This window comes from Oncorhynchus keta, chromosome 24, assembly GCF_023373465.1.
Source record: "Oncorhynchus keta strain PuntledgeMale-10-30-2019 chromosome 24, Oket_V2, whole genome shotgun sequence".
In the NCBI taxonomy this organism is placed as follows: domain Eukaryota; kingdom Metazoa; phylum Chordata; class Actinopteri; order Salmoniformes; family Salmonidae; genus Oncorhynchus; species Oncorhynchus keta.
In genome coordinates, this window is record NC_068444.1 from 33765042 (window position 1) to 33836937 (window position 71896).

The following is a 71896-nucleotide window of genomic DNA, read 5'->3' on the forward strand; positions in this document are numbered from 1 at the left end:
TGAGAGATGTGGACCCCGCTCCACCTTTGGCTCGGCCCACTTAGGTGATGCCTCTAGAGCTGGGACCCTCACCGCTGACTGAGGGGCGCCTCTGGATTGAGGGGCTGCGACTCTGGCGCCTCTGGACAGTGGGGCTGCGACTCTGGCCGCTCCGGGTGAAGGGCGACTCTGGCCGCTCCGGACTGGAAGGAGACTCTGGCCGCTCCGGACTGGAGGGAGAACCTGGAGGGAGGAGATGGAGAGACAGCCTGGTCCTTGGAGGAGGCACAGGATAGACCAGGCCGTGGAGCGCACTGCAGGTCTCGAACTAAGGGCCTGCACAACCCGTCCTGGCCGGATCCTCACCCTAGCCCGGCAGATGCGGGGAGCTGGAATGTAGAGCACCGGGCTCAGAGCACGTATTGGAGAGCTGTAGCGCCGAGCTGGCACAGGACGTGCAGGGCTAGGGAGGTGCGCTGGGGGGCTGGTGCGTGGGGCTGGCACAGTCTTCACCAGATGGCTAGCACACACCTCAGGACGAGTATGGAGAGTTGACTCAGGTGACATCAAATCGCGGACACGCTCCGTCGGGCGGATGTCGTGCCTCATGCACCAACACGGCAGCTCTCTCACTGCTCTCTCCTCCAATCTCCCCATCATCTCCTTCACAGTCTCGGCTTCGCTTCCTTTGCTCACCTCCAATTTCCCCCATAGCCCGGGGCCTGACCAGTCCCATGATCGCCACGGTAAGCACGGGAGTGGGCTCAGGTCTCCAACCTGACTCTGCCACACTCCCCGTGTGCCCCCTCAAAAAAAATATTGGGGCTGCCTCTCGGGCTTCCTTGCCAGCCGTGTTCCCTCGTATCTCCGGTTCCCTTCTCCTGCTGCCTCCGCCTGTTCCCATGTCCAGTCCTCTTCTCCATGCTGCTTGGTTCTTTTGGTGGTGGGTAGTTCTGTAACGGCATTCATAGGAAGAAGGTGAGGTGCAGCGTGCTACGTGTTCATATTATTTATTTGACACTAAATACAAAATAACAAAAGGAATAACCAAAACAGTTCTGACAGGTGATACAAACGCTCAACAGAAAACAACTACCCACAAACCATAGTGGGAAAACAGGCTGCCTAAGTATGATTCCCAATCAGAGACAACGAAAGACAGCTGTCCCTGGTTGAGAACCATACCCGGCCGAAACATAGAAATACAAAAACCTAGACATACAAACATAGAATGCCCACCCAAATCACACCCTGACCAAACACAAATAAAAACATACAAAGCAATCTACGGTCAGTGAGTGGCACTTTGTATGCTATGTCTTGCTTGTCCTATGTTGCTCTGCTTGTGCTCCTGCTCAACGATTGTCTGTATTGTAATTGTTTTTAATAACCTGCCCAGGGACTGAGGTTGAAAATTTGCCGGCTGGCTAAAACCGGCACTTTTACTGATTAATGTGCACTGTCCCTGTAAAAATAAAATAAATAAACTCAAACTAAACTAAAAATTATTGACAACCCCAAATATAAATAGTTTAGATGTGTTTTAGCAGTTTCTTGGCTGTGTTTAAGATTATTTTGTGCCCAATAGAAATGCCTGGCTACCCAAACTCCGTGCTCAGGCCAAACGCTAAGCCACGGACGTTAGTTTCTTCTAACGAGTCTGGTTCTGAGTACCTCCCCTACGATGAGTCTGGTTCTGAGTCTAATGAGTCTGGTTCTGAGTACCTCCCCTACGATGAGTCTGGATCTGAGTCTAATGAGTCTGGTTCTGAGTACCTCCCCTACGATATCTAGAATGGAAATACATTCTAGACCATCTGATTGGTCCCAGAAACCGATTGTTTGGGCCAGAGTCAGAACACACGTGGGTTTAGAGACATTTTGAAAAGACATGCTAACCTCTCACCATCACCAATAACAGGAGAGGTTAGCATGCCTTGGGGGTATGATCAGTGACCCTGTGGTGGTTCATTTCTTTACTATCAAATGAGGAGAGACAAACTTATTGCACAAGTCAGAGTTATACTTAAACTAAATATTTAATCACTTATTAACAAGGGAGCAGGTCAATACAACGTACACATATAAAGTGAATCGATTGAGTGGTCTACGATAATGATGACTGGTCATGGCTGGTCGACAATTCACGCTCAGATAAATCGTTAAGAGCCCCGAGACAAAAGTACAAGGGTCTTTTATAGCCAAGATACACCCCTTTCAACCTACATGACCAACAACAGATATATAGAACGGGTAACAAGGTTAAGATCTGGATGAACGATACCTATAATACATAGCAGACAGCATCTGCTGTGTCAACAGTTTTCATTGTACCAGTGTCTGTCCCTCTGACTCCAAACTGGAACCATCTCTCCCTGGTACCATATAGAACAGAAACAATAACTAATGCTCTGGAATGCTCTTTAGGTTTTTCATTCATTCAGGATTATCCGTAAATTTGTAGTCATTACATACTAAGAATATGGAACCAAATCGACATTTTTGACTACTTTATTTATAAGAATCTTTAGGGGTGTCAATCTTAAATCACCCCTATAAAAAAATACTTAAAACAATCTATTTTTCTGAGCAATTGTACTAGTATAAAATAATATAATTTCCCCTTTTTTTGCTTACAATATACTGTAGCATAGTATTAGATTGTATACAGTCATTATTGTTCTAATTCACCAATGGTGTCAATATTGTAGGAACCCACTGTATGTATAAGAGCATCTGGGTGTGTGGACCCTACTCTGTTACTACAAAGTTCAGAGGTAACTGAAATAAAAACCCACACAGGAGCTGAAGCCGGAGGAGGCTCCACGATCTTTCAGGGTGAAGGAAGCGGGGCTGTTCCAGGCTAATGGCAGCAGGAGAGGAGTTACAGCTGGATAGAGAGGCACGAGAGGAGGAGATGGAGGAGGATGAAATCGTCTCACCTGGCTCCCTATCAGAGGTTTTCAAATTCTAAAGTAGGTTTAGAAGTTCTGAAAATGTGGCTTTTTGAAAAGTTGTACCCATTTGAAATTGGCTGTACAATACTGAGATTAATACAGGTGCGCTGTCATTGATACTAAACATTTAGTCAAAAATCATTGACTACGGAATGAGTTTTCCTTTTCTCTGCACCACAATGCAATGGTGTGCATGTTGATATTTTCGCTCAAATCTCCCTTTCTCTTGTCCTGTCCAGTTCCCAGTCCAGACCTGAGCTTCCAGACAGATGAGCACCTGGAAGTGCATGAGTCAACGTCAGAGAACCCCCACCACTTCTGGATCCAGATTCTAGGGCTGGACAAACTTATTGTCGAGATGAGCCGCTTCAACAGCAAAGGAACCCGGCAGGTCAGTCATACCTTGCTTGTGTTCTATAGACACCAAACAGACAAATGGATTGAAACAAGGAGGAACTATTTGGTATTTTCCTATAAATGCGCTCATTTTTTATTTTTTTTTGCTAAATATTTTCTGTTGCTACATGTTGTGTGTTGCTAAATATTTTATTTTGCTAAATGTTTTCTGTTGTGTGCCCTCATGAACATGACTTTCTAGATTCCATCTACAATGAACCACTGAAATAGAATGGTGTCTAGAGCTGACTCTATTATTTTATTCTCCATCACAGAGAAACACAATATGTTTCTATAGTGTTGAACTTTAGTGTTGAGCCCTATGTGTGATGGCTCCAGGAGCACCGAGTGGAGATCTTCATGGTGGGGGACATTGCGGCTGCTCCGTACCCGGACTATAGCACCTGGAACAGGGCGAGGCTCCTGGGGGTGATGGGCTCTGGCTTGGTGGACCTCCACTATGTCGACTTTGGAGACAATATTGAACAACCCAGGGACAGTCCACGAAGTATGAGGTGAGAGGTCAGGGTTATGAGGTTACGGCTCTGAAATAAATAATTTTGTTTCCAAGAAATTCCAGCACTCCTCGTTGTATTGCAAATGTAATAAATAATAGATGAAAGCTGTTACTCTAATAGCTGTTAGCTATTTGGCTAATGGTTTGTCTTTTCTTCTCTCATGCCCCTTTTAGGAGTGACTTCCTCAGCCTACCATTCCAGGTCATCGAGTGCAGCTTAGCTGGAGTCAACCCAGCAGGCAGGTGTGGAGAGAAGAAGTCCTGGATGACTTTGACCGCCTGACATATGTTGCTTAGTGGAGACCCCTGCTGGCCAAACTGTGCAGCTACACCCACTCTGGCTCAGTGTACTCTACAGCTGAAATCAAATCAAATTTTATTTGTCACATACACATGGTTAGCAGATGTTAATGCGAGTGTAGCGAAATGCTTGTGCTTCTAGTTCCGACAATGCAGTAATAACCTTCAAGTAATCTAACTAACAATTCCAAAACTACTGTCTTATACACAGTGTAAGGGGTTAAAGAATATGTACATAAGGATATATGAATGAGTGATGGTACAGAGCAGCATAGGCAAGATACAGTAGATGGTATCGAGTACAGTATATACATATGAGATGAGTATGTAAACAAAGTGGCATAGTTAAAGTGGCTAGTGATACATGTATTACATAAGGATGCAGTCGATGATATAGAGTACAGTATATACGTATGCATATGAGATGAATAATGTAGGGTAAGTAACATTATATAAGGTAGCATTGTTTAAAGTGGCTAGTGATATATTTACATCATTTCCCATCAATTCCCATTATTAAAGTGGCTGGAGTTGAGTCAGTGTCAGTGTGTTGGCAGCAGCCACTCAATGTTAGTGGTGGCTGTTTAACAGTCTGATGGCATTGAGATAGAAGCTGTTTTTCAGTCTCTCGGTCCCAGCTTTGATGCACCTGTACTGACCTCGCCTTCTGGATGATAGCGGGGTGAACAGGCAGTGGCTTGGGTGGTTGATGTCCTTGATGATCTTTATGGCCTTCCTGTAACATCGGGTGGTGTAGGTGTCCTGGAGGGCAGGTAGTTTGCCCCCGGTGATGCGTTGTGCAGACTTCACTACCCTCTGGAGAGCCTTACGGTTGAGGGCGGAGCAGTTGCCGTACCAGGCGGTGATACAGCCCGCCAGGATGCTCTCGATTGTGCATCTGTAGAAGTTTGTGAGTGCTTTTGGTGACAAGCCGAATTTCTTCATCCTCCTGGGGTTGAAGCGGCGCTGCTGCGCCTTCTTCACAATGCTGTCTGTGTGAGTGGACCAATTCAGTTTGTCTGTGATGTGTATGCCGAGGAACTTCAAACTTGCTACCCTCTCCACTACTGTTCCATTGATGTGGATAGGGGGGTGTTCCCTCTGCTGTTTCCTGAAGTCCACAATCATCTCCTTAGTTTTGTTGACGTTGAGTGTGAGGTTATTTTCCTGACACCACACTCCGAGGGCCCTCACCTCCTCCCTGTAGGCCGTCTCGTCGTTGTTGGTAATCAAGCCTACCACTGTTGTGTCGTCCGCAAACTTGATGATTGAGTTGGAGCGTGCGTGGCCACGCAGTCGTGGGTGAACAGGGAGTACAGGAGAGGGCTCAGAACGCACCCTTGTGGGGCCCCAGTGTTGAGGATCAGCGGGGAGGAGATGTTGTTGCCTACCCTCACCACCTGGGGGCGGCCCGTCAGGAAGTCCAGTACCCAGTTGCACAGGGCGGGGTCGAGACCCAGGGTCTCGAGCTTGATGACGAGCTTGGAGGGTACTATGGTGTTGAATGCCGAGCTGTAGTCGATGAACAGCATTTTCACATAGGTATTCCTCTTGTCCAGATGGGTTAGGGCAGTGTGCAGTGTGGATGAGATTGCATCGTCTGTGGACCTATTTGGGCGGTAAGCAAATTGGAGTGGGTCTAGGGTGTCAGGTCGGGTGGAGGTGATACGGTCCTTGACTAGTCTCACAAAGCACGGAAGTGAGTGCTACGGGGCGGTAGTCGTTTAGCTCAGTTACCTTAGCTTTCTTGGGAACAGGAACAATGGTGGCCCTCTTGAAGCATGTGGAGACAGCAGACTGGTATAGGGATTGATTGAATATGTCCGTAAACACACCGGCCAGCTGGTCTGCGCATGCTCTGAGGGCGCGGCTGGGGATGCCGTCTGGGCCTGCAGCCTTGCGAGGGTTAACACGTTTAAATGTCTTACTCACCTCGGCTGCAGTGAAGGAGAGACTGCATGTTTCCTGTGTAATGATCATGCTGTTTAATCAGCTTCTTGATATGCCACACCTGTCAGGTGAATGGATTGTCTTGGCAAAGGAGAAATGCTCACTAACAGGGATATAAACACATTTGTTCCCAAATGTTTAAAGAAACAAGGTTTTTGTGTGTATGAAACATTTCTGGGATCTTTTATTTCAGCTCATGAAACATGGCACACGCTTTACATGTTGCGTATATATTTTTGTTCAGTATAGTTTCTCAACATTTTTAAGCTAAAAGTTCTGATCAGTTGCATCAGACATTGCTTTTTAACTTTAAAAAAAAATTAACCTAGGCCTACTAGTTGAATAAATTTGGGATTTATTGTCCCACAACTGTCCCAGAGTCTGTTTGGAATATGATATTAGAATAGGTCAACTTTTGGACTATGGGGGATAGTAGATTGAAAGGCTAGGTATTTTGCTCTTTGTTGCTCGTCTTGTTGGCTGAGGAAAAGTCCATGTGGACAGTTATCGTAACATCTTCAAAGTGCGCATCAGGATTCGGTAAGAAGGACCGCACATCGTTGAATCCTCAACTTGCATGTTCTGTTAAGATGAATTACCATAAACTAAATGTGATTTTTGTCATTCTGAGCACCATGGGTAGATGCACTAATCAGGTTACACACACAATGCCTATGGGTCCGGTACATTTTCCAAATGTCTGGTAAATTAAAATGCTGCCGGTCAAATGTCTGGCGCCACATTTTCCTAACAGAAACCCTGAACTATAAATCTATTTTGCAATCGGTATGGCACAGCTGTCAACATCCTGGTCCTCAAATGAAACTGGTGTACTTTTTAAGAATATTTTTATTCCTCTGCCATTTTTGATCCTTTATATTGGGCAGACAGACCAGTTCCCTACTGTACCTCCTCCCGCTGCCACCTGCCTCCTCCATTTTGGGGGTAATGCTGTAATAAATTGGTTTTAATCTTGGATTGAGCAGACCTTCCCATACAATTCTGCAACTCCATGAAAGACAACTCCATGAAAGACAACTCTACCATTCCAATTTACAATATAATTTCAAATCAAAATACTCTTTTCAAACATCTTGACCATAAATACAGGTATTTTATTAACCAGGTTTTATCAATAGGTGCCCTTCTTTGCGAGGTATTGGAAAACCTCCCTGGTCTTTCTGGTTGAATCTGTGTTTGAAATTCACTGCTCGACAGAGGGACCTTACAGATCATTGTATTTTGTGGGGTACAGAGATGAGGTCATCGTTCAATGTCATGTTAACCACTATTATTGCACACAGAGTGAGTCCATGCAACTTATGTGACTTGTTAAGGAACTTTTTACTCATGAACTTATTTAGGCTTGACATAACAATCGGGTTGAATACGACATTTCAGCTTTTCATTTTGTATTAATTTGTATGTAGGCCAGTGACACAAAATCTAAATGTAATCCATTTTAAATTCAGGCTGTAACACAACAAAAATGTAGAAAAAGTCTAGGGGTGTGAATACTTTCTGAAGGCACTGTAGGTAATTGTGGCTAATGTTTGGATTGTGTTGTTTGGTTTTCACTTATTTTCTATCTGTATGGAAATGCAAATGTACGCCTCTGTAATATTGTGCTTCAGATGTTTATGTTGTGAGAAAGAATTAAGAGTTAAGGGTTTTCTGATTTGATTTCAAAGTACACTACAAAGTCATTTTAAATTGAATCTTGAATCGGAACCCTTTGCCAGTTTACTTTGATCATTTTACTTTTGTGATCAAAGATTGTGGTAATTTAACTGGAAGGAGGGTAAATCATTTACATGACAATAGGGATGGTCTGTTTTGTTTTCTACAACTCTCGTTCAACTCTGACCAATCACAGCAAAGTGGGTTAAACTCGCGCGTGCGCTTTCGATACATTGTGTTTTTGTTGATATCCTGATATTTTCAGGCTCCGAGTTTAGCTTTCTGAAGCTAATAAACCTCCCTTTTTTGGGGGGGTTTTACTATTGTAGCCAATTTAGACAATAATAAAATACCATAGCTAGCTTTATGAAGGGCTGATGGAGAACACAAGGAATTTGGTGAGTTAATTTCTCCGATATGGTCCGTCCGCTTCCGACTTGTTGTGTAGCTAGCTACGTTAGCTAACGTCTTTAGCTAGCTAGCGCCCCCCCTTCGTTGTTATCAGATTGTAGTAAGAACAGCTGATTGAATCACCAAACATGCTAGATAATATCCAATAGCCCTGATTTGGAAAGTGAATATATGGATGCTTTATTCGTTTTTTACACGATAAAGGTCTACTCGTTTATTGAAATAATTTATTGCAAGCGGTCTTGTAACTAGCCAACGTTAGCTAGCTAAGTCTGGCTAGCTAACTAACGCTATGGTAGAACTGGATTAACAGATATGCTAAGGCCTCAGCTCTCACATTCAATCTACACAAGTCGGTTAGTTACTTAGCCAGCTAAGTGTACTAACTAGAACATTATAAATAGCTAGCCAGTAACGTAGTGCGAAACAGAGCATGGGGAAATCATTTACAGTAACGTTACTGTCATATGCAGAAGAGGAAGTGTTAAATTAATGCACACTCTGAGACGGCTTTGTAGTTGTATAGGAAGGTAATTGCTATTATGTATGCTAACTATGTGGCTAAGACTCAGTCATTGCTCAGTAAAATGTTATCTCATACTATTAACGTTAGCTCTATTGGTATGGATGTTGTTTCTCATCTCATTGATGCCGGTAGCCATGTACATATGCATAGCCATATAACTATCTGTATCTCTCACATATCAGTGCGACTGTTGAATCACATAGTTTACCATACCCAGTTTCCAAGTATACCAGTTTTTAAGACAATATTGTATTATGACTATGCCACAATAAAACATGTGGTTACGAAAGTTGTAATGACTTACTTTTTGAAAGAAAAAACAAAGTCATGATAATGAATGATAGATCTCTTAGTCTTGCTCTCCACAAAAATCTAGCACAACATTATAGACTCACTCACACACCCTCTCACTGTACAGTTGGTGTCATTCACTCCCTCTCTCTGCTCCTTCCAGGCTGAGCGCACCCCGCGTTCGGAGCGTAAGCGCCAGGACTCGTTCGGTATGTTTGATGGGTACGATAGCTGCAGTGAGGAGAGCACCAGTAGCTCCAGCTCGGAGGACAGTGAGGACGAGGTGCCCTCCATCCCTGCCAGCCTGCCTATCATCAAGAACAATGGACAGGTTTACACCTATCCCGACGGCAAGGCTGGCATGGGTCAGTACGGATAAATATTGATATAGAATCTGAAGATATCGATCGAAATTGTTCAGGAATATCTATGGGTCAGTCAGTGTCACTCTGGGGTGATCGCACAAAGCAGGTTTGGGATTGGTGGATGGGGCTTGTGGAAGACATTGTGAATTAAATGGCTGCCTGTGATTGAGGTTAGACTATAGAGTGTGTATTAGCATGGATCCCGGCCTGCAACTGAGAAGAAGAACTGATAAAAGAATACATTACTTTGAATTAATTGGAATTTCCTGCTGTATTATGAGTTTCCTGGGAATGTTTATGTGTTGCCTCTGTTCCCCAGCCACCTGTGAGATGTGTGGGATGGTTGGAGTGCGAGACGCCTTCTACTCCAAAACTAAACGCTTCTGCAGCGTCTCCTGCTCTAGAAGTTATTCCTCCAACTCTAAAAAAGCCAGTATAATGGCTAGACTCCAGGTAACCATGATATGCCCAACTATGCTATGCATTTTGTTTTAGCCAAATGGTAGAATGAGAATATTTTCTTAAACAGTGGGGCAAAAAAGTATTTAGACAGCCACCAATTGTGCAAGTTCTCCCACTTAAAAAGATGAGAGGCCTGTAATTTTCATCATAGGTACACTTCAATAATGACAGACAAAATGAGAAAAAAAATCCAGAAAATCACATTGTAGGATTAAAAAAAAAATGTATTTGCAAATTATGGTGGAAAATAAGTATTTGGTCACCTACAAACAAGCAAGATTTCTGGCTCTCACAGACCTGTAACTTCTTCTTTAAGAGGCTCCTCTGTCCTCCACTCGTTACCTGTATTAGTTAATGGCACCTGTTTGTTATCAGTATAAACGACACCTGTCCACAACCTCAAACAGTCACACTCCAAACTCCACTATGGCCAAGACCAAAGAGCTGTCAAAGGACACCAGAAACAAAATTGTAGACCTGCACCAGGCTGGGAAGACTGAATCTGCAATAGGTAAGCAGCTTGGTTTGAAGAAATCAACTGTGGGAGCAATAATTAAGAAATGGAAGACATACAAGACCACTGATTATCTCCCTCGATCTGGGGCTCCACGCAAGATCTCACCCCATGGGGTCAAAATGATCACAAGAACGGTGAGCAAAAATCCCAGAACCACATGGGGGGACCTAGTGAATGACCTGCAGAGAGCTGGGACCAAAGTAACAAAGCTTACCATCAGTAATACACTATGCCGTCAGGGACTCAAATCCTGCAGTGCCAGACGTGTCCCCCCTGCTTAAGCCAGTACATGTCCAAGCCCGTCTGAAGTTTGCTAGAGAGCATTTGGATGACCCAGAAGAAGATTGGGGGAATGTCAGATGAAACCAAAGTAGAACTTTTTGGTAAAAACTCAACTCGTTGTGTTTGGAGGACAAAGAATGCTGAGTTGCATCCAAAGAACATCATACCTACTGTGAAGCATGGGGGTAGAAACATCCTACTGTGAAGCATGGGGGTGGAAACATCATGCTTTGGGGCTGTTTTTCTGCAAAGGGACCAGGACGACTGCCATGTATTTTGAGTGAAAACCTCCTTCCATCAGCAAGGGCATTGAAGATGAAACGTGGCTGGGTCTTTCAGCATGACAATGATCCCAAACACACCGCCTTGGCAACGAAGGAGTGGCTTCGTAAGAAGCATTTCAAGGTCCTGGAGTGGCCTAGCCAGTCTCCAGATCTCAACCCCTTAGAAAATCTTTGGAGGGAGTTGAAAGTCCGTGTTGCCCAGCAACAGCCCCAAAACATCACTGCTCTAGAGGAGATCTGCATGGAGGAATGGGCCAAAATACCAGCAACAGTGTGTGAAAACCTTGTGAAGACTTACAGAAAACGTTTGACCTCTGTCATTACCAAAAAAGTGTATATAACAAAGTATTGAGATAAACTTTTGGTATCTTATTTTCCACCATAATTTGCAAATAAATTCATTAAAAATCCTACAATGTGATTTTTCTGGATTTTATTTCTTCTCATTTTGTCTGTCATAGTTGAAGTGTACCTATGATGAAAATTACAGGCCTCTCTCATCTTTTTAAGTGGGAGAACTTGCACAATTGGTGGCTGACTAAATACTTTTTTGCCCCACTGTATTTCCTTTGGAAATGCAAGAAAGCATCAGTAAAATTTGTGAACATATTTACCTATTTTCATTCTTTATTGTAATTGTTATGTGCTTTTTACTCGAAGGGTAAACCACCTACGAAAAAGGCCAAGGTGTTACAGAAACAGCCTCTCATGGCGAAGTTGGCAGCTTACGCCCAGTACCAAGCAAGTCAACAACAACAAAACCTGGCTAAATCAAAAGCAGGTGAGTCCCACAGTAGACCAAGCATACAGTCTCTCATATTGTTGTAATGGAGAAGAATGACCTTGAATGGAAAGTTATTTCAGTCAAAAGAATACACGTTCTCTGTATTTTCTTGACCCAGTATTGTGAACATGTGATGTTGACCTTGTTCCTTCTCCCCTACAGTAGTTCCTGTTGAATGCTTTGACTGGGGAAGATACATCTGTAGCAATAACCTGGTTGGAGCACCAGTCAGCTGCTTCAAGCACGTACGTTTAAACAATAGCCAGACATTCAAATAGTCTATTACAGATGCTAAGGTTATACATCTGTAAATCACACTTGTTTTGATCAAAACAATTGTCCCTTGTGGGAAATAATACGAAGTCGTGTTAAATTGAAATATTTCTCTGTGACTTAGGTCCCTATGGGTATGTGCTGGGGAGACCTAGCTGAAGGAGTGAGGGTGGAGGTGCTCAACTCCGATACTAACCTCTCTACTAAAGTCTACTGGATAGCAGGGATCGTCAAACTTGCAGGTAAGAATACATCTAAACACATGGAGGATTTTATACAAATTGTACCTGGGGTACAATAGAAGTATTACGCGGCTTTTTGTCACTATGATCAGACTATACTTGTATAAGGTATTCCTCTTAGAAGAATGCACGGTATGAGGTTGTCACGATGTCACGTGAAACATTCTGTTTTATCTGTTGTCTCTCTGTTTTGTTCTCTTCCCAAGGGTTCAAGGCTCTGCTGCGGTACGAGGGTTTTGACAACGACACCATCAGGGACTTCTGGTGTAACCTCTGCGTTCCAGAGATCCACCCCGTGGGGTGGTGCGCCTCCAGTGGGAAACCCCTCGTACCTCCCAAATGTAAGCATCGCTCTAATAAGGATCATAGTAATACGCTTTGAACTTGCCTTTGATCAAATAGTCACACATTCACTAACAGAAGGTGAAAAACCAGGTCGATAGACTGATGGAGGATATGTTTTTGTGTTCTCTCTCAGCGATACAGAATAAGTACTCTAACTGGAAAGCTTTTCTTGTGAAGCGACTCACTGGAGCCAAGACGCTGCCACCAGACTTTGCTGCTAAGGTAAGATCTCATAATTACGAGCCGCAGAGGCAAGGATGATAGCCTAAGCACACCAGTATTTCTACTTGCACATCATCATCATCTGCACATCTATCACTCCAGTGTTAATTTGCTAAATTGAAATTACTTCGCTACTATGGTGTATTTATTGCCTTACCTCCTTACTCCATTTGCACACACTTTATATATATATATTTCTATTGTGTTATTGACTGTACTTTTGTTTATCCCATGTGTAACTCTGTTGTTTTTTTGTTGCACTGCTTTGCTTTATCTTGGCCAGGTCGCAGTTGTAAATGAGAACTTGTTCTCAACTGACCTACCTGGTTAAATAAAGGTTAAATAAAAAAATAGAGCTTTAAAAGCTCCCACTCTAAACCAGGGGTTGAAACCGGTTTAGGGAACAGAACCAAAAACTGGAAAATAATGTACATTTTTCAAGGAACAGAAACGGAACAGGGAATGAAAGTGACCTCTACTGCTCCGGTACAAAACCGTTATTTTTTAAAAGCACGAAACCGGTTTATAATGTTCTTCTTTTACATATAGTGCTTTCGGGAAGACCCCTTGACTTTTATTCAGACCCCTTGACTTTTTACACATTTTGTTAGGTTACAAGCTTATTCTAAAATTGATTGTTGTTTTTTCCCCTCATCAATCTACACACAATACCTCATAATGTCAAAGCAAAAAAGGTTTCATAAATTGTTGCTAATATAAGAAATTAAATAATGAAATATCACATTTACGTAAGTATTCAGACCCTTTACTCAGTACTTTGTTGAAGCACATTGGCAGCGATTACAGCCTTGTCTTCTTGAGTATGACACTACGAGCTTGGCACACCTGTATTTGGGGGGTTTCTTCCGTTCTCTGCAGATGCTCTCATGCTCTGTCAGGTTGGATGGGGAGCATTGCTGCACAGCTATTTTCAGGTCTCCAGAAATGTTCAATCGGGTTCAATTCCGGGCCCTGACTGAGCCACTCAAGGACATTCAGAGACTTGTCCCGAAGCCACTTCTGCGTTGCCTTGGCTGTGTGCTTAGCGCCGTGGTCCTGTTGGGTGAGCCTTCGCCCCCTGTAAGTCTTTAGGTGCCTTTTGGCAAACTCTAAGCGGGCTGTCATGTGCCTTTTACTGAGGAGTGGCTTCCGTCTGGTCACGACCATAAAGGCCTGATTGGTGGAGTGCTGCAGAGATGGTTGTCCTTTCTCCACAGAGAAACTCTAGAGCTCTGTCAGAGTGACCATCAAGTTCTTGGTCACCTCCCTGACCAAGGCCCTCCTCCCCAGATTGCTCAGTTTGGCTGGGCAGCCAGCTCGAGGAAGAGTCTTGGTGGTTCCAAACTTCTTTCATTTAAGACTGATGGAGGCCACTGTGTTCTTGGGGACCTTTAATGCTGCAGAATTCTTTTGGTACCCTTCCCCAGACATGTGCCTCGACACAATCCTGTCTCGGAGCTCTACAAACAATTCCTTCCACCTCATGGCTTGGTTTTTGCTCTGACGTGCACTGTCAACTGTGGGACCTTATATAGCCAGGTGTGTGCCTTTCCAAATCATGTCCAATCAATCAAGTTGTAGATACATCTCAAGGATGGTCAATGGAAACAGGATGCACCTGGGCTCAATTTCGAATCTCATAAGTAAAGCGTCTGAATACTTTCTTTTTTTCTTGTAATAAATTAGCAAAAATGTCTAAACCTGTTTTCACGTTGTCATTATGGGTTATTGTGTGTAGATTGCTGAGGATTTTTATTTTGTCAATTTTAGAACAATGGAATTTTTAGAACAATTAATAATTTCAGAATTTCCATGCTAGTTAAGGATAGTATCGTTATCACATTTCACATTGGATTTATTAGCTACAAAAAGGCAATACGTGTTTTTAGTTCTGGTGCCGCACTGCACACACAAGCTTGTTAGCTAGCTCTGGTCCAGTGTTATACCTACTCCGTTCAAAGTTCCTCCATAGAAGCCTCTCTTCCGTAGATGGGCTATATTCTGTGGTCCTAATTCAGGTAATGCATGTCATAACAAGATTCCCAGCGCTTCAAGCCAAGCCTCCTCCTCCGCTCTCTCCCCAACCGCACAATTTCAGTCGTATCTCATACCCTACACTTGTCTGTCCATTACGTATGTGAACAACTAGCTTGCCCGCTCCATAGCAAGCTACTCTATCCGCATTGATTGGTGTAGTAATTTAATGAGCTAAATGTAAAAAAAAAATGTAAACGTTCAATTTTCACAGGTTAAAGGAACAGAAATGAACAATATTTGTTTTGAACTGGTTCAGAATTTTATTTTGCTGGTCGGAACAGTGAGGGGAAAAAAATGTGTGGTTCTGTTCAGAATTAAATAGTTAAAGAAATCATTTTGTTTCCAGTCCCTGCTCTAAACACCTTTCATTCCCCTTTCAACCAGGTCCATGAGAACATGCAGTTCCCTTTTAAGAAGCTGATGCGAGTGGAGGTGGTGGATAAGTCGCACCTGTGCCGAACTCGGGTGGCTCTGGTGGAGCAGGTGATCGGGGGAAGGCTGAGGCTCGTCTACGAGGAGAGCTCCGACGACTTCTGGTGTCATATGTACTCCCCGCTCATACACGCCATCGGATGGTCACGGAGCATCGGACACCGCTTCAAACGATCCGGTCAGTCAAGTTAGTTGGTTTGGGTAGTTTAAGTTGTTAGTGAGTTAGGCCTAGTTAGTTAGTTAGTTGGTTACTCCAATGTGTTTGTTTTCTGGCTCTGACGGCAATGATTGTTTTCAGATGTGTCAAAGAAAATCGATGGTCAGATGGACGCCCCCGCCCCGCTGTTTGCCAAGGTAATGTAATACGCCAAGTGGAGTTACAGTGGCCCAAGTCTTTGTTCCTCTGTGGTTTCTATTGATATTTTCCTATATATGGATCCGGAATGAAGAATGTGTCTGATGTCTCCTCAGGTGAAGGATGTGGACCAGAGTGGTGAATGGTTCAAGGACGGGATGAAACTCGAGGCCATTGACCCTCTAAACCTCTCAGCTATATGTGTAGCCACTGTAAGAAAGGTAACTGTCTCACCCCTCAGCTATATGTGTAGCCACAGTAAGAAAGGTAACTGTCTCACCCCTCAGCTATATGTGTAGCCACTGTAAGAAAGGTAACTGTCTCACCCCTCAGCTATATGTGTAGCCACAGTAAGAAAGGTAACTGTCTCACCCCTCAGCTATATGTGTAGCCACTGTAAGAAAGGTAACTGTCTCACCCCTCAGCTATATGTGTAGCCACAGTAAGAAAGGTAACTGTCTCACCCCTCAGCTATATGTGTAGCCACTGTAAGAAAGGTAACTGTCTCACCCCTCAGCTATATGTGTAGCCACAGTAAGAAAGGTAACTGTTTCACCCTCAGCTATATGTGTAGCCACTGTAAGAAAGGTAACTGTCTCACCCTCAGCTATATGTGTAGCCACAGTAAGAAAGGTAACTGTCTCACCCTCAGCTATATGTGTAGCCACTGTAAGAAAGGTAACTGTCTCACCCTCAGCTATATGTGTAGCCACAGTAAGAAAGGTAACTGTTTCACCCTCAGCTATATGTGTAGCCACTGTAAGAAAGGTAACTGTCTCACCCCTCAGCTATATGTGTAGCCACAGTAAGAAAGGTAACTGTTTCACCCCTCAGCTATATGTGTAGCCACTGTAAGAAAGGTAACTGTCTCACCCCTCAGCTATATGTGTAGCCACAGTAAGAAAGGTAACTGTTTCACCCCTCAGCTATATATGTAGCCACAGTAAGAAAGGTAACTGTTTCACCCCTCAGCTATATATGTAGCCACAGTAAGAAAGGTAACTGTTTCACCCCTCAGCTATATGTGTAGCCACTGTAAGAAAGGTAACTGTCTCACCCCTCAGCTATATGTGTAGCCACAGTAAGAAAGGTAACTGTTTCACCCCTCAGCTATATATGTAGCCACAGTAAGAAAGGTAACTGTCTCACCCCTCAGCTATATGTGTAGCCACAGTAAGAAAGGTAACTGTTTCACCCCTCAGCTATATATGTAGCCACAGTAAGAAAGGTAACTGTTTCACCCCTCAGCTATATATGTAGCCACAGTAAGAAAGGTAACTGTCTCACCCCTCAGCTATATGTGTAGCCACAGTAAGAAAGGTAACTGTTTCACCCCTCAGCTATATATGTAGCCACAGTAAGAAAGGTAATTGTTTCACCCCTCAGCTATATATGTAGCCACAGTAAGAAAGGTAACTGTCTCACCCCTCAGCTATATGTGTAGCCACAGTAAGAAAGGTAACTGTCTCACCCCTCAGCTATATATGTAGCCACTGTAAGAAAGTTATGGCAACAGTTTGGATTGTTACCAATGGAAAACTTTCATAAAGGGCAAATTCAAGGGGCATTTAGCCCAATCATACTTCTCCACTGTTGGTACCCCTGGATTGGGGATTCCATGTTATCTTCAGTCCCCTGTAACCTGTTTCCGGTGTTGAGTTGTATACGTCTGGATGTTTGCTGTCTGTTTCAGGTGTTGAGTTGTATACGTCTGGATGTTTGCTGTCTGTTTCAGGTGTTCCGTTGTATACATCTTGTCTTGATGTTTAATTGTGTCTCAGGTGTTGGCAGACGGGTACCTCATGATCGCCATCGACGGGTCGGAGGCAGCTGATGGCTCAGACTGGTTTTGCTACCACTCCACTTCTCCCTCCATCTTCCCTGCTGGCTTCTGTGGAATCAACTACATTGAACTCACGCCCCCTAGAGGTACATTTCTATAGCCCCTTTTCCTTTCACAGACTACAACATTACTTCACTCCGATTTGAATTTTTTTTCATTCAACCATTGTTTATTTAATTAAGGATAGTCTCATTTAGATAAAAACTATTGGGACAAAGAGATACTAAGGTAGTTTTCCTTCCTCTTCCTTTCCTTCTCTCTGGTCGGGGGTTATATGTTAACCCAGCCTTACCACTGACTTTGCCCCACAGGGTACACTAAACTGCCATTTAAATGGTTTGACTACCTCAGAGAAACGAGTTCAATAGCCGCTCCTGTGAAGCTCTTTAACAAGGTAGGACTGATTCCTGACATCGTGGATTTGTTGTTTTGTTGTTTCGCCCGGTCCTGTAGTTCTGTGTAATGACAAAGCGATGCCAACATGCGTTTTGTTCTTCTATGATCACATGAAATGTACAAATAAAAAAAATATGTTGATAGGTTTCGGTTGCATACATTGGGTATTATAAGTATCCAACCCCCTTGGATTTTCTTCCACGTTTTGTTGCATTACAAAGTGGGATTGAATTATGTCATTTGTGTTCTTCACAAAATACTCCATAATGTCAAAGTGAAAAGAACATTCTACACATTTTCACAAATTAATTAAAACAAAATTACTCAAATATAGTCGTTTCGTAAGTATTCACCCCATTGTTTAGGCAAGCCTAAATTAGTTCAGGAGTAAAACTTGGTTAAACAAATCACATAAGTTACATGGACTCACTTTGTGTGAAATAATAGGCATGACATTATTTCAACTACAAAGACCAGGGAGCTTTTCGAAAGTCTCAAAGAAGGGCAGTGATTGGTTGATGGGTAACAATAGCAAATCAGACATCGAATGTCACTTTAAGCATGGTCAAGTTAATAATTATTAAACCACTCAGACACATCAAAGACACAGTTGTTCTTCTGAAATGAGGTGCAGGACAGGAAGGAAACTGCTCAGGGATGTTACCATGAGGCCATTGGTGATATTAAAACGGCTACAGAGTTCAATGGCTGCGATAGGAGGAAACTGATGAGGATCAAAAACATTGTTGTGACGCCACAATAATGACCAAAAAGACAAGAAGTATGAAAAAAATATATACTGAATATGCATCCTGCATGCAACAGGGCACTAAAGCAATATTACAAAACGGCAAAGGAATAAACTTTTTGGCTGAAATGGTGGTGGCTGCATCATGGTATGGGTATGCTTGATATCAGCAAAGACTGTTTCAGGATAAAAATAAACATGATGTAGCTAAGCACAGCTAAAATCCTAGAGGAAACCTGCTTCAGTCTGCTTTACACCAGACACAGTATGAGGAATTCCCATTTCAGCAGGACAATAACCTAAAACTACACTGGAGTTGCTTACCATGACGACAGCGAATGTTCCTGAGGAGGAGCCAAGTTACAGTTGTGACTTAAATCTGCTTGAGAATCTATGGCGAGACTTAAAATCACTGTCTAGTCATGAGTCCCAACACCTTGACAGAGCTTGGAAGAATTTTGAAAAGAATAATAAGCAAGTATTAAACTATCCAGGTGTGGAAATCTCATAGGGGGATTTCCACCTGAGTTAAGCGAGCGTAAATGGAATGTTAATCCCTTCATGCACTTTTCTCTCTCCATGTGTTCTGACCTTGAACTTAAGCATGAGGATAGCGTGCTGTTCACCCGCTATTGGTTTGGGGTGGAGATCAGATAAATGAAGGTGTGGCGGAGGTGTCTACAGTATTCTGACCTTGACTTCATTTCCCAATATTTCCACCACCTTTATGCACGAGGAAACCCTGAATAAGGTGTAGCGAACCTGCCGGTTCCAAGTGAGAAAAAACATCTACTTAATTTTCCTCCGAAAGAAGTAATACCGTTCTCTATACACTGTAATGTACAACTTGATAAGAGCTATTGATAAGAGCTAGGTTAAATGAGTAATCAGTTTGGATAAGGGAATTATAAAAAAAAATGGACCTTATGATCGTTGGAGACACGTGAAACCAGTCATATGGCAGCAAACTGAACCATATCAACATATCTTTCCCGCTGTAAAGTTGATGAAATACTGTGCCATTATGTAGAATTTAAATTGTACAGCCTTTTAACTGGCATCCAGGGATGTGCACTCTCGAATGTCTTAATGACAGGCTACCCCGACTTTCTCTGTTTCCTGTTTCTATCATGTTAAATATTAGTCACTATTAGTAGGCCTAATAACCACATATATTCAACTGCCAATTTACTGTTGGTTCCCTTCAGTTAGTCTACGTTATCATTTAATTTAATTAGATTGTTTCGTTTACTTTCATTTGCTTCCTCTGTAAACATTGTCACGGCTGTGTGATTTTATTGCTGAGGATCATTAGTAACAGTTGATAATACAAGAAAAAAAGACATGTAGGCTAATTAAATCGGAGCACAGGCCAAGCCGTAACAGTGTGGCATAATACTTGGCTGTGTCATCACACAGTTCCATGGTTAGTGCAGGCAATAAACGAGGAGGCATTAAACGAGGAGGGTATAGCCTAAGATTATACACTATTCTCCCTATTATAATCCCTATTATCATTTGACGTAGACTAATCTTCCAACATTACCACGAGTTGAAGAACTCAATGCTGCAATTTTCTGTATGAATCTAACCTCATTTTTTTCTTCTTCCGTGTGTGAAGTCTCTCCAAACCAGATTCATAAATACTTACTTTAAATAATCTAAAATAACCTTAAAAATGAAACGTAGATGAATATGCATATATTTAGATGGCTTTCTTTCATTGATCCCTAATATTCTGAACCTGTTTTCTCTGTATATTCTAGTCTGTCGACGAAAGGTACAATGTATTTAAAGGGATGTCTTAAGATAAATGTACTGAAAACTCCACGAGGAAATCTGTTGGCCAGCAAGTGGGAGGGTTTTCAACGGTTGTATGAAGTTTATTCAGAGCGTGCAAGGTAGCCACACCTGCAGAGCATGTTACGTGACTGAATAAAGTAAGTCTGAATACCAAATACTGAGAAGTCCGTAGGAAAGGCATAAATTCCCAGGTCTTTGTAACACAATAAAATGTGAAGGAATCCAAGGGGGGTACTTACAATACCCACTGTACATCTTTGTTGTAAGAAAGTGCTTCAAAATTGTAATGGAAAAAACACTGGATTGAGCATTTTAACCTAAGAATATCTCTCCTCCTTGCCTCCGCTATCTTGTTGCCCCTGCCCAGGATGTTCCAAACCACGGGTTCCGCCAGGGCATGAAGCTGGAGGCCGTGGACCTGATGGATCCCAGGCTGGTGTGTGTTGCCACAGTGACTCGGATCGTCCACCGCCTGTTGCGCATCCACTTTGACGGCTGGGAGGATGAGTACGACCAATGGGTGGACTGCCAATCACCTGACCTCTACCCCGTGGGCTGGTGTCAGCTGACCGGCTACCAGCTACAGCCCCCCGCCGCACAGAGTGAGATCAAGCACTATAGTTCTACCCAAATATAACACACTAACATGCTCAGACATAAACCAAACTCTACCCTTAGGTTCTCGTTGATGGATTGGATTAGATTCCAGTGATATGTTGCCAATTACTCGATAACATTCCATTGGAGTCCCAAATTGGGTTTAGTATTTTCCTTCCCAGGAAAATTGCAAACACACCTGCGGCATCCCGGTGTTCCTGTTCAAAACAGAAATGCTATTAATTCTCTAGAGTTTATGGGGAGGGGGGTCTTTAGTTCCAAATCCCACAAACACATTCATAAATGGCAAAAAAAGACAGTCCAAAAATAGATCATATGGTTTTGAATTGTCTGTCCTATATCTAGGAGACATAAAGCTCGGATCGAGACGCAGCTCTTGCAACAAAAAAACCCCACATCTCTAGCTTAAAAGAACATGTAATACCAGCGAAAAAATCTGACCTGATAATACACTGTAAATGGAGAAATATATACACATGAATATAATGGTGTCTTGATGTACTGTATTTGTTGCCATTTAATAACTCAGAAGTTCTCTGTCACCGCCCTATTTCGTTGATGAACCACTGTTGGCCGACTGGTGAAATATCATACCTTTGGCTGAAATATGCTTGTTTGTCCTTTTCTCTCCCCTTCCACTTGGCTATCAGGGGGAATTTGGGAGGGTTGTGGCTGTTTTTACTCAATGCTAACCGACTTATTGTGGTGACTTTGTCACAGGGAATAAATATGATTCGCCGCTGAACAAACAAATGAGCAAGTAGAGGACATTCAACACTATGCGTAGCGGAGTGGTTGATCAATTTCTGGCAAATTTGACTCGTAAGCCCGATGTAACTCCCGCCTTTTCAGTTTTAATATCATGGAACAATGTTGTAAATGTCTATTTCAGACCCAGTGTAGCTGCTGTTTTGTTAACAGCGAGTAGACTAGCACATGTTGAACCTCTGCCAGTGCCACACAGCTAGTTTGGAGATTTGTGAATGTAAGATGGACATTTTCCGACTGTAATGAGAGGTCGCATGTAACCTACACATGATAGTCAGCAATTAAATGTATAAAAGCCAAGTGTTTTTTTTTTAATTGTGAACTTTATGTTGAGTAAATATGGTAGGCTGCTAGCGTTGTGATGACTGGTTTGATTTATCAATGAAGCCAGAGAGTATGTTTGTCTGTTTCATGCAGCTATTTGGACGTACGTGTTTAATATTTTTGCGTTAGTGAGACATAGAATTAGTATATTATTGGTCCATGGTACCTTTCATTTTCTTTCTCAGGAAACCTGAAAGAGCTTGGTGGGGAAATATCGGGATACCGGTTACCGGTTTTACACCCTAGTCCCAAACTAACAGGCAGAAATGTACCTTTGTGTCAGTAAAACAATAGACAACTGTTTATTTACTGCTAATTTATGTCATTTCAGTGGCCAGAGAAATCCCACCTGCTGTACCTAAGCAGAAGAAGAAAGCCCAACAGTACAAAGGCCAAAAGAAAAGTGAGTTATCACTTCTTTCCTCTTTTCCTCCTTCCGTTGGTCCACACTCTGGTGGGGTCAATCTATCTACCCTTTCTCTTATTGGTTAGTTTTTTTCTTTCTTGTCTGTTCCTTGGGTTCTGATTGGTTGGCATGAGTCACATGAAAGGAAACTGGCACTCGGGGTAAAAGCCAAAGATGTGGGGAACGTGCTTGTAACACCAGGTGTGACGGTCCAAACACAGCTTGTTTTACACCTCAGGGAGTGGTTTAGCGGGGATATGTGCAGACACGGTCACACACACCACCAACTCTAGCTGATTTACTTGAGTCTGGCTTACCTGGTAGCTTACCTGGGGTGTATTCAGATTATGTAAGGTTCTAGAACGTTTCATAATGGAACAGAGATCATTCTTGGAACCGTTTGAAAGGTTTTGCAACAAAATAATTAATTGGGGCCTGGTGATTCGTGTTTTGAAATATTATATGAAAGGACTTGGAATATGTACATGTTATGTAATCTCATTAAAGCATGTAGTTGTCTAGGCCTTTGCCTAATACACACAATATTATCTATGATGAATAAATTAATGCATTTACTAGATTTTTCAAAATACATATAAAGCAACACTGTGCAACCAAACATTAAAATCTATACTGTTGGGAGCGCTAGCATCCTGAAAACACCCCTGGTAGCTTACCTGAGTCTGACTTGGTGTCTAGAGCGGAAGATTCCGGTTGGTCGACGGCCCTTCAGTCAGGCAGGCAGGAGGAGGAGCCTATCAGGGGAGGAGGAAGAGCAGAGTCCGCCCCCTTACTCCAGCCAGGGCCCCACTATGGTCCCCCGGCCCCGCACCCACCACCACCACACCCACAAACCAGGTAACACACTAACAATGAATAACAACTGAGACCTCCACACATACACAGGGCGGTAACAGGGGCCAGTCCTCATCCACTCTAGGTCCTGACCTTCATGTGTGATCCCTGTGTGTCGGATGCAACTGCAAGAATGAAAAATCTATTTGAGCTATTTCTGTGTCATGTTATTGAAGTGGAAGTGTTAATGTGAAAAATGTAATTTTCTCCTCCCATCTCATGATGCGTATTAGGTGAGCAAAAGTGTTAATATGATTTACTGTGTACGTCTGTTCATATTACTGGAACTGCAGGCTCAAATGGAAGGCTAGGTATTAAGTCAGCTGTTCCTGTGTTGCAAAGGGTTTTGTGAATAAAAATTGTTTTGCTTTTGTGTTCTCTTGGAGTTGAAAAATGAATGCCTTGTCTTGGTATGCTGGAAAGAGTTTTGCCTATAATTTTGAGATTCATCAAACCCTCAATTTGGCTAACACGCTCTCCCCCTCTCTCTCCTGCTCTCCAGAGTCTCTGTTGCGTCTGAAGGAGGAGCCGGCTGAGGTGGATGAGTTCACCTTCTCCCAGGGCATCTCAGATCAGGAGAGCAACGGCTCGGGCAGCTACTACATTAAACAGGAGCCATGATCATCCAGGGGACAAGGGCCTCGGGCTAGGCCTGGGAGGCCAGGGGGAACCTCTTACACCCCCCCCAACTAGGATAAGACATCTTTAAACCAAGATGAGAACAACAGGGCAGGGAGCATGGAGTGCTCTTAAAAAAAAATCCAGAGATGCCAGTTTCTTACACCCCAATCAGGAGAGAATGCTACTGGGGTACAAAACACTGAGTGACTTCACGCCCTGAAACCCCAACCTTCACCCACAAATTAAGCTACTTGGGGCTCCCCAAAACCACCCAGGGGCGAGTACCCTTCTGAGCAGCTACAGCCTCAAACCCTGGCGCTCTGATAGATAGTCACTCATTCACTGAGACAGACATACCATATGAACAAGGCTAACGGGTAACTGGACACTTCCCAAAGCCACTGGCCCAGAAGAGGCCTCTTATGATACCTGGACAATCTGATTTAAAATCCCAATTCCCTGGATGATTGGATACGACTGTGGCTCTCTCTCTCTTCCTCCATAAATGCATCTATCTAGGGGGCATTGGAGCTCTGGATGCCCAGAAACAGAAGCCTCTCATTTGGGTAGTCTCTCTCCCCCACCCTGCTAGGCAGGATCTCTGACTCAAAACTTGGGGCCCAAACACACAGTCACCTGGACTAACTGTGACAGATATTTCTGAGCCAGACCTTGGTTTATTTCTTTCAGGTAAGAAGGCTAGCCGCACGTGGCGGGATTTAATTTCACTCGGTCTTGAGAGGGAGGGAACAAGTTGTATAAAGCAGGATGATTATTATTATTTTTCAAACATTTTGCCAGGTGGACTTGCTTTTTATTTGTTAATAGTACTTGAAGTTTTCAGTTGATATTTGTAAAGTTTCTGTTTTTTGTTTGTTTCTGCCCTTTAAATTGTGGGGTTGTTGTTATTTTGACTTCAACGCTGATTTGTTATCAACCTCTCTTTTGGGGGGGGGGAGATACCGTCGGGAGTGGTGTAGATATTATGAGGATACATATTCATAGATGTGACTGTTCAATATAGAACTATATAGATATTAAGAATTGTGATTTGACGAGAGTGGGTTTTGAATAGATGTTGTATAAATCCGAAACCTTGCTGGTGTGATAGGACTGACACTCTCAAACCTAGATGGTGTTTGTGTCTTAATAGGGTAACTTGCGTACTACTTAGTATTGGCTATGCATACTAGGTGGTGCTAATGTGTCTATTGGGATACACTAGATAAACACTGTCACAGATTGCACTACAGGAACAAACAACCAGTCTCTTTGGGTTGTTGGAACCACCCTTTACCATGTCAGCAGCTTTAGAATAGAAGGACCGGACTTAGCTAACGTTTGCATCTGTTTTCTTCAAGTACAGGATACAACTCCAGAAACAAAGCTAAACCATGATATACTCTTTATTTTACTCTACCATATTGTCATAACCTATTTTCCTCGAAGAACACAAGTGTAAACTTAGTAAGTCTGGCCCTAAAAGACATAAATGATTTTAGTAATCAAGCAAAGTTTAATCCTAAAATGATGTTGTAAAGCAGGCAGAAAAACAATATAGGCTACATTTCATGGATCACTTCCGAGATATGCAAAACCGGTCATTTTATTTCAGTGGTGTTTTTCCTCTTGTGTATGGGTAGTTCTTTATTTCAGAGCCATATTGATGCGTACTGGTTAAGTATTCAACCGAGCCACTGGATAACACCTTTATTGTTCGTGTTAATGTCTTTTATTAAACACGGCTTTGTTGATAGTCTGTACGTACATAAAACCAATGGGATCAGATTGGAGTAGGCTATAGCAGGAGAACCTTTCCCATTGGCTTCTTTATTCACCAATTAGAGGTCATACATTTTTATACGATTCCTGATTGGTTGGAGGAGATCCTCCTGAATTCCTGAATCTGCTTGTGTGTTGTAGCTGGTACTGACTGAGTGGTGACGCATCTGTATCTAGACTTCATTTCTATCTTTGTACTACCTCCTGGTGAGCTTGGCAGTCAAATAGAGACAGGGTTGGGGCTCATTGTGAATTCCTAATGGGGTCTCAAATTTGAAATGCAGGTTTGGGCAACTTGATATACCATATGCAAATAAAATAATTATATCCTCATATGTTTGACTTTAAGACTAGACCGCAAACACCAATATTTCTAACATAGCACATTTGAGGTAGTCCTCGAAATGGAATAATATGCAATAATGTTTTCTGTATTATTTTGCTATGTCACATCCATGAACTATAACACCCTAAAGTGATATTAAGATACATAAAATATATTATACTTACATCAGTTTACCTAAATTCTATTGCATAACTGTGACAACTGTGAGCTATGGTCTATAATCAGAATAGAATAGTTAGGTCTGTTAGAACCACACGCTATATACACTGAGTGTACAAAACCTTAAGGACACCGTCCTAATACTGAGTTGTTGCCCCCGAACCCCACAAACCAGTGTGCCTGGTACCTACTACCATACTCCGTTCAAAGGCACTTAAATCTTCTGTCTTGCCCATTCACCCTCTGAATGGCACACATACACAATCCATGTCTCAAGGCTTAAAAATCCTTCTTTAACCTGTCTGCTCCCCTTCATCTACATTGATTTGAAGTGGATTTAACAAGTGACATCAATAAGGGATCATAGCGTTCACCAGGTCAGTCTGTCGTAGAAAGAGCAGGTGTCCGTAATGCTTTGTACACTCCGTGTCCAAATAGACAAGTACAGAAAAATGGGTCTAGCTCAGTGATCGTCGCAGTTGTGAAATTAGCTATAATCTCTCTATACCAGTAAGGTTGACGATTAACTTCTCAGGAAATGTTTGCTTTTTCTTGTCTTCAAGGGTCAAGCAAAGCACATTACGGTTAAAATCAAACAGAACGACATTGCGTAAAGTTACTTAGAGAAAGGTCTTAATGGAACAACTTGCTCACAAACAGTTTCTTCTTGTCCATGTCTGAATGTTTTCTCCCGTTTTTTGATATGGTTTCTTGTGTTCAGTTGGTTGGTAAGGTATTTTATATAAACCATTCATGTCTTAATGTTCTAACAGTAACAATTAAGATCCCTTGGATCAGCTTTCAGTTTGACGCCGTGCTTTGTGTAGATAGGCATGTGTTACCCTCGTTGTTTCCATGTGGTGTTCTTTTTCCAAGGGATGTATAGTTTCATAGTTTCTGCCAATATGCATTTCCTCTCTGTTGATTTATGATTGAATTGTTCATCATATTAATTAAGGTTATATACAATGTCCAGCAGAGCAATAAAATGTCGTGTCTCGTTATACCCTTATGTGTAAAAGGTTTGGAGTTCAGGATTTGCTTTTTTGTTTGTGATTCACTTTATGAAATTCGATCTGGCGCAGACTTTGACTAACTAGATGAGAACGAAGATAGCATTAAAGGATGATGGTCATCTTAACCAATTTACTGACCAATTTACTGACCAAATTTCATTATCACCGTAAGGAAAATGACACTGCTGTTTATAGACTAACTTTGCTGCTACTTTCCAAATAAGCCAAATGATTCCTAACGCACAATCAAACACCGCAAACCTTTTCTGCATTTTGAAGGTTTCTACTTTTTCAGTGATACTATGCCTCTTTCTTTATTCTTAGAAATGTATGTTAAGAATATCCCAATATCACCTAGAAGCCCAATCCAAAGTCAACACCTTGCCTCTCCATCTAGTCACTTCTGAATCCTTCTTAGATATCTGAAAGAACAGGTTGCGTATAAGCAATATGACATAAGCTCACATCTATCCGGTCTGTTCGGAAGTACAAGGGGCAATTCAGGAAGTGTGTAGATCTGAAGGGCTGATTTGGGAGTGGGTGCACTGATCAATCAAGTTAGAGTGCATGCAGAATAGTGAGGTTTTTCTGTGGTCCTGTACTGAGCTTTTTGTTTGTTGCTGTTATGGTCTTTGGTCTTGCTACCGCCCACTAAATTGACCTCTAGCACCTAACCCAAAGTATCTCCTACAGATTTGATAGGTATGAGAAACATGGTAATACCTCCATTTTGCCCTTTTGGTAAGCTTGGTGGAATTTGAGCCATATTGCTTACACCTATCCAAATCTTTTCAGACTCTAACATGGTTTCTCGTGGTGGTAGGGGCTAGGGAGTCAATCTAGAATGTGGTGTCTGTTCATTGAATACTAACACGGGTCTCTTTTTGTATGCGACAAACCCTCTATATTCAGCCATTATATCATGGTGCTACATATATTTGATAACGTGATTAGTTATTTTATTGGGGAAATAATTCTCAATTGTAATTATGAATGGAGGGGCTTAAGTTGCGTTTTTGATTTATTTTGGATACAAATAACATTGGTTTGTTAAGATTGTTGAAATGATTAACACTGGCCCTTGTAATACATATTAAGTTGCAGTGTAGGATTTGTACATGTTTTGATAGTGTCTATAAAAATGAGGTTTCCTTTCATCATTATGGTAATTTTGTGCTGTGATCAAAGTTTGATAGAGAATTCCTTGAATTTGTAAATATATCAAATGTTTGGGGACAATATTGGTTGTGTTTATTTGTTTCTTTGTTTACAATCATTGCAAATGGTTTCCGCATGGCTGTGAAAAGGTCTATCTGTTAGTGATTTTTGTAAGAACTAACTTTTTACACTGAATAAAATGATACTTATAAATTACTATATTTGTTGATGCAGATTTTTTCCAATCTTTGTAGTTAAGATTTCCCTTCACTGCAACTAAGGGGCCTTGTTCGGACCATGAAAAACAGCCACACAACATTATTCCTCCACCAAACTTTACAGTTGGCACTATGCATTGGGGCAGGTAGCATTCTTCTGGCGTCCGCCAAACCCAGATTCATCTGTTAGACTGCCAGATGGTGAAGCGGGATTAATCACGGCAGAGAACGCGTTTCCACTGCTCCAGAGTCTGTGAGCTTTACACCACTTCAGCCCACGCTTCGCATTGCGCATGGTGATCTTAGGCTTGTGTGCGGCTGCTAACGATTGTAACTCCGATGTCACTTCCCCATGCAGTGGACCCAGTGCGTCTCCAGAGTCCTGCAATGAAACTGACTACAGAGATCCGCCAGCCTCAGGTGCTTCCAGTGCTCCACACCACATGCACGTCTGATAGACATCTTGGGTCAAATCTTCCCCAGTGACACAGGTACCATTTTAAGCATACAGTATGTGTGTGATACCTCCTTTGAGCCTTTGTGTCATCCCAGGTCCCAAAATGCTTGTCCACCATTAGGTTGACCGTTTACTCACCTGAGCAAGGCAGCAGATCCACAGTTAATCCCAACCTAGGTTTAATGCGCCGGCTAATCCCTCTTAATATTGTCAGTGACCTGGCCAGGCCTGCTAATGTTTGAACTGTCAATGTGGCCAGCAGGACTGAGGCCCACAGGACGGTGATGCACCAATGAACCCTATCAACCTATTGTAGGCCATGTCAGATCAAGAGCAGTTCATTGGGTGGCTGTTGAAAGAAAAGGGTTTTCATGATGTGAGGTAGATGAAATAAAATCCCTGCTTTCCACAAAACACAGTTGGAAGTTTCCCTGAATCACGAAGGAATGAGCAAGAAATCCAGAATCCTCCATCCAGGATTTCTGGAAAACCTGGGAATTTCAGTAAGGTTATCAGATTTTGTCAACCCCTAGCAAGAACAAGAAAAAAAGATGGGGTTGTGAGTTTTTTATTGGAAAGCTCAGTTGAACAAAACAGGCAGTCTAACACATTTACCATAGTAAATGGTCCTCAGTCGCCAGCTAGAGTAGGATGAAGTTGTCTCTGATCTAAGGCCAGTTTTACATTTCCCCTCCTAGTCCTACTGGTTAGGGTTAGGGTCCTAGATCAGTAGAGCCAGCTGGTAGAGCAGCTAGTGTAGCTGCAAAGCTCCTCAGGTTTGAACCACAGGTTGATCTCTGTGTTGGCACTCTCTATTGAGTCACTGCCATGGATGATGTTCCTGAAAACAACAAGGGAAGAAAGATGGAGACTTAACGATGGGTTAATTAGTGTCTCTGGATAGAGTTTAGCAAGTACCGGACTTGTCCAAGTAATGTCAATGATCAAAAAAGCACGAGGTTTTAAAATATCAACACACGTTTACTTAGTAAATGCTTTTGTGTGTTATCTGTTGTGTGTGTGTAATTAAACGCGGCTTTCTTTTCTTGTTGTATCATGTGCAGTGGTGTGGCGCGATGAATTTTCACCTGCCCACTTGGATGCAGTAGTCCCCTCGGATGGTGCCGGGTTTGGAGTCTGCAGGGTTGGTCTCTCCCAGCATCACTCTGCCTGTCTTCACCACGTTGAACCCTTCCCACACCTGGCACCCACACACAGATGGATAACACTGTACTATCCAAGTACGCTTTATGATCTTCCATTTCGATGCGCAGCGGTCAAATACATTTCAAAATACGAGTACTAATGTGAATATCTGACAGTGGTACAGGTAGTGAACGCATGCACGGTGAAATGGTATTAGAAGCCTTACAGTGTGCAGGCTTTTCTGTGTTCTTGCAGGGGAAACTAGACCAGTTGCACCACTCGTCAATGAACACAACGAGGAAAGTCTCTCCTACCATGGCAACCACTGGTCCTGAGGTCATGTAGCTGACGAGGCCTGGGAAGAAGGGTCTGTCCTCCAGGTCAGCGTAGTGCTCCCTCAGCAGAGACTCCGGGGCCTGGGTTAGTCAGACACGACAACACACAACAGGTAGTCAGAACCATCAATAAACAATCAATAATCCACCAGAACCATAGATGCCCAAGAGGCAGATCACAGCAAAATACAGCGGGCCATGTTGGAACACCAGTGGTTGAATAGCAGAAGTAAAGCAGTGGAGGCTGCTGAGGTGAGGACGGTTCATTATAAATGACTGGAACGGAGCTAATGGAATGCTATCGAACCCCTGGAAACCATGTGTTTGATACCATTCCACCTATTCCGCTCCAGCCATTACCACGAGCCCATCCTCCCCAATTAAGGTGCCACCAACCTCCTGTGGAGTAAAGGATCCTGTAACAGTCATGTTGCAACAAAACAAGGGTTTCGTAAAGCTATAGCCTAAATCTGGATACACTCTGCTATAGTGTATATAGCATCAATCGCATGAAGTCACTAGAGTTTATAACTAGGTAACCGTTGAGTGCATGTGTTTAACCTTTAAACAGCCCATTGCAAACAGTGACTATTATCGGTGGGCACTTCTGATCCCTGGGTTCGTAGGTCACAAGGCAGCCGTCTTTGGCCACAGACCAACGCAGACAGGATCAGGAGACCTATGCTAAACATACATGTGGCTAAGAAAAGCCAGGATGCTAATCTGCTCACTAGGACCTACCTCAAGGACTAGATGAAGTCCTACTGCACTGTATGCACAAACAATGTGTATTGTATGCCCAAACAACGTGTATTGTATGCCCAAACAACGTGTATTGTATGCCCAAACAATGTGTATTGGCAGTTATTGCTTAGACGATTTGTGTGTTTATTTAAAAAAACTGTCAGCCTGTTTACATACTGTTAAACAGGCCTGCCATTCAGTCCTACTTATTGGCTATACCATTTTGTCTGGTAATGCTCTGAAAGTGCATAGGACTACAGCCTACATATAAAATAACAGATTCCATTAAGTAGAATGACGTACCTGGACAAATTTCATCCCCACCATTTTGAAGCCCTTTAGCTCAAATCGCTTGATGATTTCGCCAACAAGCCTCCTCTGAACTCCATCTGGCTTGATGGCAATGAATGTCCGCTCCTCGTTCGACATGGCGCTACGAGGACAGGAGATAAGGAGTAGAGAGAAGAGAGAGAAGGCTACACAGTGACAGAGGAGAGTGTGATATGAGACAGACAGAGCGGGAAGGAGGGGGTTAAGAGATTGAGGGGATGGAAGAGAGAGAGGATAGAAAAGAGAGAGAGGCGAATTCCACCAACTGTAAGAAAACGTTACGCACATTTGGCACATTCAGTTTGGGGTCGCGGTGCCGCGGCCCCTGACTCCCATCATGGGACAATCTCATGAACGGGGCCAATGACACTGCGCACACTGGACCCCCTTAGCAAGGTAACCCCTCTGCCTTCGCATTTGAAGCCTGACAACTGTCATGCTCCGTGGCGTCTTTGACCAGCTGCCAGAAGGTAATCTACCTAATCACCCGCATCAAAATCACCTTCGTGGATGATTTGTTCCAACGCATTTCCTAACAACACTGAGCAAATAAAATGTAATAAAATACCACAGCACTAAATGTTTATTCACAAAATACTGATAGGATAATATCCCGAGTGACGAACATGTGCCTCTCCAGGTAAAACTACGCAGAAAATCACTCACCAAAATGAAATGCATTCACACCAGATGACATATCGCCATAGGAGAGTGTACAAGAGCTACCAATAGCCTATAACATGTTTCCCGAGATATTAAAAGACTAAATATCCCAAATAAAAATTAAACAAGGTTCCAACTAGGTCTATTCCAGTAAGATATAGACATATAATATCAGTTAAATAGGTCACAAACAGGTAGACTATACTATAGCTACAATAGCTTTACTATACCTTGACAACTGATCCTCCGGGTTAGTGACTGACAGGGAGCTGGGCAGGTTATTTTCGCTAATGCGGTGCTTTCAGTAATCCCAATGCAGATTGCAGGAGCGCTAATGGGTTTTACACATGGAGGCGCCCACTGGGCAAAAACTGGTTGAAAACATGGTTTCCACATCATGCAAAAAAGCAATGTGATGACGTTGAATCAACATGGATTTGCAAAATATCATCAATGTAAGGGAGTTATTGATTTTTTAAAACCTAAATCCAATGACGGCATTTTTTGTTTTCACGTTTAATTCACATTAGTTGACAACAACCAAATATATGTGAGCAAGACAAAGGAGTTGATCGTGGACTACAGGAAAAGGAGGGCCGAACAGGCCCCAATTAACATCGACGGGGCTGCAGTGGAGTGGGTCCAGAGTTTCAAGTTCCTTGGTGTCCACATCCCCAACAAACTATCATGGTCCAAACACTCCAAGAAAAGTTGTGAAGAGGGAACGACAACACCTTTTCCCCCTCAGGAGACTGAAAAGATTTGGCATGGGTACCCAGATCTGCAAGAAGTTCAACAGCTGCACCATCGAGAGCATCCTGACCGGTTGCATCACCGCCTGGTATGGCAACTGTTTAGCATCTGACCATAAGGCGCTACAGAGGATAGTGCATATGGTCCAATACATCACTGGGACCTATAGACTAGGCGGTGTCAGAGGAAGGACCCAAACATTTTCTGCTGAACAATTAATCAAATGGCCATTGACGACCCCACCCTTTGTTTTTACACTGCTGGTACACGCTGTTTATTATCTAAGCATTGTCACTTCACCCCTACCTACATGTACAAATGACCTCGACTAACCTGTACCCCCGCACATTGACTCGGTACTGGTACCCCCTGTATATGTTATTGTTATTTTATTGTGTTACTTTTTATTGTATTTTTTTTTTTACTTTAGTTTATTTAGTAAATATTTTCTTAACTCTATTTCTTGAACTGCATTGTTGGTTAAGGGCTTCTAAGTAAGCATTTCATGGTAAGGTACCTTCTGTATTCGGCGCATGTGACAAATACAATTTGATTTGATCAAAACTAAACGTTGAAATGACGTCTGTGCCCAATGGGCGGGGACTGGCAAACTGGTTCATGGAAAGCCATTAGAAGTAGAGGTCGACCGATTATGATTTTTCAACGCTGATACCGATACCCGATACCGATTATTGGAGGACCAAAAAAGCTGATGCCGATTAATCGGACAATTTTTTTCCCCCCTTTTTTGTAATAATGACAATTACAACAATACTGAATTAACACTTATTTTAACTTAATATAAAACATCAATAAAACCAATATAGCCTCAAATAAATAATGAAACATGTTCAATTTGGTTTAAATAATGCAAAAACAAAGTGTTGGAGAAGAAAGTAATATGTGCCATGTAAAAATGTGTGCCATGTAAAAGAGCTAACGTTTAAGTTCCTTGCTCAGAACATGAGAACATATGAAAGTTGGTGGTTCCTTTTAACATGCGACTTCAATATGCCAAGGTAAGAGGTTGTAGGTTGTAGTTAATATAGTATTTACAGGACTATTTCTCTCCATACCATTTGTATTTCATATACCTTTGACTATTGGATGTTCTTATAGGCACTTTAGTATTGCCAGTGTAACAGTATAGAGCTGCTGGCAAAACACAGGATAGTGCTGTTTGAATGAATGCTTACAAGCCCGCTGCTGCCTACCCATCACTCAGTCAGACTGCCCTATCAAATCATAGGCTTAATTATAACATAATAACACACAGAAATACGAACCTTTGGTTATTAATATGGTCGAATCCAAAAACTATCATTTCAAAAACAAAACGTTTATTATTTCAGTGAAATACGGAACCGTTCGGTATTTTATCTAACGGATGGCATCCCTAAGTCTAAATACTGCTGTTTCATTGTACAACCTTCAATGTCATGTCATAATTAAGTAAAATTCTGGCAAATTAGTTTGCAACGAGCCAAGCGGACAAAACTGTTGCATATACCCTGACTCTGCGTGCAATGAACGCAAGAGAAGTGATACAATTTCACCTGGTTAATATTGCCTGCTAACCTGGATTTCTTTTAGCTAAATATGCAGGTTTAAAAATATATACTTCTGTGTATTGATGTTTATGGTTAGGTACAGTCGTGCAACGATTGTGCTTTTTTCGCAAATGCACTTTTGTTAAATCATCCCGTTTGGCGAAGTTGGCTGTCTTTGTTAGGAAGAAATAGTCTTCACACAAGTCGCAACAAGCCAGGCCGCCCAAACTGCTGCATATACCCTGACTCTGTTGCAAGAGAAGTGACACAATTTACCTAGTTAAAATAAATTAATGTTCGCAGGCAATATTAACTAAATATGCAGGTTTAAAAATATATACTTGTGTATTGATTTTAAGAAAGGCATTGATGTTTATGGTTAGGTACACATTGGAGCAACGGCAGTCCTTTTTCGCGAATGCACACCATCGATTATATGCAACGCAGGACACGCACATGATTGATTGTTTTTTTACAAGATAGGTTTAATGCTAACTAGCAACTTACCTTGGCTTCTTACTGCATTCGCATAACAGGCAGGCTCCTCGTGGAGTGCAACAAGAGGCAGGTGGTTAGAGTGTTGGACTAGTTAACTGTAAGGTTGACAGATTGAATCCCTGAGCTGACAAGGTAAGAAAGAATCTGTCGTTCTGCCCCTGAACAAGGCAGTTAACCCACCGTTCCTAGGCCGTCATTGAAAATAAGAATGTGTTCTTAACGGACTTGCCTAGTGGTAAAAAATATTAGAAAAATCGGCCAAAAATACCGATTTCCAATTGTTATGAAAACTTCAAATTGGCCCTAATTAATCGACCATTCCGATGAATCGGTCGACCTCTACTGGGAATATTGAAGACTCATGTTAAAAGGAACCACCAGCTTTCATATTTTCTCATGTTCTGAGCAAGGATCTCAAACATGAGCTTTTTTCCCATGGCACATATTGCACTTTTACGCTCTTTTCCAACACTGTGTTTTTGCATTATTTAAACCAAATTGAACATGTTTCATTATTTATTTGAGACTAAATTGATTTTATTTATGTATTAAATTAAGTTAAAATAAAAGTGTTCATTGTTCATTCAGTATTGTTGTAATTGTCATTATTAGAAATATATATATATATATATATATATAAAATCGGTATTGGCTTTTTTTTTTTTGGGGGGGTCCTCCAATAATCGGTATAGTCATTGAAAAATGCAGCGACCCTGGTTTATAAACGCAGATATTGACTCTGCCACATAAGCATGCTTTAGTGGCACAGTATATGGTGCGCGTTTGGCTTTTGGCTGGGTTCGAGCCGCTCTCCCTGCCTGTTTCATTACGTTGGTGTCAGAAGTGGTAGTGATGTAATGAAACAAGACAAGGATTCCTGCCTGCTTCATGGTAGAACAACATTTTCTCTCAGCAAATTTCTGCAGGCCCACCCACCAACTAATTACTGGCTATGCTTCTGTAATGAGTGATTATACAGAAATAATAATAATGTCCATAACCACTGTGGACACAAATAGTACCATTAACAGGGCTAAACAAGCAGGCTGGTACAAGCAGGCTGGTACAAGCAGGCTTCAATTAGCAAAATAGCGCGCGCGCCTGCAAGCACAACCACACTGCCATGAGGCAAAGGCACACACACTAGCATGATGTAGCATATTACACTTAATTGTAGCACTAACAAAGCAATGCCGCTGCATTTGCATGTAACCACATAAGGTCACAACTAAGTAATAACCATTAACTAATATTCAGGATGCAAACAATGTGAGCAAATAGTAGGCCTATACAAACATCAAAGAGAAGCCATATCAGGCGAACAGCTAGTCTAGCAATCTCCCATTACTCAACAGATAAAGGTGAAATGAACACCACTAATGGCAATTAACACTCCGAGCTTTCAATAGAATTGACATTTAAGTCATTTAGCAGACGCTCTTATCCAGAGCGACTTACAAATTGGTGCATTCACCTTATGACATCCATTACGATATAACCTCAAACAATACTCACTAGTATCTGAACGCACACAAAACTGTTGTAGAAAAGTTGGGAACCACTCTTCAGATGGTCACCCTCACTAAGCGATCTCACCAAAGTTCTTTTATAACTAAACCTCAAGGAGTTTTAACCATATAATGGATAAAAGAGTAAACTGCATGAGTGGCGAGCAGTGTTCCCCTCATGTGTCTGAAGCTTCCCGGTGGTCCCAGAGAGCAAATCAAGTGCACTAGGCCTACTGCTGGCCAATCAGATGGCTTAGATGACCGTGTCTGCATTAACGTATCAGGCATAAAATAACCATGGCTAGAGAGTGTCAACGAATACAGCAAAGAGATGCTGTTTTTATGAGTGTGGTCATGCTGAAGTTCCTTCTCAGCAATGTCAACACTTTTATAAGGCATAACATGGGTGTTCTTCCTATTTCCACTCGGCTCTACAACAAACACTGCAGCAGTAATGAGTAGGAAAGTGTATCTTGCATTGTTGTTATTATTAGCGGCTTGGGTCTTTTTTAATATCAAGGAATATTTCACTTTCTCTGTTCAAAGGAGTAACAACAGAAGTTTGTACATGAGGCAGAAATAATGAGATGCGACTCGAGTTTTGCAATCAGCTGGAAGATGGTGTCCCCTTTTGGTCAGTGTTAGTGCAGAAAAGGGAGAGCTGAGGGATGTTGAGAGACCAACCCTCAGCCCTAATCTATGGATTTCACATGACTGAGAATACAGATAAGCATCTGTTGGTCACATATACTTGAAAGAAAATGGGCCTCACAATGGATCTCAGGATCTCGCACAGTATTTCTGTGCATCCAAATTGCCATCAATAAAATTCAATTGTGTTTGTTGTCGGTAGCTTATGCCTGCCCATACCATAAACCCACCGCCACCATGGGGCACTCTGTTCACAACATTGACATCAGCAAATCGCTCGCCCACATGACGCCATCCATGTGGTCTGCGGTTGTGAGGCCAGTTGGACATACTGCCAAATACTCTAAAACGACATTGGAGGCAACTTATGGTAGAGAGATGAACATTAAATTCTCTGGCAACAGCGCTGGTGGACATTCCTGCAGTCAGCATGACAATTGCATGCTCCCTCAACTTGAGACACCTGTAAGCGTTGTGTTGTGTGACAAAACATTTTATTGTCCCCAGCACAAAGTGCACCTGTGTAATGATCATGTTGTTTATTCAGCTTCCTGATATGCCAAAGCTGTCACGTGGATGGATTATTTTGGCAAGGAAGAAATGCTTTTTAAACAAATTTGTACACAACATTTGAAAGAAATAAGCTTATTGTGCCTATGGAACATTTCTGGGATCTTTTATTTCAGTTCATGAAACATGGGACCAACACTTTACATTGCGTTTATATTTTTGATTAGTGTAATAGGCTACATTTTTGACTCAATCTATATACTGTTTTTACTATAGACTACACATTGGTGAATTTAACTTGATTCAAAGATAATTGGGCGAAAATATTGCATGGAATTTAATTTAAAAAATGTACTCTCAGGCAAGGAAAATAAACAAAAACTGAGTTGAGAAAAAGGCAGCCTACTACAGACAGTAGAGTCTATGTGTACAAAGCATACTTGTAATGACCTGTTGGGATTGGCATAGTTTGGTTATCACTCACAATGAAGGATGTGTCACCTTGCAGCAACAACACAGGTATTGGAACAAACAATTCTGAAAATCAACCTGCAATTGAGCATGCTGGGAAATATGATAATGATGGGTGAGGTTTTGAGCAAACATTCATTTGTAATTTTACTCAACAAGGTTGTTCAAATTCCGCTCACTTTGAGCAGAGTTTGTTGATTCAACATACAATTTTAAGGCAACCAGCTGCAATAGGATTCTGAGTCGGCGCAAAATTTGTGCATATAGCTGAACCAACATACAGTATTGCTTTCCAAAGACAAACATGCATTTGTAAAACGACTCAACAAGTAATATGCATTCAGCTAACTGTGAGGAATTTTGTTGAGTAAAAAAACGTTCACGCATTAACTCAATTTCTCTTCTCTTTTCTCTGTGTACCTCAATTATGTCACTCTTGCTGCTGGTGATTCTCTGATCCACCTCTACGCAGACGACACCATTCTGTATACTTCTGGCCCTTCTTTGGACACTGTGTTAACTAACCTCCAGACGAGCTTCAATGCCATACAACTCTCCTTCCGTGGCCTCCAACTGCTCTTAAATGCAAGTAAAACTAAATGCATGCTCTTCAACCTATCGCTGCACACACCTGCCCGCCCGTCCAGCATCACTACTCTGGACGGTTCTGACTTAGAATGTGGACAACTACAAATACCTAGGTGTCTGGTAAGACTGTAAACTCTCCTTCCAGAATCACATTTAGCATCTCCAATCCAAAATAAAATCTAGAATCGGCTTCCTATTTTGCAACAAAGCATCCTTCACTCATGCTGCCAAACATACCCTCGTAAAACTATCTATCCTACTGGTTCTTGACTTCGGAGATGTCATTTACAAAATAGTCTCCAACACTCTACTCAGCCAATTGGTTGCAGTCTATCACAGTGCCATCTGTTTTGTCACCAAAGCCCCATATACTACCCACCACTGCGACCTGTACGCTCTCGTTGGCTGACCCTCGCTTCATATTCATCGCCAAACACACTGCTCCAGGTCATCTATAAGTCTTTGCTAGATAAAGCCCCGCCTTATCTCAGCTCACTGGTCACCATAGCAGCACCCACCCGTAGCACGCGCTCCAGCAGGTATATTTCACTGGTCACCCCCAAAGCCAATTCCTCCTTTGGCTGCCTTTCCTTCCAGTTCTCTGCTGCCAATGACTGGAATGAACTGCAAAAATAACTGAAGCTGAAGACTCAGATCTCCCTCACTAGCTTTAAGCACCAGCTGTCAGAGCAGCTCACAGTTCACTGCACATAGCTCATCTGTAAATAACCCATCCAACTACCTCATCCCCATACTGTTATTTATTTGATTTATTTTGCTCCTTTGCACCCCAGTATCTCGACTTGCACACTCTTCTTCTGCACATCTATCACTCCCGTGTTTAATTGCTATTTTGTAATTATTTCCCCACTATGGCCTATTTATTGCCTTACCTCCCTTGTCCTACCTCATTTGCACACATTGTATATAGACATTTTCTTTTGTGATATTGACTGTATGTTTGTTTATTCCATGTGTAACTCTGTGTTGTTGTTTGTGTCGCACTGCTTTGCTTTATCTTGGCCAGGTCGCAGTTGTAAATGAGAACTTGTTCTCAACTAGCCTACCTGGTTAAATAAAGGTGAAATAAATCAAATTAAATAAAAATTATTGTCCTTCTGAAGTCCACCCAACTCACAGAATAACACTGATTAAGCAATTGTTATTTTTGTATTTTTTTACAGTGTAGTTCAGCACTCCTACTCTGAGACACTTTGTGGATATGGGCCCAGATCACAAACCTGGTTGGGGGAGTCTGATGGAATGCCAATGGGTGCATCTCAATAGTCTAATGTGGCATCCTCTCCTCATCTCCTTCCCTAAAGAACATTACACTGGTGTGAAAGAGTTGGACAGGTGAAACCAGGAAGGCCATATTAGACTATTGAGATGCATCTCTGCTACCTCTCTGATTTCAGTCAGGTGATGGTGTGAATTACATCAATGTTGAGACTAAAACAGGCTCACCACTTAAACTTCTTGTGGCTGCGGGAGCAGTATTGAGTAGCTTGGATGAAAGGTGCCCAGAGGTGCCCAGAGTAAACTGCTCCTCAGTCTCAGTTGCTAATATATGCATAGTATTATTAGTATTGGATAGGAAACACTCTGAAGTATAACATAACTCATATGGCAGGCAAAAAGCTGAGAAGAAATCCAAACCGGAAGTGAGAAATCTGAGGTTGGTCGATTTTCAACCCAGGCTGTATTGAATTCACAGTGGGATATGAATGAAGTTGCACTTACTAGGGCTTGCACTAGATGTCAACCGCCTTTAGAAACTTGAATGAGGCTTCTACTGTGTTGTGGGACTGAATAATAAATGGCTCTCTGCCAGGTCACTGGCAGAGAGCCATTTCCTGGTCGCACACATTCCACATGATATCGCCCTGCGTTCCGTTGCTCCTCTAGACACAAAGGAATTCTCCGGTTGGAACTTTATTGAAGATTTATGATAAAAACATCCTAACGATTGATTCTATACTTAGTTTGAAATGTTTCTTCGACCTGTAAATATAACTTTTTAAAGTTATAAAGTTTTTGTCCGAAGTAATCCTCGACCTGCACAAGCGTTTAGATTTGTATAACTAACGCGCTAACAAAAGTAGCTACTTCGACATAAATAACGGACATTATCGAACAAATCAAGCATTTATTGTGGAACTAGGATTCCTGGGAGTGCATTCTGATGAAGATCATCAAAGGTAAGGGAATATTTATCATGTGATTTCTGGTTTATGTTGACTCCAACATGGCGGCTAATTTGATTATTTTTCTGAGCGCTGTCTCAGATTATTGCATGGTTTGCTTTTTCCGTAATTTTTTTTTAGAAATCTGACACAGCGGTTGCATTAAGGAGAGGTATATTTATAATTCCATGTGTATAACTTGTATTATCATGTACATTTATGATGAGTAATTTTGATGGGGCTATGCAAAATCACTGGATGTTTTTGGAACTAGTGAACGTAATGCGCCAATGTAAACTCAGATTGTTTTATATAAATATGAACTTTATCAAGCAAAACATACATGTATTGTGTAACATGAAGTCCTATGAGTGTCATCTGATGAAGATCATCAAAGGTTAATGATTCATTTTATCTCTATTTGTGCTTTTTGTGACTCCTATCTTTGGCTGGAAAATGGCTGTGTTTATTCTGTGGCTTGGTGGTGACCTAACATAATCGTTTGTGGTGCTTTCGCTGTAAAGCATATTTGAAATCGAACACTGTGGTGGGATTAACACCAAGATTACCTTTAAAACGGTATAAAATACATGTATGTTTGAGGAATTTTAATTATGAGATTTCTGTTTTGAATTTGGCGCCCTGCACTTGCACTGCTCATATCATCCCGTTAACGGGATTGCAGCCCTAAGAAGTTTTAAGAATGTACCTGTAAACATAGTACATGTTCATCACATTTTATAAATGTTTTTTTTTTAAAATCCCGTTTAGTTACATTATATACAGCTGCAGGGCTCTCCAGAGGGTGGTGCGGTCAGCCCAACACATCACTGGGGGCACACTGCCTGCCCTCCAGGACATCTACCGCACTTGGTGTCACAGAAAGGCCAAGAAGATCGTCAAGGACCTCAGCCACCCGAGCCCGGTCTTTTCACCATGCTACCATCTAGAAGGCGGAGATAGTACAGGTGCATCAAAGTTGGGACCAAGAGACTTAGCTTCTATCTCCAGGCCATCAGACTGTTAAACAGTCACCACTAGCCTTAGTCGCTGTTCTAGTCGGCTACCAACTGGTATTCTACCCTGCAGCTTAGAGACTGCTGCTCTCCTATATCTATAGAGTCATTGAACACTGGTCACTGTAATAATGGTTACAGACAAAACACACCATTATTATTATATGTATATTTATAGTCCAGTCACTGACATTGCTCGTTCTGATAATTCTTTAATTTCTTTATTTTTCTGGATTATATGTGTATATATATATATACATGTATATATATATATATCTTTTTTTTAATTATTGCTAGGTATTACTGCACTGTTGGAGCTAGAAACACAAGCATTTCATTGCACCTGCGATAACATCTGCAAATCTGTATACGTGACCAACGCCATTTGATTTGAGTGCTGTAATGCTGAATGTAATGGGTACCGCTATTACAGTTTACACACCTGAATAAACTTGTCAATTAACACAAGAAGAACACCTATGGAATTATAACAATATAATACGGCTAACCAGAATTTAAAAACGTCATGGTTTTTCTTAAGGATCTACAAAGAACTTTTGAGAAAAATAAAATGTTATTTATAGAACCATTTGCCATAAAGGTTCTTTAAAGAACCATAAAAAAGGGTTCTATATAGTCCCAAAAAGGGTTATTGTAACCATAGCGGAACCCTTTTTTTGGGTGTTATATAGAACCTTAGGAAAGGATTCTTTATAGCACCATGAAGATTCCATTTAGAACCTTATGAACATTATAGAACCTTAAAAAAATGTTATATATAGCACCAAAAAATCTGCTATGATTACAAGCCAAACAACCCTTATTTGGCACTATGTAGAACAGTTTTTATTGTGTATGATCAACATACTCCTCTCCTCTCCCTGTAACTTAAACTTCATTCTGTGAAAATGGACTGAGAATTTTAGAGCAACTCCCCTGAACCTTTTTAGTCTGAAAACATTTGAAATCTCAACCCTGACTCAAATCTCCCCCTGAGATGGAATCTACTTCATCCCAGAGCTTTTGGCCCGTGTCCCAGTCAGTGTTTACTACTAAAACCAGTCTCTTTCTGCAAGCTGGCTGACCATTACACAAGGAAAGCAGCTTCTGCAGACAGAAGTATTTGTAGCCTGTTTATTAGTGTGAGCATTAGACAGGTAGAGGAAGTGTGGTTCTACAGAAACACGGGGTGATGCTTCACTGGTTCTTCACACACACACACACACACACACACACACACACACACACACACACACACACACACACACACACACACACACACACACACACACACACACACACACACACACACACACACACACACACACGAGGAAGTCTCACTAGTCACTGTCTTGTCCTCCCTCCTATCTCCATGCATTCCTAAACCATGATTCATCATTCATCACCCTTTCAGCTTCTCCTCTTCTATGTGCTCCCTCTCTCTCAGCTCAGTGTGTCTAATGGAATAACAAGCACTAGCTTGCCAGGCCTGCCACATGAGCTGAACAGCAAACCAGCAGCCAGAACCTCTCCAAGCCTTTCCCTTCCCTCTCCTCCCCAATCCACAGCGATCACCGAATGGATAGCTAATTCCTTCTCCTTAATTTCCTGACTCTGCTGCCTGGATGACTGGTAGACCCAGTCCTATTTTTACCAGGGTTTAAGACCAGGATTAGGAGCCTCGGCAGCCAAGTGGTACTGTTTAATACCCATGTTTTAATATGGAGTTATTCCGGAGCGGCTGTTGATCGTAAACGTTATTCACTGGTTAGGCTGCTCTGTGTGTGTGTGCATGCAGATTGTAGTTCTGTTGTATGGGGCTACTGTAACGTTCCTCTGGGCATGTGGAGTAGACAGACTAGGTGGTATAGTAATTGTACTAAAGTGTGTTTCAGCTTAGGGGTTTTATGGCCGTGTCTCTGTATGTGGAGTTCATGTTTCATTGAGAATGTGGTGCGCTGTGTGTAAGCAGGGAGTTGTTTGTGTTGTAATAGCTTGTAATGGTGTGTGATCATTCTATACTGCAGCAGAGGCATCACCATTCATGGAAGGGTGAAAATGGCACAGATTCACCCAGAGAGAAATGTATAGATATTGAGTTGTCAAGGGAAAAGGTTGGTAGTAGTAGTTGCAGATCGGCTGGAAGGCAGGGTTGGGCTCAATTCAGAATTTTGGAATTGACTCCCATTCAACTCACGAGTTTAAATTCTAATGGAACTTGCCACAACCCACAGGATGTGAAATTTGAGTTTGAGTGACAGGCAATATTTCATTCAGTGCAATTCAAAGAAATTCCATAGAATTTCCATGGATTTTGACCGGTCACACTTCCAGATACCAAGAAATATCACTTTTTCTATAAAACAATGTTCATATATTATTTTAACCTTTGTGCTTAGATGCGTAGAATAGCCAATTACATTTCCACCAACAATGTCATTTGTTTGGCTTCTTTTTGAAGGCCTCAGGATCAACTGGTTAAATGAATGCATTCTGGGAAGTATAGTATTTTCCCCATATTGAACCAAATGTAAATGATTAATGAAATACACATGAAACACCTTCCTAATATTGTTGCACCCCCTTTTGCCCTCAGAACAGCCTCAATTTGTTGGGTCATGGACTACAAGGTGTCAAAAGCGTTCCACAGGGATGCTGGCCCATGTTGACTCCAATGCTTCCCACAGTCGTGGCAAGTTGCCTGGATGTCCTTTAGGTGGAGGACCATTCTTTAAAAAAAATGGTTGTTGTAATTGTCACCCCCTTTCTCTCCCCAATTTCGTAATTACGATCTTGTCTCATTGCTGCAACTCCACAATGGGCACGGGAGTGGCGAAGGTCGAGTCATGCGTCCTTCGAAACATGACCCGCCAAGCATCGCTTCTTAACACCTGCACGCTTAACCCGGAAGCCAACTGCACCAATGTGTTGTAGAAAACACTGTTCAACTGACAACCACAGTCAGCCTGCAGGCGCCCGGCCCACCACAAGGAGTCACTAGAGTGCAATGAGACAAGTAAAACCACCACAGCTTGGCCAATTGTGCGCCGCCCTATGGGACTCCCGATCACAGCTGGTTGTGACACAGCCAGGGATCAAACCTCAGGCTGTAGTGATGCTGCAACACTGCGATGCAGTGCCTCAATAAGCTGATTAAACATTATGACCATTACACAGGTGCACCTTGTGCTGGGGACAATTAAAAGCCACTTTAAAATGTGCAGTTTCATCACACAAGACAATGCCACAGATGTCTCAAATTTTGAGGGAGCGTGCAATTGGCATGCTGACTGCAGGAATGTCCACCAGAGCTGTTGTCAGAGAATTGGATGTTCATTTCTGTATCTTAAGCTTCCTCCAACATCGTTTTAGAGAATTTGGCAGTATGTCCAACCGACCTCACAACAGCAGACCACGTGTAACCACGCCAGCCCAGAACCTGTGAGGGGATGCTGAGGAGTATTTCTGTCTAATAAAGCCATTTTTGTTCAGTATAGAATAGAAAGAGGCATTTGAATTTCAATGAATTCAATGATATTTCCCTTTAACGGGATAAAAATATAGAATTTAAAAAATGACTAATTCAATTCAAATTCAAGAATTTAATTGGAATATATGAGGCATTCTCAATTCTGGTGACATTTAAAAGGGCCTGAGAGGTACAGCTATTGCATAAGGAAGATTTAACTACTCTATATTCTCTTCTAGGGGGCCAGACTAAATGTCTGGAGGCAGATGTTTTCTTCATGCCACCCGAATGAATGATCTGCGTCAAAAGCGATTACATTTTTGGTCAGTTTTACCACAACATTTCCCTGTCATCCAAACACCTCTGCCTGTCCAAAGGGGATGGAGTCATTATTGTAGTAGACTGCCCATTGGGATCAAAGTTGTAGCCCTCCTCTACAGCCCGTTGCCCCTCGTAAGCAGTGTATGTAGTGTGGATTCTAAAGGGCACACATAACCTCAGAAATTCAGTAGTTTAGGAATCCATCATTTAACAGCTTTGTCGAAAGAGATCTGTTTTCTTGTCAGTTCGAATGAGTTTCACCCCTGTTTTCAGTGTTTTATTTGCAGTGAATATTTATCAACATGCCTGAAATGAACTTGTAATCACACACACACACACACACACACACACACACACACACACACACACACACACACACACACACACACACACACACACACCTATGACTCTTCGATCTATGACTCCCACAATATCACCATAAACTGAGGGTCATAGGGATCATTCTCAGCATACTTAAGAATTCCATAAAATGTTCACATCTCTGTGTACATGATTTAAAACTTAAGCACTCTTAACCTTCTAGAACAAGAGTAGTGTACTTTTAGGAAGAAAATAGGACGGCATCTGAACTCATTCAAACATCTGAATTATTGATGATATCTACATCTGCCTGATATCTATTTGTACACAACACTCTATTGCTACGACTCATAAAAACCTCCCTGACTTTAGGATGGTTGGATGATAGGGTGCATCTTAACACGCTAAAGTAACTTCCACTCCTTGTCTCCTCTCCTTAATTTACACTAATTCAAAGCCACAGGAAAGGAAGCCACTTAAGATAATTGAGATGCACCCAAGGAGAGGATGCATTTAGAGTTGGGGCTCAGCCCATTGCAACAATCCCCTGCATGCCATTATATCTACCTCAACAAGATGGCAGTGTGGCAGTGTGAAGGAGTTAGAGTGGAACCATAGACTAAGTAGTAACGAGCTGAAAGAATCTGCTGTCAATATGGTAGAAGAGTTCAAGTAATGAAATGTTACACCGGTGTCAAAGTTGTTCTTTGGAGAGCACAAGTAGCCCCCTGTTGACATTCACTGACCATCTCGTCAGCTGCAAAACAAAACAGTAAATATGTCGTCTCCCACGAAGGATGCAAATTAATGTCAAACAGAACGCAGAATATTCCATGTTAATGTTCTAGACTCATTTCATGGGAACATTGCAAGAACATCCGTGTGTCCAGTTTTCTGTGGGTTTAGGAGAATATCCCATCAACATCCCCCCTTAAACACACACAGAACACGTCTGCCATGTTCTCAGAACATAGGATATGAATGTTCGAGACACGTTTCATGGGAAAGATGCAAGAGAATTTCTGTGTATCAGTTGTCACTACGTCACCTGATGGCCCCGAAGAAACGTTCTCCCCAAAAAGTGGTTAATGACACATCACGCCCTGTTACTGTTGCCAATCAAGGCACCTAATTGGTGAACCACTGATCCAGTCATAGCTCGTTGTCTGTTGGCATGGTTAGGGAACATATATAATAAGAAGGAGAGTAGAGCAGGTCTCTTGAACCCTGTTCCTGGAGAGGTACCCTCCTGTAGGTTTTCACTCCAACCAAAATTGTATTGGAGCTAATCTGCTTCAATTTATCAACCAGCTAATTATTAGAATCAGGTGTGCTTTATTAGGATTTGAGTGAAAACTTACAGGACAGTAGCTCTCCAGGAACAGGGTTGAAGAGCTCTGGAGTAGTGTGACTCACCTAGCATTTCTCAAACCCAGGCCACCAGCACCAATGACGAACACCCTAACCACTGTCCCAACAAGGGATATCGCTAAGAAATGTGCTTATTGGGCCAGTATAGTTAGGCCCTGTCCAGAAGAAAACCTAACCCCTTCTCCCTAGATGAAGCAACTTAATAGGTGTAAGCAATAGGGTGAATGCACTTTAAAGTAAAACTCAGCTCTGTTAAAAGTACACAATAAAAAATATTTCAGGCGTTCAGGTGTCATTAAAACAGGCTAACATGCCCCACCAACATTAGACAACAATGCAGAAAACCGTTAAATTGCTGAAATAAGTCATTCAAATCAATGATTAGAATAGAATATCCGATACTTGACAGGGACACGGTCGCACAGTGGGAAGATCAAAGTACAGTGTATGTTTGGTTAGAAGTTGATGGAGTATTCTCCTAAACCTCAGAAAACTGGAGACATATTTTATAATCCGCGAACATGGCAACCATGTTCTGTGTATACATATTTTGTGGGAATTATTTAGTCATTTGAATTACACTAGGCTGAACTACACTCCAATTTATTTTATATTTTCAAAAAACAAAATAAATGTTCTATAACAATTGACATTTTGTTGCCCCCCATTCACCCTGCGTTGGTATCAGACGTCTGATAGCACTATGGTGTGATAAAAGCATCTGCTAAATATACATTTACGGTGCATTTGGAAAGTATTCAGACCCCTTCCCTTTTTCCACATTTTGTAACGTTACAGCCTTATTCTAAAATTGATTTAAAAAATAAAAAAGCCTCACAACACACAATACCCCATAATGACAAAGCAAAAACAGCAGTAACACATTTACATACCGTAAGTAATCAGACATTTTACTCAGTACTTTGTTGAAGCACCTTTGGCAGCGATTACAACCTCGGGTCTTCTTGAGTATGACGCTACAAGCTTGGCAGACCTGTATCTTGGGAGTTTCTCCCATTATCTCTGCAGATCCTCTCAAGCTCTGTCAGGTTGGATGGGGAGTGTCGCTGCCCAGCTATTTTCAGGTCTCTCCATTGATGTTAGATCGGGTTCATGTCCGGGCTCTGGCTGGACCAGTCAAGGACATTCAGAGACTTTGACTTGGTGTTGTCTTGGCTGTGTGCTTAGGACTGATGTCCTGTTGGAAGGTGAACCTTCACCCGAGTCTGAGGTCCTTAGCGCTCTGGAGCAGGTTTTCATCAAGGATCTCTCTGAATTTTGCTATGTTCATCTTTCCCTCAATCCTGACTAGTCTCCCAGTCCCTGCCGCTGAAAAACATCCCCACAGCATGATTCTGCCTTCACCATGCTTCACCATAGGGATGGTGCCAGGTTTCTTCCAGACGTGACGCTTGACATTCAGGACAAAGAGTTCAATCTTGGTTTCATCAGACCAGAGAATATTGTTTCTCATGGTCTGAGAGTCATTTAGATGCCTTTTGGCAAACTCCAAGCGGACTGTCATGTGCCTTTTACTGAGAAGTGGCTTCCGTCTGGCCACTCTACCATAAAGACCTGTTTGCTGCAGAGTGCTGCAGAGATGGTTGTCCTTCTGGAAGGTTCTTCCATCTCCACAGAGCAACTCTGGAGCTCTGTCAGAGTGACCATCGCGTTCTTGGTGACCTCCCTGACCAAGGCCCTTCTCCACCGATTGCTCAGTTTGGCTGGGCGTCCAACTCTAGGAAATCTTAGTGGTTCCAAACTTCTTCCATTTAAGAATGATGGAGGCCACTGTGTTGTTGGTGACCTTCAATGCTGCAGACATTTTTTGGTACCCTTCCCCAGATCTGTGCAACGACACAATCCTGTCTCGGATATCTACGGATGATTCCTTCGACCTCATGGCTTGGTTTTGGCTCTGACGTGCACTGTCAACTGAGGGACCTTATATAGACAGGTGTGTGCCTTTCCAAATCATGTCCAATAAATTGAATTTACCACAGGTGGACTCTAATTAATTTGTAGAAACGTCACAAGGATTATCAATGGAAACAGGATGAGCTGAGCTCAATTTCGAGTCAATTTGCCCAAATATATATATTTTTCACTTTGTCATTATTTTGTGTAGATTGATGAGGGAAAATGTATTTAATATATTTTAGAATAAGACTGTAATGTAACAAAATGTGGAAAAAGTCAAGGGGTCTGAATACTTTCCGAATGCACTGTATATGTTCAAATTAGCAATTGCAAAGCATGCTGAGTACTATTATAATGAGCTCTGCCCCTTTGCAGTTAATTCTGGTATGTTCATCATTTTCACATATTTACATTTTGGTCATTTAGAGACACCTTTATCCAGAGTGACTTGCTCAATTGCTCAACAACATATCACCGTTATAGAAAGTATGTTGTTGCTGTTTGGGCCGGCTACTTGCAAATGTATTTTTGTATTTTAAAATACGATGTGAAAAAATAAGAAACCTGTACACTGCTCTTGCTGGTGTCACTGCTCTTTAATAAGCTCTGACAAAGGCCTTGAGGCTGATACTTAAAGCTTATTAAAGAGCAGTGTGCGGGTTTCTTATTTTTTCTCATCTTATTCAACTGTCACCATGCACCCGCAACAAAGATAGCTCAGATGTGCGAGTGTCTTTTGAATTATGTATTGTAAAAAACAAAATATACCGAACAAAAATATAAACCCAACATTTTCAAAGATTTTACTGAGTTACAGTTCATATAAGGTAATCAATCAATTGAAATAAATGAATTAGGCCCTAATCTTAGGATTTCACATGCCTTGGAATACAGATATGCATCTGTTGGTACAAATACCTTGGGCCTCACAAAAACAAAATAATGGGCCTCACAATGGGCCTCAGGATCTCGTCACGGTATCTCTGTGCATTCAAATTGCCATCGATAAAATGCAATTGTGTTTGTTGTCTGTAGCTTATATGCCTGCCCATACCATAAACCCACCACCATCATGGGTCACTCTGTCCACACGATGCCATACACGTGGTCTGCGGTTGTGAGGCCAGTTGGACATACTGGCAAATTCTATTGTCTGTGACGACCCCTTCTAGGAGATGGACAGGGTGAATGATGCTGGCCTGAAAAACACACACACACACACACACACACACACACACACACACACACACACACACACACACACACACACACACACACACACACACACACACACACACACACACACACACACACACACACACACACACACACACACACACACACACACACACACACACACACACACACACACACACACACACACACACACACACACACACACACACACACACACACACACACACACACACACACACACACACACACACACACACACACACACACACACACACACACACACACACACACACACACACACACACACACACACACACACACACACACACACACACACACACACACACACACACACACACACACACACACACACACACACACACACACACTTTCAGCCTCTTGGCAGATATCAATGGAGCTAATGGTCTGTTCTCCTTTACAACCCTCCATCACTCTAACTCCACCTACGATCTGGGCCAAAGATAGGCTGGGAGTGGAGGGGTGTGTGTGTGTGCGTGCATGTGCATCATGCAACTGTGTGTGTGTGTGTGTGTGTCTGAGTGAGAACTTGTTTATCGGTGTCAAATATAGTATAACTCCAAAATCAATGATCCTCTATCTGTTGCAATACCTTTTCAATGATCTTCCTTCACTCCCTATCCATACCAGGGATGGGCTACTTTTATGGGGGTGGGGGCCAAAAAATGCCTTGCGAGCAAAACATTTTAGCAGCTCCCCCCCTTCACAGCAAAGAGAAAATAATACAGTTTTAAAGTTAATTTCCTGCAATTCTGCTCATTTTGACGTGGTGCGTAGAGAAGATGTTGAATTTTTAAAGCAAGTTTCCTGCAATTCTACACATTGCCATTGGGCAGAGAGAAGATTTAGCCGTTTTATAACTCATTTCAATCAATCCTACTCATTTTGCCGTGGGGCGGAGAAAAAAAGTTAGCAGCAAATTTAGAGGTTGCACCTTGTATGTACTATTATTCTAACTCTTAACAGTCATTTGAGACTCCTACTGAGTTGATATTTAATTATTTTTTTTATATATTAACTGGTCCATGGGCCTACAAAAGTGGAGCTGTGGACCTTCAGTTACCCAACCCTGCTCTATGCATTTACACATTTAAAATCCAATAATTGGAAAACACAGGGACATTACTACCCATGTCCCAGTTACAGTAATCATTCTGGGGAGAGAGAACGTTTTTGCAATGTTACTCGTAATGTTCCCGTAATGTTTGTGTCCAATTTTCCGTTAGTTAGGGGAACATTCTATCAATGTCAACGAAAACCTTCTGAGAACCTTCTTAGCATGTTTTGGTGTTAAAGTTAGGAAAACATTCCCGTAATGTCAAACGGAACTTGTCTATAACATGGTTACAATGTTCTCAGGAAAATACAACATTAAAGTTTTATGGGACATGACAAGAACATTCATGTGTCCAGTTTCCTGAGGGTTAGGAGAATACTCCATCGACCTTCCACCAAACATACACCGAAAATGGTTGGCATGTTCACAGAATATAAGATATTAATGTTCAAGACACTTTTCATGAGAATTTCGCAAGGGTTAATATGATAACTGATGATCAATGGACCCCACCCCAGTAGGTAATTCGACCGTGCTTACTACAAGTTCAGATAGCTGGCCGCTAGACTAATTTACCAGTCTAAAAAAATGTAGCTGACATCGGCTAATTGAGTGACTGCTGATGCACAACCACATTTTGAAATTGCACCTTTGTGTGCTCTCGTGTTCTAACTATCAACAGTAAATTGAGACTCTGACTAAATAAAAAAATCAAACATGTTTTTTCCTTGATATAAAATGTGACTGTTCTAGACTCATTTCATGACCATTTTGAGGGTTAGGAGAATATTCCATTAACGTCCCACCCAGCATAAACAGAACATGGTTGCCGTGTTCTCAGAATGTACAATATTAATGTTCTAGACACCTTTCAAGAACATTTCTGTCACCTGATGACAACATAGAAATATGACTTATTGACAAGCCAATCAAGGCCTGTTGGCAAGGTTAGGGATACTCACAGACTTGGGATTTGAACTCACAACCTCTTGGCTCAGAGCATTCAGATGGTCATGATACACCGCCATATCTGTGTCAGTCATGATTTATTTGGACTGTTCTCTCATCCGGGATTTGATTGACTTATTTCAACAATTTAAGGGCTTTCTGTATAATTATTGTCCAATGTTGGTGGGGCATATTAACCTGTTTAAATTATACTTCTGGCTATTAAGTCTATGCCTGGTAACAGTAATGTTAATGAATTACCGTCATCATTGTTGCTGTATTTTGCATATCTGAAATGCTGAACTGTTTCAATGAGCACTTTGTATCATCTGGTAGGCTCTTTGAGTCAGTGTCCTCTGTCTCTGTACAACCCTGTGTGGATGAACCAGTGAAAGCTGGTCAAACGTTTAGCTTTTTGCCATTCTCAGTGCAGGTGGTACATAAAGCCCTGAAATCCTTAGATCAGAGAAAGCCTGCAGGTCCTGATCTTTTGGATCCCTGCGTTTTAAATCTGGCAGCTGATTTCATAGCTCAACCTAACCCTGAATCTAACCCTGGAATGTAATGAAATACCAAAGATCTAGAATTCAGCATCTTACAAAAAAAATTTAAGCTGAAATTGGGATGTTTTTTTAGGAATAAGGCCCGTTTCTCTTTTGAAGCCAGAAGGAGGCTAGTATCAGCTACATTTATGCCTTTACGAGACTATGGGGATATTTTATATATATATGAATGCTTCGGCTCAGTGTTTGAGATCAATTGACACCCTTTACCATGGCACTTTGAGTGTAACGGTTTTCTTTAGGTGAAGTAGAGGCGGACCAAAATGCAGCATGGTGGTTATTCATGTTCTTTAATTTATAAAGAGACTCCACATGAGATAACTAACAAAAATAACAAACGTGAGAAAACCTAAAACAGTCCCATCTGGTGCAAACACAAAGACAGGAACAAACACACAGTGAAACCCAGGCTACCTAAATGTGGTTCCCAATCAGAGACAATGACTAACACCTGCCTCTGATTGAGAACCAAATCAGGCCAGACATAGAAATAGACAAACAAGACATCCAACATAGAATGCCCACTCAGATCACACCCTGACCAACCAAAACATAGAAACATACAAAGCAAACTATGGTCAGGGTGTGACAGTACCCACCCCCCAAGGTGCGGACTCCGGCCGCAAAACCTGAACCTATTGGGGAGGGTCTGGGTGGGCATCTGTCCGTGGTGGCGGCTCTGGTGCTGGACGTGGCCCCCACTTCACCGTAGTCTTAGTCCCCCACCTTGTCTGCTTCCGTGGCCTCCTAGCCACGGCGACCCTACTTAATGACCCCACTGGACAGAGGGGCGGAAGCTCGGGACAGAAGGGCGGAAGCTCGGGACAGTGGGGCGGAAGCTCGGGACAGTGGGGCGGACGCTCGGGTGCCCCTGGGCTGAGGGGCTCTGCGCCGGACAGGCGGGAGACTCCGGCAGCAGCGCCGGACAGGCGGGAGACTCCGGCAGCAGCGCCGGACAGGCGGGAGAATAGCCCGCACGCTTTAGAAAATACTTTTAAACTGCAAGAACTTGTCCCGATTGGTATTTTTAAATCAAATTTAAAAGTTTTTAAATGGCTGTTTTTGATTTTGTTATACTCTTCTGAATGTGTTTTTTACTAGATTACTTGTAGTTTTTCATGTTGTTTGTCTGTAATTTTTATAATGACTTGGTGCTGCCTATCTTGGCCAGGACACTCTTGAAAGAGAGATTTTAAATCTCAATGAGCCCTTTCTGGTTAAATAAAGGTTTAATTAAAAAATAATTCATTAAAATACTTCTGAATCACTATGATCAACAAAGGCTTTTTAAAAATATTTTTAACGGGGCTGAGATGTACTTCCAAGTGTCTTCACTCTATTGCTTATACCTCTTAAGTTGTCTACACAAGTGCCTAGGGAGGAGAGGTTAGGATTTCTTCTGGACAGGGCCTAACTATACTGGCCCAATAAGCACATACCTTACAAATATGTCCCTTGTTGGGACAGTGGCTAGGGTGCTAGTTATTGGTTCTGGTGGCCTTTGTTCGAGACCTGTTAGAGGAGTCACCCTACTCCGTCTTCTTAGCAATATATGTTATTGTTTGGCAACAGTTACGACACACCTATGTGATCTAATTAAGATTAGTTTCTCATTAAAAGATGGGAATCGGTAGAATTCTACGTAGCTCAGCATCTCAGTGAGAACTTGCTATCGTCTTTTGAAATCCACAGCACATATACCACGTAGCACTAAACACGTCTCTGATAAGGAATCACATCAGCTCTTGTCATTGCATTTCTATCTGTAACATTCCCAATTTGTTGCCGAAACACGGCCCAAGTGGTATTGTTGCTTCTGATAGAAATGTACCCAGAACATGGTTGCCATATTCTCAGAATATCAGAAATGTGTTTATTTACAGGAGCATGTCTGTACTTCCCTACATTTGCCATTTAAACAACAATGATGGCAGCTATACCAAAACAATACACAACAGAGTTTCATCTCCAAGTTTTCATGCGGAAATATAGACAATTGCTATCAGAATACTTGGGACCAGTGTTGGGGATGAAATATTAATTACAGTAATTACTTTTACCAGTAACAGAGTAATATAACGAGTTACTGCCTTCAAATATTGTATCATGCTGCAGGCTAACTTGTTTCAAATAGAGTATCATAAAGCCAAAAATCAAAGAAAGATGGCAGCTGTGTTGTTACCCCACTTAACCTTTTCATGGTGGAAATGCTCCCAGTATTTGAAGTTATTCGTGGAGAAAGAGAACAACATTTTAGTCAAATGCAAACTCTGCAAAGGCAGCGTTGATCTCTTCGTCCAGAAACACCACATCAAACCTGAAAATGCATCTGGAGGTTATGCACAAAGGCACAGAGCTGGTAGCCAAAGTTCCAGAAATGCGTGAAAGAGGGGAAATGTAGGCACATTATGGTAACAAAGATTTCCACGTGTTCTAATGAAATGTCCATGCAAACAATCGAAATGTCTGAATGCAATTTAAAATGGCAATAATGACATTGACATACAGTATATTTGTACAAATGTGGGAGAAGGCTAACTCCCCTAGCTGGCCACCAGCACCAATGACAAAAACTCTAACCACAATCCCAATAAGGCGTATTTCCAGGATGTGTGGTTATTGGGCCAGTATAGTTAGGCCCTGTCCAGAAGAAAACCTAACCCCTCCTCCCTAGGCACTGATGTAAGCAATAGGGTGAATGCACTCTGAAGTACATTTGAGTTCTGTTAAAAGCACACTCTAAAAAATAATTTATTGATCATAGTGATTCAGGAGTATCATTAAAACAGGTTAATATGCTCCACCAACATTAGGCAGCTATACAAAAAAAAAACTTAAATTGCTGAAATAAGTCAATAAAATCAATGCCTTAAGAATAGTTATATTATGTGATACCTGACACGGCCATGGTAGTGATGCAGGAAGCTCTGAGTATGATCACCCAAGAGGTTATGAGTTCAAATCTCAGGTGTGGACATTAGAGGTCGACCGATTAATCAGAATGGCCGATTAATTAGGGCAGATTTAAACTTTTCAGAACAATCGGAAATCTGTATTTTTGGGCGCCGATTTTGTAAATTTTTAATACCTTTATTTAACTAGGCAAGTCAGTTAAGAACACATTCTTATTTTCAATGACGGCCTAGGAACGGTGGGTGAACTGCCTTGTTCAGGGGCAGAACGACAGATTTTCACATTATCAGCTCGGGGGATCCACTCTTGCAACCTTACAGTTAACTCGTCCAACGCTCGAACCACCTGCCTCTTGTTGTACCCCACGAGGAGCCTGCCTGTTACGCGACTGCAGTAAGAAGCCAAGGTAAGTTACGAGCTAGCATAAACTTAGCTCATAAAAAACAATCAATCATAATCACTAGTTATAACGACACACGGTTGATGATATTACTCGTTTATCTAGCGTGTCCTGTGTTGCATATAATTGATGCAACGCTGGGGGATGATTTAACAAAAGCGCATTTGCGAAAAAAGCACAATCATTTACATTTACATTTAAGTCATTTAGCAGACGCTCTTATCCAGAGCGACTTACAAATTGGTGCATTCACCTTATGACATCCAGTGGAACAGTCACTTTACAATAGTGCATCTAAATCTTAAAGGGGGGGGGGGGTGAGAAGGATTACTTATCCTATCCTAGGTATTCCTTAAAGAGGTGGGGTTTCAGGTGTCTCCGGAAGGTGGTGATTGACTCCGCTGTCCTGGCGTCGTGAGGGAGTTTGTTCCACCATTGGGGGCCAGAGCAGCGAACAGTTTTGACTGGGCTGAGCGGGAACTGTACTTCCTCAGTGGTAGGGAGGCGAGCAGGCCAGAGGTGGATGAACGCAGTGCCCTTGTTTGGGTGTAGGGCCTGATCAGAGCCTGGAGGTACTGAGGTGCCGTTCCCCTCACAGCTCCGTAGGCAAGCACCATGGTCTTGTAGCGGATGCAAGCTTCAACTGGAAGCCAGTGGAGAGAGCGGAGGAGCGGGGTGACGTGAGAGAACTTGGGAAGGTTGAACACCAGACGGGCTGCGGCGTTCTGGATGAGTTGTAGGGGTTTAATGGCACAGGCAGGGAGCCCAGCCAACAGCGAGTTGCAGTAATCCAGACGGGAGATGACAAGTGCCTGGATTAGGACCTGCGCCGTTTCCTGTGTGAGGCAGGGTCGTACTCTGCGGATGTTGTAGAGCACGAACCTACAGGAACGGGCCACCGCCTTGATGTTAGTTGAGAACGACAGGGTGTTGTCCAGGATCACGCCAAGGTTCTTAGCGCTCTGGGAGGAGGACACAATGGAGTTGTCAACCGTGATGGCGAGATCATGGAACGGGCAGTCCTTCCCCGGGAGGAAGAGCAGCTCCGTCTTGCCGAGGTTCAGCTTGAGGTGGTGATCCGTCATCCACACTGATATGTCTGCCAGACATGCAGAGATGCGATTCGCCACCTGGTCATCAGAAGGGGAAAGGAGAAGATGAATTGTGTGTCGTCTGCATAGCAATGATAGGAGAGACCATGTGAGGTTATGACAGAGCCAAGTGACTTGGTGTATAGCGAGAATAGGAGAGGGCCTAGAACAGAGCCCTGGGGGACACCAGTGGTGAGAGCGCGTGGTGAGGAGACAGATTCTCGCCACGCCACCTGGTAGGAGCGACCTGTCAGGTAGGACGCAATCCAAGCGTGGGCCGCGCCGGAGATGCCCAACTCGGAGAGGGTGGAGAGGAGGATCTGATGGTTCACAGTATCGAAGGCAGCCGATCGAGAAGGATGAGAGCAGAGGAGAGAGAGTTAGCTTTAGCGGTGCGGATCGCCTCCGTGATACAGAGAAGAGCAGTCTCAGTTGAATGACTAGTCTTGAAACCTGACTGATTTGGATCAAGAAGGTCATTCTGAGAGAGATAGCGGGAGAGCTGGCCAAGGACGGCACGTTCAAGAGTTTTGGAGAGAAAAGAAAGAAGGGATACTGGTCTGTAGTTGTTGACATCGGAGGGATCGAGTGTAGGTTTTTTCAGAAGGGGTGCAACTCTCTCTCTCTTGAAGACGGAAGGGACGTAGCCAGCGGTCAGGGATGAGTTGATGAGCAAGGTGAGGTAAGGGAGAAGGTCTCCGGAAATGGTCTGGAGAAGAGAGGAGGGGATAGGGTCAAGCGGGCAGGTTGTTGGGCGGCCGGCCGTCACAAGACGCGAGATTTCATCTGGAGAGAGAGGGGAGAAAGAGGTCAGAGCACAGGGTACGGCAGTGTGAGCAGAACCAGCGGTGTCGTTTGACTTAGCAAACGAGGATCGGATGTCGTCGACCTTCTTTTCAAAATGGTTGACGAAGTCATCTGCAGAGAGGGAGGAGGGGGGGAGGATTCAGGAGGGAGGAGAAGGTGGCAAAGAGCTTCCTAGGGTTAGAGGCAGAAGCTTGGAATTTAGAGTGGTAGAAAGTGGCTTTAGCAGCAGAGACAGAAGAGGAAAATGTAGAGAGGAGGGAGCGAAAGGATGCCAGGTCCGCAGGGAGGCGAGTTTTCCTCCATTTCCGCTCGGCTGCCCGGAGCCCTGTTCTGTGAGCTCGCAATGAGTCGTCGAGCCACGGAGCGGGAGGGGAGGACCGAGCCGGCCTGGAGGATAGGGGGCATAGAGAGTCAAAGGATGCAGAAAGGGAGGAGAGGAGGGTTGAGGAGGCAGAATCAGGAGATAGGTTGGAGAAGGTTTGAGCAGAGGGAAGAGATGATAGGATGGAAGAGGAGAGAGTAGCGGGGGAGAGAGAGCGAAGGTTGGGACGGCGCGATACCATCCGAGTAGGGGCAGTGTGGGAAGTGTTGGATGAGAGCGAGAGGGAAAAGGATACAAGGTAGTGGTCGGAGACTTGGAGGGGAGTTGCATGAGGTTAGTGGAAGAACAGCATCTAGTAAAGATGAGGTCGAGCGTATTGCCTGCCTTGTGAGTAGGGGGGGAAGGTGAGAGGGTGAGGTCAAAAGAGGAGAGGAGTGGAAAGAAGGAGGCAGAGAGGAATGAGTCAAAGGTAGACGTGGGGAGGTTAAAGTCGCCCAGAACTGTGAGAGGTGAGCCGTCCTCAGGAAAGGAGCTTATCAAGGCATCAAGCTCATTGATGAACTCTCCGAGGGGACCTGGAGGGCGATAAATGATAAGGATGTTAAGCTTGAAAGGGCTGGTAACTGTGACAGCATGAAATTCAAAGGAGGCGATAGACAGATGGGTAAGGGGAGAAAGAGAGAATGACCAATTGGGAGAGATGAGGATCCCGGTGCCACCACTCCGCTGACCAGAAGCTCTCGGGGTGTGCGAGAACACGTGGGAGGACGAAGAGAGAGCAGTAGGAGTAGCAGTGTTATCTGTGGTGATCCATGTTTCCGTCAGTGCCAAGAAGTCGAGGGACTGGAGGGAGGCATAGGCTGAGATGAACTCTGCCTTGTTGGCCACAGATCGGCAGTTCCATAGGCTACCGGAGACCTGGAACTCCACGTGGGTCGTGCGCGCTGGGACCACCAGATTAGGGTGGCCGCGGCCACGCGGTGTGGAGCGTTTGTATGGTCTGTGCAGAGAGGAGAGAACAGGGATAGACAGACACATAGTTGACAGGCTACAGAAGAGGCTACGCTAATGCAAGGAGATTGGAATGACAAGTGGACTACACGTCTCGAATGTTCAGAAAGTTGGACGACTGTATCTAACCATAAACACCAATGCCTTTCTTAAAATCAATACACAGAAGTATATATTTTTAAACCTGCATATTTAGCTAAAAGAAATCCAGGTTAGCAGGCAATATTAATCAGGTGAAATTGTGTAATTTCTCTTGCGTTCGTTGCACGCAGAGTCAGGGTATATGCAACAGTTTGGGCCACCTGGCTCATTGCGAACTAATTTGCCAGAATTTTACCTAATTATAACATAACATTGAAGGTTATGCAATGTAACAAGAATATTTAGAGTTAGGGATGCCACCCGTTAGATAAAATACCGAACGGTTCCGTATTTCACTGAAATAATAAACGTTTTGTTTTCGAAATTATAATTTCCGGATTCAACCAAATTAATGACCTAAGGCTCGTATTTTTGTGTGTTATTATGTTATAATTAAGTCTATGATTTTATAGAGCAGTCTGACTGAGCGATGGTAGGCAGCAGCAGGCTCTTAAGCATTCATTCAAACAGGACTTTCGTGTGTTTTGCCAGCAGCTCTTCGCAAGCACAGCGCTGTTTATGATTTCAAGCCTATCAGCCTAATGGCTGGTGTAACCGATGTGAAATGGCTAGCTAGTTAGCTGGGTGTGCGCTAATAGCGTTTCAAACGTCACTCGCTCTGAGACTTGGAGTAGTTATTCCCCTTGCTCTGCAAGGGCCGAGGCTTTTGTGGAGCGATGGGTAGCGCTGCTTTGAGTGTGGCTGTTGTCGATGTGTCCCTGTTTCGAGCCCAGGTAGGGGCGAGGAGAGGGACGGAAGCTATACTGTTACACTGGCAATACTGTAGTATCTATAAGAACATCCAACAGTCAAAGGTATTAGAACATCTACTTTGTGCATAACGGAAGTAATTTTTCCGACAATTGTTTACAGACAGATTATTTCACTTATAACTCACTGTATCACAATTCCAATGGGTCAAAAGTTGACATACACTAAGTTGACTGTGCCTTTAAACAGCTTGGAAAATTCCCCTAAATGATGTCATGGCTTTAGAAGCTTCTGATAGGCTAATTGACATCATTTGAGTCAATTGGAGGTGTATCTGTGGATGTATTTCAAGGCCTGCCTTCAAACTCAGTGCCTCTTTGCTTGACATCAGGGGAAAATCAAAAGAAAGCAGCCAAGACCTCAGAAAATAAATTGTAGACCCCCACAAGTCTGGTTCATCCTTGGGAGCAATTTCCAAATGCCTGAAGGTACCACGTTCATCAGTACAAACAACAGTATGCAAGTATAAACACCTCAGGATCATGCAGCCGTCATACTGCTCAGGAGGAGACACGTTCTGTCTCCTAGAGATGAACGTACATTGATGTGAAAAGTGCAAATCAATCCCAGAACAACCGCAAAGGACCTTGTGAAGATGCTGGAGGAAACGGGTACAAAAGTATCTATATCCACAGTAAAACAAGTCCTATATCAACATAACTCAGCAAGGAAGAAGCCACTGCTCCAAAACTGCCATAAAAAAGCCAGACTTCGATTTGCAACTGCACATGGGGACAAAGATCATACTTTTTGGAGAAATGTCCTCTGGTCTGATGAAACAAAATAGAACTGTTTGGCCATAATGATAATCGTTTTGTATGGAGTTGAAAATGGGGCGGATTACAACACCATCCTGACAGTGAAGCGTGGGGGTGGCAGCATCATGTTGTGGGGGTGCTTTGCTGCAGGAGGGACTGGTGCACTTCACAAAATAGATGGCATCATGAGCCAGGTAAATTATTTGGATATATTGAAGCAACATCTCAAGTTATTAGTCAGGATGTTAAAGCTTGGTCGCAAATGTGTCTTCCAAATGGAAACTGACCCGAAGCATACTTCCAAAGTTGTGGCAAAATGGCTAAAGGACAAGTCAAGGTATTGGAGTGGCCATCACAAAGCCCTGACCTCAATCCTATTGAAAATTTGTTGGCAGAACTGAAAAAGCGTGTGTGAGCGAGGAGGCCTACAAACCTGACTCAGTTACACCAGCTCTGTCAGGAGGAATGGGCCAGAATTCACCCAACTCATTGTGAGAAGCTTGTGGAAGGCTACCCGAAACGTTTGACTCAAGTTATTAAACAATTTAAAGGCAATGCTACCAAATACTAATTGAGGGTATGTAAACAGCTGACCCACTGGGAATGTGATGAAAGAAATAAAAGCTGAAATAAATCATTCTCTCTACTATTATTCTGACATTTCACATTCTTAAAAATAAAGTGGTGATCCTAACTGACCTAAGACAGGGAACGTTTACTAGGATTAAATGTCAGGAATTGTGAAAAACTGAGTTTAAATTTATTTGGCTAAGGTGTACGTAAACCTCCGACTTCATGTTGAGAACTACTGCATGTTAAAAGTACTGTGTGTGAGTTGCCCTGAACATGTCAACAGAGAAAGAGCTTCAAATAAATCAGTGACTGGCTCGGTAGAAGTAACAAGACGTGATGCATAATACATTTTCTTGGGACACGTAAATGTTCCTGCAACGTTCCCATGAAACGTGTCTAGAACATTAATATCTTATGTTCTGAGAACAAGTCAGCCGTGTTCTGTATATGTTTGGCAGGACGTTGAGGGAACATTTTTCCTGAGTTCTGAGAACATGGTAACCAAGTTTTTATTTGACATTTAGGGAATGGTCTCTTGGAAACATTCCTTGCACATCACGGGAACAGTTCTATGACAATGTTGGTTAATGACCCAAATGAGACTATTAAGGGAGCGCTCTCGAAAGTTGTGGGAATGTTTGTTTGCTGGATTAGCAGCATAATATCTAAATCACTATCTTCTCAAATAGCTTTAAATCAATTCATCTCAAAGTATATCAAACTGGTGTTGGATAATGTATATCTAATATAACAACTCACCCCAGGATCCACAGTCAGTCAATTTATAGCTCTGCTCCCCCTCTCAGAACTCTTTAGAGCCATTTCAGTGCAGACAAGGATTTACAACTCAATTCACAGGACGAGAGGGTAACTGTATCACTACAGAGAGAGGGAGGAAGAGACAGAGAGAGGTAGGGTGAGGGGATTTAACCATTTGCACATTGTTACAACACTGTATATATACATAATATGACATTTGAAATGTCTTTATTATTTTGGAACTTGTGTGTAATATTTGCCATTCACTTTTTATTGTTCATTTAATTTGCTTTGGTAATGTTAACATATGTTTCCATGCCAATAAAGCACATTGAATTGAACTGAGAGAGTGGAGGGGGGAGGGTTGGGGAGACTGACAGAGATTGAGGGAGAGAGAGACAGAGGGGGAGGTGTAGAGAGGGGGGGGGGGGGTCTCAATATAGCACTTCCCTTGATGTCATTGAATCTAAATAATGTACCTCTCCTTCCTTGTGAACTGAACGCAACACCACTTTACACATCCAATAATAAAGTCATGTTGGACTACCTGGAGTGCTGTACACTGCAACACATAAATAGTAATGTTTTGATTTCTCAGAGGATTGTTGTTTTGGGGGTGGTAGTAAAGTGTTCAGGGTCCTCAACTGAGCTGTTAACACTTTATAGTCATGCTGAGGGGAACTCAGGCGGTGTCCCAAATAGCACTCTGTTCCCTATGTAGTGCACTACTTTTGACCAGAGGGCCTGGTGACAAGGAGTGCACTACATAGGGAATAGTGTGCCATTTGGATGCAGAGCATTTTAAGCATCCGTGTTGTGGGAACGCTACATTCCCCTGAACTAGGCAATGTGGGTACAATGTGTCATTTTGACATTCACTTCCCACCATGGAACGTGACCACTTCTTTTAAATGGGATGTGGAGAGATAAAAAGAGATGATATTATGCTGATGAGAGGATATGTACATCCACACATGCCGCTCATTACTACTCTAACTGAGTTTGTACATAGAGGCATTTTGATAAGTGCTTAGAGTGGGTGCATGTGGCAGGTCTACTGTGTAGGAGGATCTGTGTATGTGTGTTCTCTCATTGTGTGTGTGACTACTGTGTGTACACTACAGTGTGTGTATGTGTTTGCCTGTGCATGTGTGTGTTGTGTGTGTGTGTGTGTGTATATGTGTGTGTGTTGTGTTGTTTGTGTGTCAGGGACTTCTGGAGGTGATTTGTCAATGACAGTGGAGGTCCCCATTAATGCCACATTAGCCTCCCCCATCCTCACCCACTTCCACCCTCTTCTAACCCCACCAACCCCTCTCAACCCCAGGCTTTGTCTTCATTAGGCCACCCTGACAAGCTCCCTAGGCCACTCAACTGTCCACTACTAACACCACAAGACCCTGTGCCAATCGCTATCTGCTGTCTCCTGTCTGCTATCTTAGTCTGTACCACAGGGCAGAGGTAGGGTATACAGTCGGCCAGATAGGGATAGATTGATAAGATGTCTCATAAATGTTATTTATACGTAGCTCTGATCTGGTGAGCTCCTACTTCTACTGTAGCCACTTAGGAGTCATTTGGCCACTTCTAATGCTGAAAGACGGGTTTATGTACTCTTCGTTCCTCTCTCTAACTTGCACTTCCGTTGTAACCATTAAGATATGATGCATACGGTATTAACCACTTATGTTGGAGAACAAGATTTTATGAGTCACCCTGCAGCCCTACATACAGGACCAGGTCTTGAGAAAACCAGCCTCTTCCCTCAGCTGCTATCAGCTAGATAAGAAAAAAAGAGTTTAGTCAAAAACGAAAAAAGAAGCTTATTTTTTGTTTGTTGTTAGCCATTTTAATTCAAAACAATCACAGTAGGGTCCCATAAATGATTTCGGATTGACATAAAAATGGCTTCACTGGTGTCACGTTCTGACCTTAGTTCCTTTGTGATGTCTTTGTTTTAGTATGGTCAGGGCGTGAGTTGGGTTGGGCAGTCTATGTTCTTTTTTCTATGATTTGGTATTTCTGTGTTTGGCCTGGTATGGTTTTCATTCAGAGGCAACTGTCAATCGTTGTCCCTGATTGAGAACCATACTTAGGCAGCCTGTTTTCACCCTTGAGTTGTGGGTGATTATATTTTCTGTTTAGTGTGTTTTGCACCTGACGGAGCTGTTTCGGTTGTGCTTTTTGTTTCTTTGTTTGATAGTGTTCAGTTTAAATAAATAACATGAACACATACCACGCTGCGCTTTGGTCCTCACCTTCTTCCACCGACGACTGTTACAACTGGACCTTTAAGAGGAAAGGAGAGCAGCAGTACAGAGCTCCCAAAGGCCAGAGTTACATACTTATTGTAACATACAATACAAGTTCAGTAAATAAGATATAGGTGGGAGAGGAGAAAATCAACAGAATACATGCATGGGTCTTGGTATGGGCAAAATGTGAGCAGTAGCTATAGGATACCACATAAGAGGAGAGGTGCTAATTCACAATATAACTATAGTAGAATAATGGCGACCCACCATTCAGTGCAGGTGGGGCAGTGTCTATTTTGGCATTAATACGTGTCACATATCAGCTTGCAAACAATGTAAAAAAAAATCTATCATTGAGTTACTAAAGCTGCATACAAACATGGCCTCTTTTTTGTTTTCTTGAGTAAGGCAGCGCCAAAATGCAGGTGTTTTAGCCAAGCTCAGTGCTTTCTGTGGTGGTGGGGCAAGCCAGCAGAAAATACGTAGTGTTGTGCCATGATTGGCTGAGTGTTCTGTCCCCTCATGGGGACACTACTTCACCACCAAGTCTAAGGGTGGAGCTCAAATTCAAGCCCCTTGGGTGCTGCCATAGAGTTACATTAGAAGTGCCCATCGAAGAATGCTCAAGGTCATTGGCCACAGATAAAATGATGTCAAATCACGTTATATCTACAGTAGTTGGGATTGGACTGATCATGTCAACATCATACTTTCAAAATCTTAGCTAGCAGTCATCATCATGAATCAAGTTGACAATCTACTGGCAAATCCTTTTAAATCCTTGCCATATTAAGATAAATAATGAAGAGAAATTATAGATAAAACATATCGATGCTCATCGGCCATTGGACATAAACATTACACAACAAGTTGGAAATCGCAACAATGAGTGGTTTGGAAGGTAACAGTGGCTAACTGCAAGCATTGCAAAGCAATAATTAGCCTGCTATTCCCTAGTTTAAAATGATAAATATTCCACATTGGCCATGCGGTCAATGAAGCATGATTTGTGCCGCATTCAAAACAACTGTTAACTTGGAATGGCAAAGTCTTGAACTCATTAAAGTCAGATAACTGTGAACTCTGGAAAAAATATGTTTTGAACTCTCATCCAACTAGAAATTGTAAATCGTAGCTAGAAAGAGGACCGAGTTCCCGATCTGAAGATCACTGACGTCATCATGATTCTACTTTTTTTACCCCTTTATTTATCCTACGGCTCTGACTTGGTGTACAGTGAGAACACTGTAAAAACGGCCCATGTTCTGAATTCTGTCGCTGTACATTTCAAAAGTGCTGAACAAATAGTTATATTGACTAGGTCCGTCCTAGCTCACTTATTAATGTCTTAATTGATTTCCTCTTTTTCACTTGTCGTCCCTTTATGCCATAGTTTGTACATCTCGTCATGAGAAACCACATTTGTTTCAGCAAGTCAGACATATCAGCTATGTTTTTTTTAAAGACAGTAAATGAGGCTGAATGAACTGTTTTGCTGCCAGACAAGGCTCTACTGATAGCCAGGTATAGTAGTGGTATATTGCCGTTAATGTATTGTTTTGTAGTGGCTTTGTTGGCATGTATCCCACTTTTTTTTTGCCCCACCCTAATTTGCATGCTAAAATCGCCACTGGTAGACACAGTAGGAGGGTGATAAGACATTGGGAGATCAGAAAGGAGTGTTGTCAAGGGGTGGATGATGATGATCACACAGTAACAGGACAAGAATAAAAGCCAGAACAGGAGTACAGTAGTTCTTATTCACGTCCGTTCATGTCCTTGTAATAGTATCACAGAATTGAACTGATCTTATCTCATTGGACTATCTCATCAATTATTAAACATCTGCAGGATCTATGGGTCCCCTAAGGGACGGTTGAGCTAACGCAGGCTAATGCAATAAGCATGAGGTTGGAAGTAAGAACATTTCCCAGTACATATCTGATATTGGCAGAAAGGTTAAATTATTGTTAATCTAGCTGCACTGTCCAATTTACAGTAGCTATTACAGTGAAATAATACCATGCTATTGTTTGAGGAGAGTGCACAGTTTTTAACTTAAAAAGTTATTAATAAACCAATTAGGCACATTTTGGCAGTCTTGACACAAACTTTTGACCAGAAATGCAATGGTTCATTGGATCAGTCGCAATATTTGCACATACACTGCTGCCATCTAGTGGACTAAATCTAAATAGTGCCTGGCCTGGGATAATACATGGCCTTTCTCTTGCATTTCAAAGATGACGGCACAAAAAAAGGGTTGTTTTTTTCTTTGTATTATCTTTTACCAGATCTAATGTGTTATATTATTCTACATTCCCTTCACATTTCCACAAATGTCCACATGTTTCCTTTCAAATGGTATCAATAATATGCATATCCTTGCTTCAGGTCCTGAGCTACAGGCAGTTAGATTTGGGTATGTCATTTTAGGCGAAAATTGGAAGAAAAAAAAGGGTCAGATTCTTAAGAGGTTTTAAAAAAGTGGCGGACGGCCTGCTCCGCTCTCCTACCCTCTCCTCTACTCTCTCCCCGTTCTATTCCCAAGGTGGTTTACACTGGCTCTCTAACCCAACCAGCCAACCACGGCTTTCAGCAGAGCATGCAGTGCCAGGGTTTGGAATGCCGAGTAGTAAATGTAGGTATACAGGGCAAGAAGGAGCGAGGGAGGGAGGGGAGAGAAAGAGAGAGGGGGAGAGGGAAGGGAGGGAAGATTGAGGAATATAAGGAGCTGCCAGGAAAGCAGCAGCGATGTGAAAAAGTGGATGCTCATTTATTCATTTCCTCATGATATTTTATTCATGTGTGATTTGAGTATGAACTGGGGATCGCTGCCTGACCCACTTCCACAGACCACTCACTGCTTTGACATGTGTGTCGTATCCTGCCATGCGGAAGCCTTGAGATGGCAGAAACGTATTCACACATTGAGCATTCCTCTTTCCTCTTATCATGCAGATGAGGATGATCTGATATTACAATGTTAATCAGTGGATTTACTGGGACGAGATTGTCATTATAAATTGTGTACCGTACAGATCTGAAGCTGTGTGACAAAATGTATTATTATCCACAATGTAATACATGCCAAGAACATGTTGTGTTGTTACATGATTAGGCCAACAGAGGGAAGTGTTGTTCCAGAGAGGAGTCATGGGTGTGTCTCAATAGTCTCCAGTGGCTTCCTTTACTCGTCTCCTCTGCTTTATCCAAAAACAAGGGTGAAATCCATAATGGATGGCTACTAGGAATTTGCGTTCATCTGTATAGTTGATTCACATCAAGGTATATGAAAGTAAGAAGACAAGAACAGCAGAATAGACAAGAGGGGTCCATTTTAGACCTATGCCACACATCCCTTTAGTCTTTCCCACTGTTACAAGACAGTGGAATAGCACCAAGTCTCCAGTGGAGCTGCATGTGGTTGTTGAGTTAGAGGACGAACTGGAGGTTCTGTGGTACAGAGAGGTACATTATATGAGGTGATTTAAAGTAGGACTGGAGGCGGCAATGCAAATAGTCCGAGTTGCCATTTGATTAGCTGTTCAGGAGTCTTATGGCTTGGGGGTAGAAGCTGTTTAGAAGCCTCTTGGACCTAGACTTGGCGCTCCGGTACCGCTTGCTGTGCAGAAGCAGAGAGAACAGTCTATGACTAGGGTGGCTGAAGTCTTTGACAATTTTTAGGGCCTTCCTCTAACACCGCCTGGTATAGGGGTCCTTGATGGCAGGAACCCAATGATGTACTGAGCCGTACGCACTACCCTCTGTAGTGCCTTGCGGTCGGAAGCCGAGCAGTCGCCATACCAGACAGTAATGCAACCGGCCAGGATGCTCTGGATGGTGCAGGTGTAAGTCCTTTTGAGGATCTGAAAGATTTGACCCATGCCAAATATTTTCAGTCTCTTAAGGAGGAATAGGTTTTGTCGTGCCCTCTTCACGACTGTCTTGGTGTACTTGGTTTGTTGGTGATGTGGACGCCAAGCTCTCAACCTGCTCCACTACAGCCCCGTCGATGAGAATGGGGGCGTGCTCGGTCCTCCTTTCCCTGTAGTCCACGATCATCTCCTTTGTCTTGATCACGCTGAGGGAGAGGTTGTTGTCCTTGCACCTCATGGTCAGGTCTCTGACCTCCTCGCTATAGGCTGTCTCTTCATTGTCGGTGATCAGGCCTACCACTGTTGTGTTATCAGCAAACGTAATGATGGCGTTGGAGTCATGCCTGGCCATTCATGAGTGAACAGGGGTACAGAGAGGTACAGAAAGGTATAGAGAGGTGTAAAGAGGAACGGAAAAGTTACAGAGAGGGTTAGAGAAGTATAGAGGGGTACAGAGAGGTATATGACTCCTTAATGTTGTATCTGATACAGCAGCTCACCTGACATGCTTTGTTATTCACTCCCTTGGCTAAATTGATTTCAGCTACTCTACATAGAAAACAATTAGCAAGTCAGCCAAGTGAGAGACACACAGCAGGTCCATTTAGGTAGAGCCAGAGCAATGAGTGTACAAAACATTGTGCACATTATGCTCTTTCCATAGCATAGGTGAATCCTGTTGAAAGCTAGGATCCCTTATTGATGTCACTTGCTAAATCCACTTCAGTCAGTGTAGACGAAGGGGAGGAGAGAGGTTAAATAAAGATTTTTAAGCTTTGAGACAATTCAGACATGGATTGTGTGTGTGTGCCATTCAGGGGTTGAATGGGCAAGACAAAATATTAAAGTGCCTTTTAACGGGGTATGGTAGTAGGTGCCAGGCGCACTGATTTGTGTCAAGAACTTCAAAGCTGCTGGGATTTTCACGCTCAATTTAGAATGGGTTCGGTTGGTATCAACAGCTTCAATACAATAATGTCCTAGTTGAGAGAGAGAGAGAGAGAGAGAGAGAGAGAGAGAGAGAGAGAGAGAGAGAGAGAGAGAGAGAGAGAGAGAGAGAGAGAGAGAGAGAGAGAATGTCTCAGGGCAGGTTTCAACCATCTTGACTGACTGCTTACAAATTCCACAGCTATGGTGACTGAAAACGTACTATTATATCACCCACCGAATAACAGATTTCACTCACAACGCTTGTTCATGTGTTAAGTTGACCCTATTGACCTATAAGAGCTGTTGATGGGTTGAGCTGACCTCAATGACCTATTTTATATTCTAGTGGATATAACTGAGAATGGGCTGTCTATTGCGCAGAAATATATTTATAGGTATAATTATACTGTACTCTAAGTATAATTCTATACTTATAAATAGAGTATATCTAAATGTAAATGTAGAATAAATGACTATTTGCCGGATGCTGCCTGGCTTCTAATCTGTATGATTGTCATAAGATGTTTTGTCTTAAACATTGTTCAGGGAGACTCTGTGACATGAAACAACTATTAGTAATATCAGTGAGGATGATGATGTTGGGAGATGGATCCCTTCCCTGGAGAAAAACAAGCAGACACAAACAAGTAGCATATGTTCATTTTATTACTGTGAATATATCAAGAGCTCTTGTTCATAGGATTCAGTACTAAACAGTTTCATCTGCAAGTTGTTGAGCTATTTTATTATGCCACATGGTCTTGCTATTTTATAGGTGGAGATGGAGAAACTCACTTTAGATTTCTCTGTAATTATTATTTTCTTATATAATATTTCATTAATAGCCCACCACCAACCCCCATGTTTGGGGGACTAAACTATTCTTTATTTTATTTTTTACAAAGATTAAATATGTTTTACAAGGGTCTTTGAGGGTCTTTCTTTCCTTACAAATAACCATCCCAAGTGGGACCTTAATGTTCATGATCCCCCAGATTACTCTCCACACCTCCCGCAGAACTTCCAACCCCTTCAACCCACTATCCATGGTCTGGTAGACAAAGAAAGCGAACCAACACCCTAACAACAAAACACACCCACACAGAAAAAAAACTATTACCCTAACAAAATACAGAAGGACATAAACAGAAAAAGCATACAGAAAAACATCAATAATAAATACACTGCTCAAAAAATAAAGGGAACAATTAAACAACACAATGTAACTCCAAGTCAATCACACTTCTGTGAAATCAAACTGTCCACTTAGGAAGCAACACTGATTGACAATACATTTCACATGCTGTTGTGCAAATGGAATAGACAACAGGTGGAAATTATAGGCAATTAGCAAGACACCCCCAATAAAGGAGTGGTTCTGCAGGTGGAGACCACAGACCACTTCTCAGTTCTTATGCTTCCTGGCTGATGTTTTGGTCACTTTTGAATGCTGGCAGTGCTTTCACTCTAGTGAAACCCAAACAAGTGGCTCAGATAGTGCAGCTCATCCAGGATGGCACATCAATGCGAGCTGTGGCAAGAAGGTTTGCTGTGTCTGTCAGCGTAGTGTCCAGAGCATGGAGGCGCTACCAGGAGACAGGCCAGTACATCAGGAGACGTGGAGGAGGCCGTAGGAGGGCAACAACCCAGCAGCAGGACCGCAACCTCCGCCTTTGTGCAAGGAGGAGCAGGAGGAGCACTGCCAGAGCCCTGCAAAATTACCTCCAGCCAGCCACAAATGTGCATGAGTCTGCTCACACGGTCAGAAACAGACTCCATGAGGGTGGTATGAGGGCCCGACGTCCACAGGTCGGGGTTGTGCTTACAGCCCAACACCGTGCAGGACGTTTGGCATTTGCCAGAGAACACCAAGATTGGCAAATTCGCCACTGGCGCCCTGTGCTCTTCACAGATGAAAGCAGGTTCACACTGAGCACATGTGACAGACAAGACAGAGTCTGGAGACGCTGCGGAGAACGTTCTGCTGCCTACAACATCCTCCAGCAT

At 42.6% G+C, this 71896-nt stretch overlaps 3 protein-coding genes and 1 pseudogene across 8 annotated transcripts; 2 read left to right on the plus strand and 2 right to left on the minus strand.

The window, feature by feature from the left end:
- The first annotated feature begins 2766 nt into the window (after nucleotides 1-2766).
- On the plus strand, nucleotides 2767-4782 carry LOC118399222 (tudor and KH domain-containing protein-like). Its single transcript, XM_035795125.2, has 4 exons — nucleotides 2767-2954; nucleotides 3176-3327; nucleotides 3672-3847; nucleotides 4024-4782. Exons 2-4 carry the CDS (start codon nucleotides 3295-3297, stop codon nucleotides 4130-4132), a joined length of 318 nt encoding a protein of 105 aa, XP_035651018.1. The 5' UTR covers nucleotides 2767-2954; nucleotides 3176-3294; the 3' UTR covers nucleotides 4133-4782.
- Nucleotides 4783-7978: 3196 nt separating this feature from the next.
- LOC118357422 (MBT domain-containing protein 1-like) lies at nucleotides 7979-28666 on the plus strand. 2 transcript variants are annotated; one of them, XM_035734499.2, is made up of 17 exons: nucleotides 7982-8177; nucleotides 9171-9372; nucleotides 9692-9825; nucleotides 11578-11698; nucleotides 11864-11946; nucleotides 12099-12216; nucleotides 12423-12557; nucleotides 12695-12783; nucleotides 15205-15430; nucleotides 15551-15606; nucleotides 15724-15828; nucleotides 17389-17536; nucleotides 17762-17844; nucleotides 20765-20999; nucleotides 22439-22510; nucleotides 23213-23371; nucleotides 23871-28666. In XM_035734499.2, the coding sequence occupies exons 1-17, from the start codon at nucleotides 8157-8159 to the stop codon at nucleotides 23987-23989; spliced, it is 2106 nt and encodes a 701-aa protein (XP_035590392.1). In that variant the 5' UTR covers nucleotides 7982-8156; the 3' UTR covers nucleotides 23990-28666. The 2 variants fall into 2 exon arrangements, with proteins under 2 accessions (XP_035590393.1, XP_035590392.1); XM_035734500.2 differs by lacking the exon at nucleotides 23213-23371 and having other exon boundaries at nucleotides 7979-8177.
- A 1011-nt stretch (nucleotides 28667-29677) lies between these two features.
- Nucleotides 29678-36845, minus strand: nme2a (NME/NM23 nucleoside diphosphate kinase 2a). Of its 5 annotated transcripts, none has more exons than XM_035734503.2 (5): nucleotides 36660-36845; nucleotides 31654-31826; nucleotides 30586-30687; nucleotides 30214-30326; nucleotides 29678-29966 (listed from the first exon to the last, which is right to left on the minus strand). In XM_035734503.2, the coding sequence occupies exons 2-5, from the start codon at nucleotides 31777-31779 to the stop codon at nucleotides 29852-29854; spliced, it is 456 nt and encodes a 151-aa protein (XP_035590396.1). In that variant the 5' UTR covers nucleotides 31780-31826; nucleotides 36660-36845; the 3' UTR covers nucleotides 29678-29851. The 5 variants fall into 5 exon arrangements, with proteins under 5 accessions (XP_035590396.1, XP_035590397.1, XP_035590395.1 ...); XM_035734504.2 differs by lacking the exon at nucleotides 36660-36845 and adding an exon at nucleotides 35154-35544; XM_035734502.2 differs by lacking the exon at nucleotides 36660-36845 and adding an exon at nucleotides 32574-33832 and having other exon boundaries at nucleotides 30498-30687.
- A 33768-nt stretch (nucleotides 36846-70613) lies between these two features.
- Nucleotides 70614-71896, minus strand: part of LOC118357424 (E3 ubiquitin-protein ligase TRIM39-like) — a 7461-nt pseudogene continuing 6178 nt past the window's right edge.

What these genes read in the sequence shown, in the direction of transcription:
- nme2a (XM_035734501.2), bottom strand. Translation starts at nt 32,742, where the DNA reads ATGATGTGGAAACCATGTTTTCAACCAGTTTTTGCCCAGTGGGCGCCT. An exon ending in CCGGAGGATCAGTTGTCAAG is followed by an intron (nt 31,827 to 32,573) that starts GTATAGTAAAGC and finishes GTCACTGTGTAG; the next exon opens with CCTTCTCTCTCTTCTCTCTA. An exon ending in TGGGGATGAAATTTGTCCAG is followed by an intron (nt 30,688 to 31,653) that starts GTACGTCATTCT and finishes TGACTAACCCAG; the next exon opens with GCCCCGGAGTCTCTGCTGAG.
- LOC118357422 (XM_035734499.2), top strand. Translation starts at nt 8,157, where the DNA reads ATGGAGAACACAAGGAATTTG. An exon ending in GTGTAGCCACTGTAAGAAAG is followed by an intron (nt 15,829 to 17,388) that starts GTAACTGTCTCA and finishes ATTGTGTCTCAG; the next exon opens with GTGTTGGCAGACGGGTACCT. An exon ending in CCACCACACCCACAAACCAG is followed by an intron (nt 23,372 to 23,870) that starts GTAACACACTAA and finishes CCTGCTCTCCAG; the next exon opens with AGTCTCTGTTGCGTCTGAAG.
- LOC118399222 (XM_035795125.2), top strand. Translation starts at nt 3,295, where the DNA reads ATGAGCCGCTTCAACAGCAAAGGAACCCGGCAG. An exon ending in ACAGCAAAGGAACCCGGCAG is followed by an intron (nt 3,328 to 3,671) that starts GTCAGTCATACC and finishes TGATGGCTCCAG; the next exon opens with GAGCACCGAGTGGAGATCTT. An exon ending in GACAGTCCACGAAGTATGAG is followed by an intron (nt 3,848 to 4,023) that starts GTGAGAGGTCAG and finishes TGCCCCTTTTAG; the next exon opens with GAGTGACTTCCTCAGCCTAC.